The sequence below is a fragment of the Podarcis gaigeae genome, assembly GCF_964106915.1.
Source record: "Podarcis gaigeae genome assembly, chromosome: 3".
In the NCBI taxonomy this organism is placed as follows: Eukaryota; Metazoa; Chordata; class Lepidosauria; order Squamata; family Lacertidae; genus Podarcis; species Podarcis gaigeae.
The window spans coordinates 39,467,781-39,539,869 of NC_139680.1; the positions used below are offsets into that span (position 1 = coordinate 39,467,781).

A 72,089-nucleotide genomic window follows, 5' to 3' on the forward strand; every position below is an offset into this window, starting at 1 on the left:
CTCTCTCTGTTGAAAGAGTACTCATTGTTTATAGCCCTGCTTACAACTGTCTGTATTGTAAGCTGCTGCTGTGTGGTTTCCATTAGTTGGGTGCTTTTCCTCTTCTGTGTTGCGGCACACAACCCTACACACATCACTATTCTTACTCAGAAAACTTATTTATTATCTTCTGCCATAACATTTATTTATTTATTTATTACTTACTTACTTACTTACTTACTTACTTACTAACTTACTTACTTACTTACTTACTTACTTACTTACTTATATCCCACCCATCTGTCCAGGTCTCCCCAGCCACTCTGGGAGGCTCCCAACAGAACATTAAAAACACGATCAAGCATCAAACTTGCCTTCTGAGGTCTTCTAAAAGTCAGATAGTTGCTTATTTTCTTGACATCTGATGGGAGGGCATTCCACAGGGCGGGCACCACTACCGAAAAGGCCCTCTGCCTAGTTCCCTGTAGTCTCACTTCTTGCAGTGAGGGAACTGCCAGAAGGACCTCAGAGCTGGACTTCAGTGTCCAGGCTGAACAATGGGGATGGAGACACTCCGTCAGGTATACAGGACTGAGGCCGTTTATATGTAGAACACACACACAGAGAGAGAGAGAGAGGAGAGAGAGAGAGAGAGAGAGAGAGAGAGAGCAGAAGACTTGCCACGCACTAACCGATCTCTGGCTTATAGTGTAATTGAATTGTGTTACTGTTTATAAATATTTTAAGACTGCAACCCGATGTACAAATACTGAGGAGTAAGCTTCCTTGAATACAGTGGGACTACTTTCAAGTAAAAAAAAATTCCTTCCAGTAGCACCTTAAAGACCAACTAAGTCAGTTCTTGGTATGAGCTTTCGTGTGCATGCACACTTCTTCAGATACACACTTTCAAGTAGAGTGGCATAAGATTATACTGATATACTGATGCTATCTGGGCAGAGAGGCAACTTCTATAAATGAATACTATTTCCTCATATATATATACCGTATATAAAATTTTTGGAGAGAAAATTATTATTTTCAAATCAGGCTGAGTGCTTTGCTCTTAGATTAGTGGCAAGTGCTATGTCCCATATTCTCTCAGACATTTTAACTAGAATTCAACTGAGTGGAAAGCTGTAGCCTTATCTGGATATTCTGAAAAGTTGCCAGAGAAACATTTCATTATTCCATGAGCATTCTAGTTCAACACATCCATTTAGAATTGCAAATTGAGATCAAAGGGGCTTGCGTGTATTTCAACTGTATTTCTGTCATCGTAATTATCAACATAACAAGGCACAGACAGTTACAAATTCATTATAATCTACTACGCAGTATGTACTGAAGAACAATTAATCAAAATGTTTATCTTTCATTAAAAAGAGAGCAGTAATTTCAGCGAGCAAAATAATATATTGGGTGAGATGGCAGCAATTCTCTCATATAAGCAGTTGTCAAGAGTTCTTTTTACATACAATCCCAGAGTAAGAGGAATGAGGAAACCTTGGCTGTCCAACTGTTGTTGGACTCCAACTCCCATCAGCCCCAGCCAGCATGGTTTATAGTCAGGGATGATGGGAGTCAGAGTTCAACAGCATCTGAAAGGCTACATGTTCACCATCCCTGATGTATAACATGCACAGCATATACCAATCACTTTTCCAGAAATACCAGCTCTTTTCTTTATTCTGCTCCAACATTACTAGGCAAATTATTTTTCGCTCTATAACACGCACCTGACCATAACACACACATAGTTTTCAGAGGAGGAAAACAAGAAAAAAATATTCTAAACAAAATAGTGGATGTATGATGTTTGTGGTTCATGCTGTAGCCACAGACATGTGATCTGACAGTGAGTTTGGAGTTGTTGTTGTTTAGTCGTTTAGTTGTGTCCAACTCTTTGTGACCCCATGGACCAGAGCACGCCAGGCACTTCTGTCTTCCACTGCCTCCCGCAGTTTGGTCAGGCTCATGTTTGTAGCTTCGAAGACACTATCCAACCATCTCATCCTCTGTCGCCCCCTTCTCCTTGTGCCCTCCATCTTTCCCAACATCAGGGTCTTTTCCAGGGAGTCTTCTCTTCTCATGAGGTGGCCAAAGTATTGGAGCCTCAGCTTCATGATCTGTCCTTCCAGTGAGCACTCAGGGCTGATTTCCTTAAGAATGGATAGGTTTGATCTTCTTACAGTCCATGGGACTCTCAAGAGTCTCCTCCAGCACCATAATTGAAAAGCATCAATTCTTTGGCGATCAGCCTTCTTTATGGTCCAGCTCTCACTTCCATACATCACTACTGGGAAAACCATAGCTTTTACTATATGGACCTTTGTTGGCAAGGTGATGTCTCTACTTTTTAAGATGCTGTCTAGGTTTGTCATTGCTTTCCTGAGTTTGGAGTAGCCCAATGGAAAAATCCTGAGGATCCATGTGGATCCATGCTTTGTAACCACGTTTTTGCACCACTGCGGCCCCAGCCAACAGTGGGTGTGTGATTTTTTTGGTGCAAGATGTAGCCATGGACATGCTATGTGATATGACGGTGAATTTGGGGTGACCCAGTGCAAAAATCCTGAGGATCCATGTGGATCCATGCTTTGTAGCCACGTTTTAAGTGGGGAGGAAAGGGAAAGCACTCAAGGGACAAGGAGCACGCATGGGATGTGTGGAGAAGGATGCTGCTAATAATGAAGAAGAGGGGTATAAGGGGAGAAGACTCCTCTTCTCTCCCACTTTGCTCCTTTAAAGCAAGCAGGCTTAGCGAGCTGAAAAACTTTGCTGCTATTTAGCGAGCTGAGTGGGGAGGAGAGAGGGACAGAGAGCCTGCTTGCTTTAAAGGAACCAACCGGCGAGGAGCTGCTTACACTCGTGTAACCGGCTCCTCTCCTCTCCCGCTTTGCTCCTTTAAAGAAGCAGGCTCTCTGTCCCTCTCTCCTCCCCACTCAGCAGCTCTTCTCCCACTTTGCTGTTTCAAAGCGAGCCACGGAGGAGGGAAGGAAGGGGAACCATGGATCCTCTGCTCACGATCCCCCCCTGCCACCCGTAGGCATTCGCTCCATAACACGCACAGACATTTCCCCTTACTTTCTAGGAGGAAAAAAAGTGAGTGTTATGGTGCAAAAAATACGGTAAATAGTGCTCCCTCAGAGCATCGATTGCCGTTGACCATGAGCGATTTTGTCGTCTCTTCTCTCAGCCAACGAATGAGTCCATAATCTCCCAAGGGAGACCATTCCAATGTTCAACAGATCTCACCATCAGAAAGGTCTTCCTGATGTTTAGCCAGAATCTCCTTTTTCATAATTTGAATCCATTGGTTCAAGTCCTACAGCCAGTGTGGTGTAGTGGTTAAGAGCAGTGGACTCGTATTCTGCTGAACTGGGTTCGCTTCCCCTCTCCTCCACATGCAGCTGCTGGGTGACCTTGGGCCAGTCACACTTCTCTGAAGTCTCTCAGCCCCACTCACCTCACAGAGTGTTTGTTGAGGGGGAGGAAGGAAAAGGAGAATGTTAGCCGCTTTGAGACTCCTTCAGGCAGTGATAAAGCGGGATATCAAATCCAAACTCCTCCTCTTCTTCTTCTACAGGAGAAAACAAGCTTGTACCATCTTCCATGTGACAGCCCTTAAGATATTTGAAGACTCCGAAGCATGCTAAAATGATCAGCTATAGCAAAGACAACCAGTGACGAAAATGAAAACAACAGCTGGTGGGTTTTGGGGGAGAAGAGGAATAAACAGGGCGAAAAAAGCTCAAACTGATATACTAACAAGATGTTGCTTTACCTACTTTAATAGGAATTAAGTTGGTTTGAGTATTTAGGTGGATTATTTTATCTGTGTAAGTCCCTGGTAGTAATGATGCTTTTCTTGTTATTACTAGTTTAAAAGCTGCTGCTATTAGCAAGAGGTACTGTTGCTGTTCACTGATTCCAGATTCTTTTAAAGTTAAATATCCTTACGAGACAATGATGGAGAGAGTGACTTTTCTGGTTGGCAAATGAGGACAAGGGAGGATTGGTTTAATTATTCTCAATCCCTAGTCGCATAAAACACCTCAGGTTTATGGCCTTGTTAATTACAGCCTTGTAATTGCTGAACTACAGAACAAATGTTCTTGTTTATTTCTTGCTTTGGTTACCCTTCCCTCTTTGCTGAGTCCCCCCCTCCAAATATCTGGGACCACTGCTGCTTTCTCCCTATAAAGCCATAAAGTCCCTGGTTCCAAGCAAGCAACACCAGTGAACTAACTGCCTTTGCTTATCATCCTCCCCTGCAGCTGGAGCACAAAGTTCCTGCCACTATTTCTCAGGGACTTAGTAACTGAACAGAGCAGTAGTGGTGGTGACCCATTCAAAAAGGCAGCAATAGCAATATATTGATATGGCAATCCTTGCACAGCAAGGCAGCACTCATCTCCTGAGCTGCTGTGATCCTCCCTCCTGTAGACATAAAGGCCTGCAGCACCATAAAATAAATTTATTTATGGGGGTGGGGGCAAAGAAAGACAGAAGAGTGTATTTCAGGGTGTGTGAGAGAATTTTATCCCAGACACTGGATTTCAGAAAAAAGAAATAACAGTATATTTCACATTAAGACTCCCATCCTAAATGTATTTTCTCTGAAATAAGTCCTATGGATTTTTATTATTATTTAATAGCTAACTTTTAAGTAATCGTGTTTAGGATTGAAGCTTTATTTTATTTTCCCCCTTTCTGATTCAGTTATAGTTGCCAGGTGTTGGCAGACGCGTATGTTCTCTGAATAGGATTTGCACATTTCCCCCTTCCCACCCTGAGTTACTACTGATCATGCATGCAGCCCTGAGAACATGCTTGGAGGCCCTCATACACTACAAATCCCGTTATATCCCAACAGACTCTCAGGACCAAAATTCCCACTGCATAACATACATTTGCATAACACACATTTTTTTCTCACCCAAAATTGCTCAAGACAGCTCACAAAAATCTCTAATAACCACTGAGCCTCTTGGGCTTGCCAATCGGAAGGTTGGCGATTCAAATCCCCATGACAGGGTGAGCTCCCGCTGCTCTGTCCCAGCTCCTGCCAACCTAGCAGTTTGAAAGCATACTAGTGCAAGTAAATAAATAGGTACCACTGTGGCAGGAAAGTAAACGGCATTTCCGTGCGCTCTGATTTCCACCACAGTGTTCTGTTGTGCCTTAAGTGGTTTAGTCATGCTAGCCACATGACCTAGAAAGCTGTCTGTGGACAAACACCAGCTCCCTTGGCCTGAAAGCGAGATGAGCGCTGCAACCCCATAGTCACCATTGACTGCACTTAACCGTCCAGGGGTCCTTTACCTTTTTACCTTTTACCTAATGTAATATCTTAGCTGCTATTTTCATTGTGAGCTCTATGTTGAACTTTGATGTGGTATCATAATTGTTCCTGGCAAAATTCCTGGAAGCGCGTTTGCATAAAAAGAGGTATTAGTCAGGCAGCATTTATGCTTGTGTCTTAAATCACTGAAACAGATGTGGCGGGTAATCTGTTCATTGTAAATACATCTGTGGGGTGTAATCTGTTTCTGGAAAAAGAGGCTCTTGAATTTTCTTGGTTCTTAGATGATGCTGTGTGGTAGGACGTGCTTAATTGGCAATGCCGGACAGATTTTAATCCATCCTGATTGTAGAGCTGCCCCACTGATGCTGTTATTTATTATGGAGAAAAATAGTGTTGTGTTACATGCCCCAATTAAACCAATTTTATTGGAATTCTTTTTGCATTATTCTAATTGCGTCGCTCTACAGTCCCAATTGAAAAATGTGCCTATTACTGCTGCATACTGCATGCCACTTTAATTATAAATGATGGGTCAATTTCTTGGTAACTGTTGTGCAGGACAGCAAGAGAGCACAACCTGTAAGCAATTTGTCATCTTCCTGTGCTACTTTAATTGACAAGACAGTTAGGACAGAAATCATTTCACAGCTGTATCTGGAATGTTATTGGTCATATTTTCCATTATTTGCACCACGGGGACGCTTCAAGTTTTCATTTGTATCCACAGAAAATGAAGGCTGAACAATGAACTAACTAAATAATCGTTATCACTTACGCTCAAGCTAGATGATATTGGGACAGTTTGGACACTGAACTAAGTGGCATTTATGCGTCAAGTACTAAAACAACTGATGTGTTGTCACACTGGGAGCATCTTGACTCCTTCAAACGGCAGCCAATGAGGAAGACGAAACTCACCATCAATTCTGCTACACCATAACTTTTAATTTACTAGCAACTACCAGAGAGAGATAGGAGCAGCTAGTTTCAGCCTCATTGTACACCACTGGTTTTAGAAGGGAAGGCATCAGTTTGTAAGGGTTGACCCACAAAAGCATCTAATAAATAACTTTGATGAATGAATGAATAAAATTATCTGCAGTGTATAATCTCATCTTGATTGTTGGTTTGCAGTCATAGTCTTCTGAACAGGATTTAAAAGCTTCCATTTGATTTCCCTATTTAAAGGTCAATTATTTGCCATATATGTTTTTAGGAAGGCTTTGGAGTGAAATAATAAACAAAGAGGTCTTTGATTGTTGTTGTTGTTTAGTCGTTTAGTTGTGTCCGACTCTTCGTGACCCCATGGACCAGAGCACGCCAGGCACTCCTGTCTTCCACTGCCTCCCGCAGTTTGGTCAGACTCATGCTGGTAGCTTCGAGAACACTGTCCAACCATCTCATCCTCTGTCATCCCCTTCTCCTTCTGCCCTCCATCTTTCCCAACATCAGGGTCTTTTCCAGGGTGTCTTCTCTTCTCATGAGGTGGCCAAAGTATTAGAACACTTTAAAAACCACCTGTGTTTATTCTATTTAAATGGTGCTATCCAGCTTTTTAATACTAACCATATATACCTAGAATTAAATCCTGCAGAATTCAGTGTATCAAGATAATAATAATAATAATAATAATAATAATAATAATAATAATAATAATAATAATAATATTTATAACCCGCCCTCCCCAGCCAGGACTGGGCTCAGGGCGGCTAACATCAAAATATACAATACATTAAAAACATAAATCAAACAAACGATTAAAATATAGCTTAAAATCCAGTCTGGAGCAGAATAATGTTTGCTTTCCCAGGAGATAAACCTGGGCTTCCCAAATGTCTGAGTCTAGCATTTAGGTCAAAATAGGCAAACTCGGTCCTCCAGATGTTTTGGGACTACAACTCCCATCATCCCTGACTACTGGTTCTGTTAACTAGGGATGATAGTAGTCCCAAAACATCTGGAGGGCAAAGTTTGTATTTAGGTTGTATTCCTATACACGCTTACCTGGGAGTAAGGCTCATGGAACTCACTGAAACCTGCTGCTGAGTAGATAAAGCATAAGAGAAATGTGCTCCAAGAAATAAACAGGCCTACCAGGAAAGGGGTGGTCAAGTCATGCAGAAATAACAGATAGATTCTCCCCCCCCCACCACTGCCTCCCCTGGCCAACTAAAATGAAAACGGAAAAGTCCGATTTTCACTTGCATCAGAAGTACAAAGGGGCTTTTCACACATAAGGGTTCTGAAAGGAGAAAACATGACCTGGAAATGCACCAGTAGATCGGGTGCCACAGAGGGAGAAAAAAACTGCCTTTGCATGCTGCATGCTGCATGCTGCAGTGATGGCCAAACTTTGCCCTCCAGCTGTTTTTGGACTACAACTCCCATCATCCCTAGCTAACAGGACCAGTGGTCAGGGATGATGGGAATTGTAGTCCCAAAACAGCTGGAGGGCCAAGTTTGGCCATCACTGGCTTACTGCTACACAACACTTTCCATCCATTTGACTGAATGCTGGCCAATGTTGGCGCTGCCTGCCACTGGGAAAAGGAATTGTTGTTCCCCGTTCCACCTTAAAACTCAGCAAGAAGTTCATATTGCAAAGTTAGATAAAGTAATTAGAGGCAGTTAAAAGGGGAAGAATTCTGGAAACCAGGGAAGGAGTGGGAGGAAGTCCTGGGGTTAAGAGAACCCCATAAATGTATTGATAGAAACGTGGCTTTGTGAAAATAAGTGTAAATGTCTGTGTGTATATGTATGTGTTCAAAAAAATATGTGGTGTTTTTTTTTAAAATTTCAAAAAATAAATAAAAGCAAAGTAACTTCTCTCTTACACATGCATGCACATGCACATGAATATAAATTTGTAACAACATCTAAACATATAAGTAAATTAAAAGAGCTAAAACAGTGGCATATTTTTCCTAGGTTGAGTTGCAGCTACTCCAGGTGATCCCTGAAATGGCAAAAGCGCACATGAATGCTGATAGTCATCTACTGGTACCATAGCAGGGAGCTGTGTTTAACTCAGGGTGGCAATATGGCTAGTCTGAATGCTTGTCTGTCTCCTTCTTTCCTAGCACTGGAGAGATGACAGATTTTAACTGGGAAGGGCTGGGGGGAGAGTGCAGACAAGCACAATCCCTGCGTAATTCAGTTATTGCTTTCTGTTTAGCCCAGAATCTGGTTACTGGGGCTGTATGTGGTTTATTGAATAGTTAAAAGGCCATTTAATAGCCGGGCTGGGGAAAGTGTGTCCCTTCAGCTCAACAACCTGAGTGATCTTTTCCTTCTCCGTTAGTATAGCCTGTAGCTAAGCTCAACAGTACAGAGGAAAGAAGAAGGGCAAGCGAGATGATCACCCATGATCATCTCTGTTGATTTGCCTTTGAGGTAAAGGCAGCGTTGAGCCCTGGACACTCCACATGTATCTTGCTCAGTAAAGATCCAAAGTAAACTTTTAATAATAGAAGAAAGCTGGTTATCTGGGCAGGGTTTGAGATGGGGAGCAGGGATCAAAGCCAGGAGGGAAAGTTGAGAAGGCAGAGAGTGGCGAATTGAATGGAGCAGGGGTGATGATTCCCTCTAAAGGAGGAGCAATTCTTTTATGTGGCTGAACTAAAAAAAATATGTTTTTTGTTGCCTTGGGTAGCTTATGTGCCAGAGTTAGTCATTTAGACTGATTAACTGCATAGCACATTTTGTCATCTCAGCACTAGAAACAAGAGGAAATGGGAACTCGGGAGTAATTATTACAAAGCAGCGAAAGCACCACCCCTGCCCGCGATTCTTCTTTAAATTCAGCAAGAATCAATCTGTGGGATGTGATTGAATCTGCATTTCAAATCCTAACCTTAGATTTCACCCCATTTTTCTTCAGCTTCAGAAACTCTGTCATAATACCTAGCACTGGAAGGGTTTGAGAAGTTTCCCCCCTAAGATGTCTTAATTTGAAATCTCTGAAAGTGCCTTGCATCCCAAAAGCTGAGGTGGACAGTTTGAGAATTGTTCTCCTATATTTTGAAGCTGGAGCATAAGAAATGATCATCTCCTAGAAGATGCACCTTTTATGAATATATGCAGGAGGGTGCAAGTTGGAAAGATGTGTCATTCAGCTGTCATTAGGCCTGTCAAGTTTCTTGTGCTTCATTCAGTGGCCCTGTAGATTCCTCACAGCTGTTCCCGCAGCGGTAACACTGTAATGTCACCAACTTTCACAGTTAAGAGACATTGTGTGCCAGCCGAATGGCATGTATAGTGGAATCCTACATTGTTAATTTGTCTGCTCCTGAGCTCAGTGGGACTTACTCCCACTGTGTATAGGACTGCAGCTGCCAGCATTGCATGACTTAACATATAGTTCAGGTAATATGTAATTTAAAAAGATATATTTCTGCTCATAGTTTAATGGACAGGGCTATTCATTTTTATTTTTTATATAGTGCTATTAGTGTCCGTTGTGTTTTAAAGAGTGCTGGTCCTGAAGAGTTTCGAATCTGAAATTCAACACTGGAAATGGCAGAAGAGGAGAGCGATGTGGAGGCAGCAAGAAAGAGACTATACAGAATTTTCCATTTCCTGTACTTAGGCTGCTTCCACACTGAGCATTTATTGTGGAATAGTTATGCTTTGTTCACTTACATTTTATGGGAGAACAGCTGAGTGTTGTGAACTAAATTTCTTCCTCTCCTATTTTCCCTGTTCAGCTTTAGTTTTCTTTCACAGCTCATTTTAAAAAATCCAATTTCTTCTTTTTAATAGCAGTGCAGCTTCCCCACTTGCAGATGACCTATCATTCAGCTAGTTATGGTCCATATTGCGTATTCTAGCCATTTCCTTCTCTAGGGTCTATCTCGCTTGTCTAGGACTCGTCTTCCCTTTCGAAACAGCATTGCCCTTAATGCCATTTTTTAAAACCCATCCCCTAAAGTGCAGGAAGGATGGGGGATCATGAATATGAACGTTGAAATTCCTCACGACCACATTCTGGGAGTTTTCCAACCCCACCTTCATAATCATATCCATAAGTAAGCTCAAGGAGGGAGAAATTTGGGAAGTAGAATAGGCAGAACCCCAGCAGAATCCTCACGCCGTCTCTTTGGCCCATTGCCAGATGCAAAACCCTTGTTCCTAGTCCCTAGCCCAACTAGCAAGGAAAGTGGAATTCCTGGAAGGCTAGGAGTTGGGTGATTGGTTAGAGTGGGAGTGAATTGGGCTAGAGTTTGTGGGTGGGTTGAGTTAGTGTAGCGAAATAAGCTGAGTCAGGAACAGTTAGGGGCTAGGAAGACAAGTAAATGTCTGAGAGGTGGTTTAGTGAGTGAGAGCAGGTAGCGGAAGTTATAGGTCTGGATAGGCACCCCATGAATGTAATTGACCGATACCGCTTATGAAACCGTATGCTTGTTAAACTGCAATAAATAAACAGAAGTTTATGTTTCAATTTAACCCTGACTGGACTCAGTATTGTCCCAGGTAGGGCCTGGGTGGTGGCAGCGAGAAATAAAGTGGTGGCACAGGGATCAATAGACGGTGAAACATCCGGGGACCCTGTGTGATCGCCACAGAAAAGTGCTGAGAAGCCTGAAGGACAGAGGTGAGTAAACCCACCCAGTTTATCTACTGAACTTATTGTGGATTATTATGGAGGGACCAACGGTACCATCAGATACCACTGATTCATCGAGATCAGTGCTGTGAGTTTTGATTGGCAGCAGCTCTCCAAGACTCAGAAAAAGGCTTTTCCAGGAGCTACAGGAGATCCTTATACTGAAGATGCCTGAGATGAATCCTGGGAGAGCTTTTCTTCATGCATAATATGTTGTCTGCCATAGACTATTTAGAACAAAATGTATTTATTTTTTACAATTGCATATTCCTAATTTGCTTTCACAGCCATTTGCTTTATAAAAAGCACTTTTGTACTTTTAAAGAAAAAGCTGAGCTGATGTTCCTTTTAGCTGTCACAGATGAATTCACCTGCAAACTGTCCCTGAGTGGAAAATGACAATGGGGAGGGGCAATCATAGCTTTGTATGGAAACTGGGTATTCCCCATTAAATGTTACAGGGGCCTGTGCAATTAAATGTTCTAGTGTTGCAACCGAGAGCAAATACTGAGGTCCGTGTTACAGACAGCTCACTTGCCATTCATATTTTCATCTGGTTGAAGCAAATACCTCTTCTGAGATGCTTTGCTCCTTGAAATGCTATGCTTCCTGAGTTTGTTGATTTCATAAAGAAATGTCAGTGACTCTGAACTGGTGCTCCCATTTCTCTTGCTAACAAATGTTAGCAGTGGAGCTGTATATTATTTCTTTTCTCTGTATCGAATAAGCTTGCTTGGACAAACTGCACGTCATGCTTGAATCAGTTATGTGATGCTTGTGCAATATAGCCTTCCCTCCCCCCAATTCATGTGCAAGAAGGGTTTCAAGTAATTTATTTAAGTGTATTTAAAGGAAGTGGGTGTTGTGGAGTACCATAAGGCTTTACGTTCAGCTCTGCAAGCTGTAGAGCAGTGACTTTTATCAGGAAATCACAGGCTGAAAAGTTAAATTGGTTGCAGCAATAAATGGCAGTACAGTCCTGAGCACTGGGATAACTCCTGAGAATATGCTTCGAATTGCAACTTTAATTGAAATTATCTAAACACGATTACACAAAAGTAAAAGCCACTAGATGGAATTCAGTGTTTCACTATGACAAATCTGCCACCTGTGTAAGCATTTCACCTTGCCAAGCAGAACAACCCTTCTCCTATCCCCACCCCACCACGTTCTGGAGGTTCTCCTGACCCACCTCTCAGACAATTTCAGGGGGTGGGGGAGAAAGAGGGTGGAAACCCCATTGTGCAAATGGAAGTCCTTCCACAGGGCTTCTGCTGGCCAGGCTCGTTAGGTGAATCCCACCAATTGACTTCAATGCAAATTTTTCTCCCGCAAAAGTTTCCATAAGATTGCTGCTAAAGTGTATTACTGCTGCAATGGCATCCTTGGAACCATTTTTTTAAAAAGAGGTTCTTTGATAGGGGGCAGGGAAGCTTCTCTATTCTTTTACTATGTTTTATTTGTTTTGAGGCATGAAAGTGTTTCTGCACAAACATCCTGGGGTGATGTTACGGAGCACCTCTCCTTTTCTCTTTGTATGAAATTGGTATTTTGTTGTGCCCGTAGTGGTTTCTTAAATGTTCAGTTGTGCACACAGGCCCGGAAAGGTTGGGAACCCCTATTCTAAAATATGGGGAAATCGTTTATTAATTGTTTATTAAAAACAATTTGCTGTAGCTCCACCACCATACTGTACCCATTAATTATCTTTTCACCATTTCAGTTTACCAATATCAAAGCCTGCATCTCCTGTCCCCTACTCCCAGACAGTTCTCCTCTGTCAGCATGTGGTGTTAATCAAAGCCACCTCCAATATTTGCCACTGAAGTTGTGTTATGTGAGACTTTTCAAATGATTGCTCTTTAGTGTAGCAAATGTGCAATGAGAATCAGATTCTTAAATTGTTCCAAAGGGTGAGAGGGTATTGACCAGGCAGAGCTAAAATCTGTTTGTAAATACATATTTGTAATGCATTCACTGGTCTTCTGCTGGTGTATTTCAGCTTAATGGAAGAGGATGCCATGACTACCAATACCAGGTTGAACTCTAGTAACATGCATCTAATACCACAGGACTCTGGTTCCTGGAATTTCACTCTGGACTGGTAGCTATACTCTTCTCTTAAATTAAAAGGCTATGTAGTAGCGACAGCTGGGAGAATATACAGGAAATCCAAAAACAAAATTAGACTAGGTAAAAAATAAAGAATAAATGCCCCCCCCCCCAGTTTATTTAACTCTCTGATACTATGTGTAGATGTCGAGTCTGTAGCTGAAATGAATTTTTTTTATTTTATTGATATGTTAACAAGTAAAAACAGAAGAAAGTGGTCTTTAACTTACAAATCCATATTTACATATATATTACTGATACTATCAACAAAAATGATAACAATATTAAAAGTCAGAGAAAAAGAAAATGTGTTCAATATATTGCACACATGCAAAACACACACAGCCAAGCAGGTAAGAATGGTAAGTATGGTTATTCTACAAATAGCTAAATTTCTTTTTTAATGAACCTAACCACAGTCCTCCTTCCCAGCTGCATGTAGACTGGATGTCATGTATTTCAAGGAGGACTTGCAAAAATGCAGGTGCAGCTGTGTTTTCTGATTATTTAGGAGCTCTGCAGGCAGAGCTCAAAAGTCCCATGCAAAGACTTGGCAAACTGCCCTGCAGTAAAGGACCTTGAGCCTGGGACTGTGTGACCAATTTTGATGCAAGGTCCCTATGCCGGATGGGCACTGGAAGATTTCACCCTTAACTGCTTGACTGGTGCAACAATAGACTGAAATATATTGCAGGAAAGCAGTAAATGAAAACTGACAACTACTTCCATTTCCTTTCTAAAATGAATGGTAGGTGAAACAAAATATTGAACAGGAGACGACATGAATAAATCTCTTCTTGGAAAATGTAGCCTGTTTATCAATGCGTAGCACTGGATAGATCATGCTGCTCTTCGTGATAGTATTTTTAAGGGAAACAAAGCAAAAGTACAGCAGTTGATTTCCGGGACTGCAGAATTGGTGGTTTCCAAACTTTTTGTTACCATAACCCACAAGTGTAGATATAATTTTGTATTGATCCAAAGTCACTGTCTTGAGCTGTATTATGATTAGTGCCCTTGATGAGCTGGGACTTTGACTAAACTCTTTAGCACCCTACACAAACTAGTAAGTAATGCAACTCTTTGCATGCCTTGTCCCATTGAGTGGAATGGTGCTAACTCTGAGCTAAGTAGACAGAAGGTTGCAGCTTTAGGATCTTCATGTACACATCTTATTTCCCTTTTAACCCACCTTTCCATTCTATTCCTCCTCTCCCTCTTGCTTGATAGCCAAAAAATGTGGGCTACCAGAGAAGCCAAGTTCTGCCCAACATTGGTAGCCTATGTGTGCTACTTTCTCAGTGACCAGCCTCCCTCCCCCACTTCTCACTCTCAAACTTAATTGATGCATAAAGGGGTGATGTCCACAAGATAACTGAGACTCCAACCAGACATTCTGGGACTTGCCCTGTGAAAATGCAATTGGTGTGTATTGGAGGGGAGCAGGAACATTGGGATGTTGATGTCATGCGTCATGCGACGGTTGGCACCCCTCTCCATTCTTCCTCAGAAGTTGGCGCCTCTGAGCACATTCTTATCACCATACATATTTCTAGTGTCACAATCCACGGACTCAGACACAACCCCAGAACTCTCTAACAACACATCCATTTAATTCAATGGATGGTATTCAACAGAGTTTTATTCATAAATTGACAAACATGACTAAGTTAGTTCCATTGTTTTCAATGACTCTACTCTGTTTAAGCTCTACTTTGCTTAAGTAAAACAAACTTATTCTTTTTTATGAACTTATAAACTTTTATTCTTTTATTATTTTTAAAATAGCATCTATAGCTTCACCAAAGCAAGGCTTCCACCTGCTAGCAAATATTTATTATCCTGTGATACACACAATTGCTTTCAAACTGTCAGACTACATTTTATTTTTGACACTGTATTGATGCTACTTGTAAATGTTTCATTCCTCTTGCTGTTGGAGATTGCACTCATTGATTGATCTAAGCCTTGCCCGGGCTAGGAAAACTGATCTGCTTCTGGATCATTTCCTTTAAATGAATAAAACACAGGAAATAACTTTTTTATTAGGGTGAACCACCCTAATATGGCTTTGCTTTAGTTGTTGTTATTACAGAAATAAAAGATAAAGATGTGATGCGGTACTTGAAAACCTCACAGTTGGTGCTGGCTTTAGAGATTATTCACTCAAAGCCAGCAGATAAAAGCAGCAGAGAATAATATGCAGAGCGCATGTCCAAAATAGTATCTGGACAGGATTCCAAGCAGAAGTCAAGAGTTGAAGCTGTAGAAGCTGAAGGTATTCATTTGAGGCAGCAACTCTTCTTAAGCAAACTTTTTTCCCTGGATACTGTTTGGAAAATAGTAAATTGGTAATTTCCATTTTGAATGAACTCCGGACATCCTGTCTTGCTTAACTGAATAATTTTCTTTCTTTTAAAAAAATATTTTTTATTAAGTTTTCCATTTTAATAAACCAATCAAATCACATTAAATATTCCAAATTGTACAAATACATATCATAAAGTCCAAATATTTTGCCAAATTATAATTTTTTTGTTGGGGGTTCCCATGCTTTGAGTTCAGTGGGGTCCAATCATCTCATGTTTCTACTGCCTTGAGCGTCAAGAGTCCCTTCTTTAAATCTTCTTGTTATTATCCTTCTTTCTTTCATAGCCTCTGAGTTGTTTCTGCTTAACTGAATAATTTTCAAACGTATTTTATATTTTCATTTTCATTTCCCCCCTGCAAATTTTCTCTTAAAAGAGAGATAGATAGCTAAAGGGGTATGTTTGTGTGCGCATGTAATTGGCATTTAATGCCACTGGATGTGGTACCCAAGTCCTTCTGTCATCTGCTCCAACTCCATAAGGTTGGACTATAGACATCTCTGATCTATTAAGTCAACTATAGCCTGTCTTCCCATGCTAAGCCACTAAGCAAAGGATGGAACAGCCGTCTCTCTTGCCAGGAAATTCATGGAAGATAAGTTGCTACTAATAGCTTCCCATACCTCCATATGGGAAGCAGCATGCCTCTGAATACCAGGTGCTGGGGATCACAAGGCTATTCCTTTCAAGCTTCTCATTTACTTGCACTAATCAGGACAATTTCTTCCTCAGGTGCCAAACCTTTGCCCTTCCCCATTGCATCAAGGTGCCTAGAATGCGTACGGAAGGGTCAGTGTTTAATACATTATATTCCCAGAGAATCTTTATTTTTATGCAGTTGCGATGGTTAGTGAGTTGCTTCTGAAACCACACTGTCACCGAGGCATAGCCTACAAAATCACATCCTGTTTGAAGTGCAATCCAGTTTTCAAAGCGTTTTTGCCACTTTTGCTTTTTATCCATTGTGCTGCATTTCTTGAGTATTCCTTTTACTTCAGAACACCTTTTAAGTTATTAATTCAGTCAGATCAAAGTGAAAAGAGAAGGACCTTTTCTTGCATGTTTGCCTTCATTACTTCTACTGCTAAGAATTGTAGCAAGCCTAATTTCTTGAAACTTTCAGCTTTTATATTGAAGTTATTTTTTATTTTTTTTAAAATATATGTTGCATCCTCTGTTTACCAAGTGGCAACTTCCTTCACTGTGCACATAACTTGCCAGCAATGGATTGTTCTTGCTTCTTGCCTTTTGCCTCCCAGGATCATATGTTCTTGCAAACACATGTGTTGCGTGTCGAGGTCCCCAGGCCACCCCAAAACTCACACTTCACACAGAATTTTTGTTTAAGGTTTTTGGCATAATTTTGGCCACAACTTTATTAAAATTCAAAAAATGTGAGTGGTTGCTTAGGCATTGGTTGCGACTATCTGCCCCCCAGTGGGGGACAGACTGACATTTCACTTTTTTGTTCAGTTTGTTACTTTATTTGCATTGTTACCCTTCCTTTCCTCTAACATAGGGAGGAAAGTGTAACCCCATCAAGAGCAGGTAATCTCCCACCCAGCTGGTCTAGGGAACCACCCACTAACAGTGCCTCAATCTTATCTGGATTGAGCTTCAGTTTGTTGGCTGTCATCCAGTCTGGGTATAGGGTGGTATATAAATTCAATAAATAATTTTATTTTATTTTATTTTGCAAAATCTCAAAATGAAATTCACCAAAATCTACACTTCCGACATGGGCTGCCATATGTCTGGATTTCCCTGGACATTCCAGCAAATTCTGCTCAGATGCTGTTTACGAGGACCAAATGCCGGTTATGTCCAGGAAATTCCAGACGTATGGCAATCCTAACTCCAACTCCCATCAGCTCCAGTCAGCATGGTCAAAGGTCAGAGAAGAAGGAAGTTGTTTCCCAGAAACATCTCAAGGCCCACAGATTCACCACCAGGAGCCATTCTAAGGAGCTCAAAGTTGTATACAGTATACGGATTGTATTCCTCACATCAATGGCTATTTGAGCATTACAACAGCCAAAAGAGATAGCCTGGGCTGAGAAAGTAACTAGCTCAGTGCTCAAAGTCACCCAAATGAGCTCCATGACTAGGCAGAGATTTGAACCTGGGTATCACCATTCTACCTTCACTGTTGGAGGCAGTATGTCTCTGTATGTCAGCTGCTGGAGGTCACCAGTGGGGTGGGTGCTCTTTCACTCAGCTCCTGCTTTCAGGATTCCCATAGGCATCTGGTCAGCCATGGTGAGAACAGGAGAATGAACTGGATGGGCCTTTGGCTTGATCCAGCAGGAATCTTCTTGAGGTTTTATGTTCAGTTGCAAGACTGACTCTGCTCCTACTGCAACACAGTGACTCACTGTGTTTGTGTTTCAGGGATTCCAACTGCCATAGGTGATGCTCTGCTACTTACTCATATGGAGGTGTGCTTAGGCCATTTTGACAATTCTGGATTCTCAGATAGGTATATAGCTAATACACTAGAAACCTTACCTACCTTCGGAAGTGGCTATGTTTCTGCATGGCCAATATTGACTTGCCATAACAAGTGAGTCCTTGATTTCTCGTGTGCAGTTCCCACAACCTTTCCTTGAACTGGCATAGGCTGGAGGTCTGAGAACAGACTTGGAAAAAAATGTGGAAGGAATTGCTCCACGATATCTGACTCTATCTCTAAATTGCTCAGTGACCTGGTTGCTTCATATAGTTCTTCCAGAACTCAACTTTTCACATCTTATGACTCAGGCAGTTTGAGTCATAACAAAGTGATTAAGTGACGCAAATGTAGTTGGACAGATTTTGGGACAGTGTCTCAAGAATCTGAAAGTCTCTCTGGAAAGACTTGTAGCCACTGTTTTGAACGGCAACCATCTCAACAGAAGTGAGTAACCCCCCCCCCCGCCCTTTACATATTCATGGAATTACTGTTTGCGGCAAGGCAAGCATTGGAAGTGGGTGGGAACTGGGAACAAGGCATGGTGTGGTGCTTGTGTTGCAGCCCTTTGGTGAGAGAGGGCTGCTAATTTGCCAGGCTGCATTCCAGGGCAGATTCTGGTTGACTGCACAAGGGACTCTAGCAGAGGTTTGGTCTTCTATCCCTTTTCCCACCCTCTCTTTCTAGCCCCAGACCCTTCAGGGAGCTCCATTAATGAGTGACCCTGTAATGGAGCTCCTGCAGGGGCAAAATACATACCGTACTGGGGATTGCCAGCAGTCATGTCCTGTGTGACAGGAATGAAGCCAGCGTGTGCAGGTTTTGATCTTGTGGAGGTTAACTTGCATAATCGAGAAGTGCTAATGACATGTCTCAGAGTTCCTGGTGTGCTCATTGGTAGCTGTCTGTGAAAATTACAAGCCATCTAATGAGCACGCTGACAATCTGGGTGCTCAACAAGACTATTAGCATCAGTTATGGCATGATCTGAAAATTGCTCAAAGAGCATATTATGCATGAGTTGTAAGATTAGCTCATGCCAGATATTTTACCCCATAGGAGAGTTGAGCTCTTCCACGCCAGCTCAAGGGTTAGAAATATAAATGCAGGTAGCTTCAGCTTTTGAGTTACATATGCTGAGAGGAACTTCAGCATTTGAAAATACTTTTGCCGGTTTGAAATACTGTAGTGGCAGTCTATGAAACACTGTAAGAGGCTTCCTCAGGCTTTCATTATAGCGTAACAAGGAAAATTCTTTCAGAAGTCTTCATTACCCCTTTAAATTTGCGTGTGTTTCCACTGAACACCTGTTAAAAAAGATTTAAGAGTCATGGCTAAGGTAGTAGTTGCATTTTTATTTTATTTTTTGGGGAAACCAATTAAATGGATGTCACTAAGACTGTTTTGAAACTTTGAAAGAGAATGTTGTAGTACCAAATGAGTTATACTTTGAGAATAGCTGTGGGTGTCGGTTAATGTAGTAATTCTAAGTCTAGTTTCATCTTCATTTTACTGAGGTAAACAGGTGCTCTGTTCAGAGATACTGAAGATGCACAACTGGAGAGGCAGCAGGAGTTGAAAAGAGATTCATCCGTTTTGGTTCACTTCTGTGGCAATTTTCCATTCCTCAGAAAAATGTCCCAGTCAATCTTTTATTATTGTTTCTTTCCTTAAATCTTTGCTTGTAAAAGTATATCTCTGTTTTGGTTATCTATGTCTGGAGTGGTGATATTTAGCAGACGCATATGAGAGGTTCACCATATCGTGCCGTTGGATTAAAAGTCTGTGACAAAAAAAATCTCAACCTTTTCTAGACAGTAAGTCACAGTAATAGGACAATTGCTATCTAAAGCTAGGCATATGCATTGATTTTTATTTTTATAAGGAGACATCTGATAGAACCACTCTTTCCTACTGTTGGAAAATGATGGCGAGAGTATTCCCGGTTCACATTAAACCTCAGCATTGCTGTGATATAAGGCCTCTTAACAAAGACTTGTGGCTGCTGGTAAGACACTAATTGGAGACAATATTCTCCATGGGTTCCTGGGCTCAATTCTTCCTTTTCACTTAACCAGAAAGCCAGGGAGGCTGTCTGTCAGGACAGCTGTTCCTACACAGAGTATAGGCCTGCCTCTGACCCTCAGTGCATTTGGGTTCTGTGACTTTGGGCACTTCCTGGGGGCCACCATTTTCAGGTGGGATTTTATTTGTTATTTATTTATTTATTGCATTTAGAGCCTACCCTTTTCTCCACAGAGCTTAAGGTGGCTTACATGGTTCCCCCTGCTCCTCACAACAACCCTGTGAGGTAGGGTAGGCTGAGAGTGACTGACTGGCCCAAGGTCACCCAGTGAGCTTCATGGCCAAGTGCGGATTTGAACCCTGTTCTCCTAGGTCCTAGTTCAACACTCTATCCACTGCACCACATGCCATCATCAATAAATTTATTGTGCTAGCCAACGCCAGTCACATAGCGGGGGCACTGTCATACAGTGGTTCCACTCCTTCCTCCTGGGCTGTGTTCAGAAAGTGGGGGTGGGGGATGAGTGTTCAGACCCCTGGGCTCAAACTTGTGAGGTGCCTCCGGGTTCTGTCCTCTCTCCCATGCTTTTCAACATCTATATGCAGCCGCTGGGTGAAATCATCAGGGGGTTTGGGCTGGGTGTTCATCAGTATGTGGATGATACCCAGCTCTACCTCTCTTTCAAATCGGAACCAGTGAAGTTGGTGAAGGGTCTATGTGAGTGTCTGGAGGCAGTTGGAGGATGGATGGTGGCTAACAGATTGAGGTTGAATCCTAACAAGACAGAAGTACTGTTTTTGGGTGACAGGAGGCGGGCGGGTGTGGAAGACTCCCTGGTCCTGAATGGGGTAACTGTGCCCCTGAAGGACCAGGTGCGCAGCCTGGGAGTCATTCTGGACTCACAGCTGTCCATGGAGGCACAGGTCAATTCTGTGTCCAGGGCAGCTGTTTATCAGCTCCATCTGATACGCAGGCTGAGACCCTATCTGCCTGCGGACTGTCTCGCCAGAGTGGTGCATGCTCTGGTTATCTCTCGCTTGGACTACTGCAATGCGCTCTATGTGGAGCTACCTTTGAAGGTGACCTGGAAACGACAACTAATCCAGAATGCGGCAGCTAGACTGGTGACTGGGGGCAGCCGCCGAGACCATATAACACCTTGAAAGACCTACACTGGCTCCCAGTACATTTCTGAGCACAATTCAAAGTGTTGGTGCTGACCTTTAAAGCCCTAAACGGCCTCAGTCCAGTATACCTGAAAGAGCGTCTCCACCTCCATTGTTCTGCCTGGACACTGAGGTCCAGCGCCGAGGGCCTTCTGGCAGTTCCCTCACTGCAAGAAGCCAAGTTACAGGGAACTAGGCAGAGGGCCTTCTCGGTAGTGGCGCCCGCCCTGTGGAACGCCCTCCCACCAGATGTCAAAGAGAAAAATAACTACCAAACTTTTAGAAGACATCTAAAGGCAGCCCTGTTTAGGGAAGCTTTTAATGTTTAATAGGTTATTGTATTTTAGTGTTTTGTTGGAAGCCGCCCAGAGTGGCTGGTGAAACCCAGCCAGATGGGCGGGGTATAAATAATAAATTGTTAATAATAATAATAATAATAATAATAATAATAATAATAATAATTCTGGTCCCGCAGTTATAGTTGATTGGAAGGTCTTGCTCAACAAACCCACTTCTCCAAAAGATTGGAATTTTTATGATGAGAATCATAAGAGGGAAATGCGCTGGAAAGTGTGGGATAACACTTGCTTTGACACAACCTTGTCTAATGTCACCTGCCAATCATGATGAATTTGCCATATAAAAATTAGGTTAAACTTTAAAAGAATTGCAAAAGAAACTATTTTTGAGAGAGCAATTTGACCAACAAAAGAAACAACAGGCCAACAATGCTCCCTCCCATCTTCAATTATTACTGGAAATGGCTGGAAAGTGAGAGTACTGTATATAATATGTCATCTCTGCGGGGAGTCAAATGGGTTCTTTTTTGGAAAATCAGCTTTTCAAACATTAAAATGTCTAATAGGGCCATTTATTATAACAGCAATTACGAGACACAACACTGGTAGTACTGTATCCCTAAAGCTAATCTTGTAAATTTCCTGTGCTGTGTCAGCATCACCACCTGTTAAACTTCAGCATCACAGCCTTCTTAGTTGTGTCTGGCACAAGACACAGCCAGGTATGGTACCTGGCCCCTGGCTAAGAATTGCCAGTGTGGAATAAGGAGCCTGGGGTACACAGGGGTGCAATAAACCTTGGGGCAGTGTTTAGGCTGGACGCACTTCTATGCTGCCTCAAAGGAAGGTGTTCTCTTGGAGGTGTGTGTTTATGTTTTGGGACGGCCCAGAGATTATTGTGCAGGTACACACTCCCAGGTTTTCTTCTCTAAACTGGTTATTTTGTGGTGCTGAAATTAGCCTTAGCTGAACACTGAGTGATATCCAAAAGTGAATCCTTAATCTTCTGCTTCCCACATGCCTCTCCCCACACACAAAAAACAGGCAAAACACCGTTATACACCCTAAAACAAACACTACCACACAGACAAAACCACTTGCCAAGTTTGTGACTGCCTAGAGATCACACTCGTGCAGCCGAATTCAGTTCACATTTACTCTGAAATTAATCCCACTGAGTTTAAATGAGATTGGAACAAAAGCAACTGTGCATAGGAATGCTACCTTTTCATGTTTCTACACCTTCCTCACTCAAACACTTCAATATGTCTTCAGGCTAACATTATTTCATGGCTAAAAGAAGTATTCATATATTTTTAAAAAATAATAGGATTTTTTTAATTACTGGATTAGTTTTCAAAAATGAAACCGCTACCCACAATATAAATCACTCGGGAGTGAGTGGTGAACTGGCAATTAGTCTTCTTTCATGTATTATGCATAACTTTTATCAGTGATATTAAAAACAGCACCTTGCTGACAACTGAGAACCTTTATAGTGCTCTAATCTTGAATCTGTGCCTTGGATAAGCGAGAGGATCTTCCCAGGTGTTGGGCAGGTGTCATTTCAAAGGGGGTGGCATAAGCTCCATGTTCAGTAAGTTTTCATGCTGGTTTGTTTGTTTGCCCAGCACTAATAATAAGCTGGTTTGCAGATGTGGAATTGCTCCATACAAATATAATGAATTGCCTTAGGTTGTGAATAGTCTTGGTGAATTTCGCTGGCTTTCTTGCCACTCTGTGAGCTACCCAGCACAAGGATGGATAATATTTAAAAATAGATTAATGTGTCTCTCCAGTGCCTTTTAAGTTGAAAGCCACTGAGCTTTCATTGCTTTAAATTAATTGAGTCTCAAGAGGATTTATGGGTATGACTGAGAAAGTCAAGCATATTCTGATCAGCCTTTAAGAATATCCTATAAGATGACAGAACAGTGGCACCAACTAAAAAACATTCAAAATTTATTGGACTATTATTTGGAAACACACAGGGAGAACTGGAAAGGGATCACAAATGCCTACAGCCTGCTAATTGTATTAAACTTAAATGAGTTTCCTACCCATCTGCCTTTTTATTAGAGACAACAGTACAATCCAAATAGCGATCATTACCTTGAAGAGCACTAGACCTAAAAACAGTCTCTGGCGTTATCGTATAATAACGAGAGAGCGCATAATGGGCCTTGAGAGACCAGCAGAGTTTATTTTAATTTTTGACTTGATTTCTGTTCAAATGGTTTTCTCCATACCTGTCACTGGAATTAATAAGCCAGTTTCCCAAAGCAATGAGACCCAAGGCACACAATGCGGCTGCCTTGCTGAAGCTTCGCAAGACTGTTCAATGTCTGGAAGGAAATAGCCTGAAAACCCTTTCTATGCCATCTTGAGGTTTAAAGATGGAAGAAACACAGGCTACAAATAAAATATATACAGCGGCAGGGCTTCAGTAGCAAAGCTGTAGGTTCATAGTGTACCTAGACATGACATTAATTGCACAAATGTAAATTAACACCTGGGCATCAGGAGGAAAGAAAACATAACTCTCCATGCCATGGTCAGACAAAATCATCTCTTGGAAGTTGCTATTTGAGAGAGTATGTGTTAAGCTCTGCCTTCCCCATCAGGCTTCCTCATGGCTGCTATTTGCAGAACAAAAACAAAACAAAACCCCAAATCCACCTTAAATATATTCATGTAAGTAACGCCACATCTGGTTTGGCTATCAGACTAGCGTAGAATGCATATGTTCCCAGGTGGAACAGTTACTTGGGGAGAGTGTTGGGGGTGTTTCTATATTTAGTATTGACTTGTGTTAATGGGGTAAGTAGGATTTATTCTCTATAGTGACATGAATTAAATGCAACTGGAACGCACATTTTAGCCATGGTTCTATTAAAAACTGAGGCACAAGAATCTTTAAATAACTGTAAAAAATTAACCTGGAGCAAGGCGAGGAATCTCCCAGTGCACCTATATGGGAAAACTTTGTGTTCATAGCTACCTCTCAAGTGATAAAGACTGTGAGTCAATGTACAGTAAGTAATGGCATCAATAACCGAGCCTTGCTATACAAGTCATACCTTGGGTTATGAACGCTGTGGGTTGCGTGTTTTCGGGTTGTGGACCGCGCCGAACCTGGAAGTACTGGAATGGGTTTTTGGCGCTCGCGCATGTGCAGAAACACACAATGACATCATGCGCATGCGCCGAATTATGTCACGCACGTGCGCAGGTGCAGTGCTGCGGGTTGCGAATGCTGCGGGTTGCGAACATGCCTCCCACACGGATCACGTTTGCAACCCGAGGTATGACTGTACTCACAATCACAAGCATTGAGAAGCCTTTCGCGTGCACCGTTAATGTGCACACTTCTGAAAGGTAAAAATACATGTGTCATTTTAAAAACACGCAAATGGAGAAGTTGAAGACTTTATTTCACAAGCATCATAGCCTCCAAAAGCATCATTTCAAATACAACAATGGCATTTTAAGAATAACATCATGCAAGACAAAAACAGTCCAATGTTATAGTCTTTGTTTTTTAATGTCGCTGTTTTCAGGTGGTATTCAAGGCGCACACTGGCAAATTCAGGAAGTGCAATTAAAGCTGATTTGGTATCTTGTGCCACAACCCTGCTTCTCCTGCTCCACAAAGCAAACTTTTTGCTGTGACAGTGAAATGCGCACCAAAGTGGGAGGGGTAACAACTGCTTGATGCAACATCATATCACCTCCCTGCAAACAAAGCAGAATGAACGCTCAATAAATAGTTGATGTCACCATACCTCCTCACAAACCTTGTGCAAATAAACTGGGGTGAATGCTCAATAAACAGGTCATCTGGAAGCAGCCGAGGTCATTGACGCTGTATGCAAGTTAGCCTGCCTTTTCAGCTGCTTCATGGCAAAAGTTTCCTGAAGAAACCTGCTTGCTGTCTTTGCAGGCCAAAACTTGGAACTCCCTAATCTTTGAAACTGCCAAGCCAAAGAACCAGCTTGCGAATTAATTTTCTGTTACTGGAGCGGCTAATGGTTACCTGAAAGAGATGTGACAAGCCCAGAGTTGTTAAAACTCTTTTGAGGACCAGAAAGCTGTAATTGACAATAACAAGGAGGTGCTGTGAATTGACTTGCTATTTCTAATTTTAAATTTCTTAATACATGAGAGCTGGCTCATTAGAGAGCCCCTTTTTATGAGGATCTTTCTCTACAGTCCTTGTTTCTTTCTTTTCCGAAACTGGGATTTTAAAGCTTTTAATTGTGAGTAGGGACGCAGGTGGCGCTGTGGGTTAAAGCCTCAGCGCCTAGGACTTGCCGATCGAAAGGTCGGCGGTTCGAATCCCTGCGGCGGGGTGCACTCCCGCTGCTCGGTCCCAGCGCCTGCCAACCTAGCAGTTCGAAAGCACCTCCGGGTGCAAGTAGATAAATAGGGACCGCTTACCAGCGGGAAGGTAAACGGCGTTTCCGTGTGCGGCTCTGGCTCGCCAGAGCAGCGATGTCACGCTGGCCACGTGACCCGGAAGTGTCTCCGGACAGCGCTGGCCCCTGGCCTCTTAAGTGAGATGGGCGCACAACCCCAGAGTCTGTCAAGACTGGCCCGTACGGGCAGGGGTACCTTTACCTTTACCTTTAGGTCCCAAAGGCTCTGTGTGTATAACAATTAGTTAAAAATGCATTTCTAAAGCAGCCAATTAAAACCTGATTAAAACAGATAATGTGTGGGAAATGCTTAAAAAGCCTTCCTTTCTGACTAGCACAAAAAGCCAGTCTGGAAACATGAATGAGGATGGCTAGAGACCCAGGGAGTGTGGAAACTGAGTGTTTGGGGACAGAGGAAGACCAGTAGATTCAGAGAGGAGAACAAATCCCAAAAGAGCAAACAATGTGAAAAGAAAAGTGAGCCTGTGCTCTGGTGTGCAGGGAGGAAAGGGATCTTAATGCTGAATGAGTTTTAAATGTGACAAACATGGATTCCCCGCCTCCCGAGGTTAAGTGTACTAGTGTGGCCCCATAATCATTGACCTCAGAGGTCATCTAGTACAGGATGCTGCTAAATAAACACAGGGACTACAATGCAGGATCCAAGCATAACATTCTTGATAGATTGTGGCTGCCACATAAATATTAAAGTGTACGTGGGTTCCCACAAGGCAAGACAAAGTGATGACAGCAAGAACCTTTATTGAACTAACAGAACTGGACAACAGGGGCAAAGCAACTGCTTATATACATTTCTGAAGGCCTGGGCCACTCCCACTCCCAACGTGATTGGCTCTCTAAACTTCCAAGCTGTGAATCATAACTCAGATTTTAAGGGCCAATGGCAGAGGCCCAAATCCTAAAATGTTCTGTGATTGGATATCATCTTGGATTCAGATTGGGGCTCTGAATCCTTGGTCCAGACTTCAGCTCAGGCAAACAGACCACTGAATATATAACAAATACCCCCAGCAAAGAAGAATTCTCCCATTCTTTTTCTCTCTCACTGTGTGGTGGGGGGGCTGTTTTGGGGAAGTGAGAAAGGAAGGAAAATTCTGGGCATTGCCTGTTTGGGGCTATGAAATGGCTTCCTAATGGAGCTACTTCCACAGGAACTGCAGCACCATAATTTTACTGCCCATTATCGGTTCTTGGATTTCCAAGTTTCGCCCAGAGGCCCCCAAAGTTTGGGGGACTCTATGGATGCACTTTGGATACTAGTGTTGATGCAGTTCCTGAAGTCCTTCCTTTTTTATTTTGCTTATTGCCTTTTCTTTTCTTTTCTTTTCTTTTTTTGACACTAACGTCACTTGGTTAGTTAATATGTTAATATTTATAATTGTTATTCAAGCTTGTGGTCCCTTTTTCAGATAAAAGAAAACAACTCAATTTGCATAGCTATGAATAACATAAAGACCTTTGAATAGTAGAAACAGGATCACTATTGGCATTCATATGCCCCTGCCTTTAAAAATACTTGCTGCTTGAGTATTTTTTTCAATTTCAGATCACCCTTATCAAGAGAGGCTGCTTAATGCATTGAGGGAAAGCTAATTTTTAGTTGAATTATTCATAAATATCACTCTTTTCCAGTGGCAAATACAACCTGAAATAGAGTAATTTGTCCTAGTAGTAGTGCTTAAAACTAAAACAAAAAACCCAACTCCTTTGAAAACGGATTTATTAAATAAGCACCACTGAATTCACCTTCATTTCCAATATGTTCTCTTTGTCCTTTTTCTACTTGAGATGATTATTTTGTGAATATTTGATATGCATTTACAATAGTGCTCTCCCCTCCTTGCATCTGGGATGTGAAGTTTGCTCATTATCAAGTATTGGACAAACATCTTCAGTATGCTGTACAGCTCATTGAATTTGATTATTATTATTATTATTATTATTATCATTATTATTATTATTATTTTGCAAATTATTGCCATATTTTCACCAAAAATGCACAAATAGGGACACCCACATACTTTGTACTGCATCAGACCATTCCCTGTAAAATGCTACCTTTTTCTCATTCCTAGCCATCTGCCTTTCTTTCTCCAAAGCGCTAACATAAATTTCCTCCTTTGATTGTTCTCTTTCTCTGAAGTAGCCGTATTTAGATTAGTAGTTGACTGATTTGAACAAAACATTGGAAATACCCTTTAGGTTTTTTCCACATGCTTTAATTTCAGCAATTTTCAACTATTTTCTTGCAAATGTGCTGTTAAAGAGGGAAGGTAATTGGAAGCTACATCACTCCAGTTTTGTACTGCTTCCGCTAAGGAGATCAGTGCAATTGGTGTTAGTTTGTTTGCCTGCTTGCATCCCTGGCAAGGGATGCCCATCAGACGCAGAACCTTTAAATATTTTGGCCATTTTATTAAATATTTTATTGTGGGGGCCGAAGCCCCCACTGCCCTGAGAAGGTGGCTCCTATGGCCTTCACATTGTGTGAACCCTTGAATAGCTCCACTATGTGTTTACTGTAGAGTCTGGAAATTGGGAAGCGTCACCTTGGTCTTGTCATTTAGCTACGTCCACAGGCCCATTTTAGCTAGAATCCATGAACAATATTTTCCTTTAAACCTAGGGATGATCTCTCCTCGTGTCGTTAGATCAGAAGGCAAATTGTCCAATTAAGAAGCCACTCATATTTTAAATATGTGGACTAGTATGGATGGCTTAATCTGATTTGTAATGAGTTCCCACATAATTTCAATGGATGTAACAGAATTTGTTGGTCATGGGCAGATGATGGACAAATACGATCTCACCAGATGAGACTTCCAGGGAGTCAGCCACCTAGATAGCAGTCCTTAAATTAATAGCCCTAAATATTAATAGTCCTAAATAGTCCTAAATTAATTAATAGTCCTAAATAGTCCTAAAGGTTCAGCGCAGGTGGCGCTTTGGGTTAAATCACAGAGCCTAGGGCTTGCTGATCAGAAGGTCGCGGTTCGAATCCCCGCGACGGAGTGAGCTCCTGTTGCTCGGTCCCTGCTCCTACCAACCTAGCTGTTTGAAAGCACGTCAAAGTGAAAGTAGATAAATAGGTACCGCTCCGGCGGGAAGGTAAACTGTGTTTCTGTGTGCTGCTCTGGTTCGCCAGAAGCAGCTGAGTCATGCTGGCCACATGACTCAGAAGCTGTATGCCGGCTCCCTCAGCCAATAAAGCGAGATGAGCACTGCAACCCCAGAGTCATCTGTAACTGGACCTAACAGTCAGGGGTCCCTTTACCTTTACCTTTAAAGGTTCAGAATTGTGATTCGGTTCACTGAAATAATAACTGAAACTTGGTAACATCACAGCACCAGCGCTATGAGCAGGGGCGGAGGAAGGGGGTATGGTGGGGGCGGTCCGCCCTGGGTGTCACCACTGAGGGGGGTGACAAAATGCCGGGTGGCACTCACCATGGGGCCTGCAGCATGCCCAAGCCATGCGTCTTTCTTGGGAGAGACGCGGCGGCTTATGCACGCAGGCTCCGCGGTGCCCCAAATGGTCCACCCGCCACCTCCCTCTCAGCTGTAGGGCGGCTGAATGGGAGGAGGCAGGCAGACTCCTTGGAGGCCCCGCAGAGCACCCTGCCCTGGCTGGAGTGTCCTGCCCCCAGGCACCCAATCAACTTGCTCTGCCACTGGCTATGAGATTTAGAAGAAGAAGAAGAAGAAGAAGAAGAAGAAGAAGAAGAGTTTGGATTTGATATCCCGCCTTTCACTCCCTTTAAGGAGTCTCAAAGCGGCTAACATTCTCCTTTCCCTTCCTCCCCCACAACAAACACTCTGTGAGGTGAGTGGGGCTGAGAGACTTCAAGGAAGTGTGACTGGCCCAAGGTCACCCAGCAGCTGCATGTGGAGGAGCGGAGACGCGAACCCGGTTACCCAGGATTACGAGACTACCGCTCTTAACCACTACACCACACTGGCTCTCCACTATGACACTTGTTATTATTCTTATTATAGTTACTGTGTCACTGAATACAAAGTGGCCTGATTGACACTTAGCACTTAAGTCAAACCATTGCTAAGCATAAACACACAAGGGTGCAGATCCTTGCAGCCTCTTCACTCCTCTCCTCTCCTGGTCCTCCTGCTGCTGTGCTGCCCGGAACCAAGCTATGGTTTGGCTTGGCATGATATTCAAACCCAGGATTGTGGCTTGTCTTCCCCAAAAAAACTGCAAGCTGTAGCCCAGGTTGAGTCTTGACTTAAGGCTCATGTTTGTTTTTCCCATCACTTTTCAAACTGCCCAAAGTCCGTCTGTTGTGCTAGGATGACAGTGCATTTTAATCTACTTCAGATGCACAAACCTACAATTCTAGTATGTGTTTGAATCCATCCTGCAAAATGCTTGGTGCATCATTTGTTTAATGAAAATTGTGATCCTTGAGATTTAAGTACAAAGAGGGTTAGGGACTCCATGTTCTGATTTATTTATTGTTAACCTTGGCTCTGTCTTCTTTTTTTTCCTGCACCATGGTGCTCCTTGCCTGTCGTCTTGATCTTGTCTAGCCCATAACAATTAAAAAATTGTCTGCAGTTCATTTTCTTCTCTGTGTGAAAATAGAAGGGGAGTTAAAGCTCTTCTCATTTGATTTCATTTGACTGATAACCTTCTTCATTAATTCCACAAGATCATGTTTTAATATCTGTCTCAATGGAACTCCGGGTAATGATGAGTGACAGCATAAAGAACCACATTTCTGAGAAACAAAAAATGTATTCAGTGGAATGAACAGAGAATCCCATTTGCGTATAGACCCTCTAGGAAAAAAATGTAAAGAGAATGGGGATTTTCTTGCTATATATTTTGTGGTTTGTAGGAATAAAACAAGAGGCTATTTTCACTGGTGACACTCTAGCTCATTCTCCCCCAACATGGTGTCCACCAGAGGTTTTGGAATATAGTTATCCTCATTCCTGACCATTGACTAGGACTGGCTAGGACTGATGGTAATTGTGTTCTACAACATCTGGAGGACAACAGTTTGGGGAAGTCTGCCTAGCTTGACCTATGAACCTGAATAAGAAGGCCTGGCTGTTTTTGAAATGAACCTTCTGTTCTTATATTCATTGTTCTGACAGGCTATTGCACTCCATTTGGTTAATCATATCAAATCAATCTACGTAGGCCATGTATTTTGGGAGCCAAAACTGGAAACATGATGCAAATTAGTAGACTTCATCATGCTTGAGAGCCACTGTAGTGTAGAAAAGCCAGTGTGGTTTGTATGTAGACTACAGTGGTACCTCGGGTTAAGTACTTAATTCGTTCCGGAGGTCCGTACTTAACCTGAAACTGTTCTTAACCAGAAGCATCACTTTAGCGAATGGGGCCTCCTGCTGCCGCCATGCTGCCACAGCACAATTTCTGTTCTCATCCTGAAGCAAAGTTCTTAACATGAAGCACTATTTCTGGGTTAGCGGAGTCTGTAACCTGAAGTGCATGTAACCTGAAGTGTATGTAACCCGAGGTACCACTGTATCTTTATGGGGAAACCTGGATTCACATGTTTGCTCAGCATGGAGCTCACGGGATGACCTTGAGCATTCACACCGTCTCATCCCCATATTGTTACTGAGATACTAAGATGGATATTTCTGCAAACACCACCTGAGCTCATTGGAAGAAAGGTGGGATAGAAATGTCATAAGCAACTATTAGAAGTTTGGATCAGCATTTGTTGTGCGTAGTGGGCCTTTATAAGAAGATGTGAGCTAATCCCAGTGTTTCTTTAGAGCAGAGCTAAGGAACCTTTGGCCCTCCAGGTGTTGCTAAATCTCCCATCACCCCTAATTTCTGGTCATGCTGTCTCAGGCTGATGGAAATGGAAGCCCAACAACATCTGGAGGGTCAAAGGTTTTCCAGCCCTGCTTTAGAGAAGAGAACATGGGCCTACCACTCCACCTCCAGTCTCTCTCAGAAGACTCACCTTGATAAGCAAGATGGAAAGGGGAATGGGAGGGTCTTGTCTCTTACACATGATTTGTACACCTGAGGTCCAGTGTAACTGTGAGGCTTATGTTTCATTCCTCCCTTGCACTTCCAAGCTTGGGGAGCAATCCTGTTGCTTTCATGCTAGCTTCACAGAAGTTTAGTCTTCAGAAACTATGTCTGGCTGTCCCTCCATTCATGGTGGACTTGCAGTGGCTGTAATAACGCCTTCAAAGTAGTAGTGTTCATTAGACATTTCTAAAACAGTCTTTATGCAAGTTTATTTAAGGAAGTGACAATAAAAGTGAATATTAGAGGTATTCTGTGATTTTAAGTCAAGCAAAACTGTTGGCATGGCCTTCTCCTGCTCAAGAGACTGAGCTGGCCTTTTGCCCACCGAAGGGCATATTCTCATGACCCGTTCCATGTGCTACAGCTGCGGTTTTCAGTCAGTCAGCAGTGACTTCCAGCTGGAGTTGCTATACACTCAGTTGCTTGTAGGAATGCCAGTGGCATGTGCCAGACTTGGTGCCTTTTGACATCCCAGTAGGAGAACAGCTTTTCAACAGATTATGGTGCCATGTAAATGCTATTTTGTGTGCTTTGTCAAGCTGTCAGCATTTGCACAGCCACCCACTGAAAGCTAGTGTGGCAGGAAGTCAGCAAGCTGACCAGGGCGGCTGAAAACTCAGGCCTCATTACCACTTGTGGCCAACCAAGTGGAAAGCAACTCACCAGTCATGAATTCTGGCCTTCCAGGCCCTTGACAATATCCTGGCCCTCTTTTTAACTGCCTAGGACTGCAAAAATGTGGGAGACAACTGAGCATCTGGTGGGCTGCAATACATGGTGCTAAGCTGCATTTGGCTTGGTGGGTCACAAGTTGCATTTCCCTGCAATAAGAAGAGGCCATAAAAAGATTTAAGTCCCCCTTCCCCAAGTTGGAATTATATGTAGGGGGGGGGGGAGTCCTCTTGAGTGTTTCGGTTTTCAAATGTTTTTCAGAAGCTGAACATCCAACCCAGCTTCCACTTGAGTACAAGAAGCTCCTGCAGCCAATCAGAAGCCACACCTTGGTTTTTGAACTTTTCAGAAGTTGAACGTACTCCTGGAACTGATTTCGTTCAAGAACCAAGATATCACTGTATTTGGTTTCAGTTGCTGTCTCTCACATTGCATGTAACATAATTAGTTTTGTTCTAGCACAGTAACTCCTTTAACCTCCCATGCACTTTTAAGAACCTAATCTGACCAGATAGGCCTTGTAATGTGAGTGATTTGCGTGCTGAGGTCCCCAAGACACCCCAAACCCAATAACTCAAACTTCACACATTATTTTTGTTTAAGGTTTTTGGCATAATTTTGGCCACAACTTTATTATCAATACAAATTGTGAGTGGTTGCTTAGGCATTGGTTAGACTATCTGTCCTCCCCGCCTTGGGGACAGCCCTGACTCCGTAGTCAGTGCGGAAGAGCAAGATCAGGGTCAACTGGAGCTGCGAAACAGACCCTCAGCTAATCCCCGCATGCTCCTTGGAACTTACACGGCCCGCACCCTGCACCAAGGGTTTGGACGAAGGGGATGGTAAGTTCCAGAATTCCTTTAACGGAATACCCGTGCAGCATTGGAGGGGCAGGCCCAGCCTATCCATACCCCTCCACCAACCAATTTTAACCAATGCCTAACCGCCAACCTTACAAGTTGTGACGATTTGCTACGCAGTAGGCAAAACCCAATTGGCACACACTAATCAGCCAAGAGGTAAATTCCTACTGGGCCCCCGCACCAAGGCGAACGACCCCATGACAGGCATAGCAAGGTCAAGCGAAGCCCAACAAGGGAGGGCGGGCGGGAGATCCGATGTCCACAGCAAAAGAGAAAGAGAAAGCTGTGGACCTTGCTTAAATAGCCACTGACCCCACCCCTAAGTTTGCAACATCAACTTTCCCCAGATAACCAGATCCTCCCATCTAAACAAGCCCTGGCTTTAACTTGCCTAGCAATCATGGGGTGCCTTGTATAGCCCCATCCGCAACCCGTGCTCTCCTTTTAGTGAGAACACGCTTTGCGTGCTGAGGTCCCCAAGACACCCCAAACCCAATAACTCAAACTTCACACATTATTTTTGTTTAAGGTTTTTGGCATAATTTTGGCCACAACTTTATTATCAATACAAATTGTGAGTGGTTGCTTAGGCATTGGTTAGACTATCTGTCCTCCCCGCCTTGGGGACAGCCCTGACTCCGTAGTCAGTGCGGAAGAGCAAGATCAGGGTCAACTGGAGCTGCGAAACAGACCCTCAGCTAATCCCCGCATGCTCCTTGGAACTTACACGGCCCGCACCCTGCACCAAGGGTTTGGACGAAGGGGATGGTAAGTTCCAGAATTCCTTTAACGGAATACCCGTGCAGCATTGGAGGGGCAGGCCCAGCCTATCCATACCCCTCCACCAACCAATTTTAACCAATGCCTAACCGCCACCCGAGCCCTTTACGCTCGCCGCCAACCACTCACAGACTAAACCACACCCTCAACTTGGACACCACTGCATCCAACCAGACATCATTCCCCAACGGGGAAAGATGCACCCCATCATCCCTGAATAATTCAGAGGCCTTGAACGAAATCAGAGGGTGAGGAATCACAAATCCGCCCAAACCAACCACCAATTTGCTTGCCGCGGAATTAATCCGCTTCCTAACTCTTTCGGTGGCCGCCGGGCAAGGGCTACCCCTCCAAATGCGGCGTTTCAGCAGCTGCGACCAAATTAGTGTGGTTGAAGGCACCAAGGCCGCCAAATCCCTCAAGTCCAGTAATATGGCAGCACGCAGCCCAAAGCAGGAAGAGGAAACCATATCATTCTCCCCCAGCTGCACCACTATCGCTGTAGGGGGGCCAGCGTGGAGGACCCGTCTGTGCATGAGAGGCAATAATTCTCTCCACTGCATCCCTCGTCTGGAAATCCAGGACACCTGCACGTGCTGCGGAAGGCCCAAGCCAGCTCCCAGACCAGATTGACGAGCTCTGACAGCGGCCCAGTGCACAATGCTGTGTCCCACTATCCAAATACGGATAGCGGCCAGACCTAGGGTTAAAACACAAAAATGTCAGTACACACACCACCATTATTTCCTCACATATACTTTGAATGCATCCGATCTCCAACGACCCAGGTCCTTTATCCTCCTTGCAGACAAACCCCAATGGGCAGCTGTCGTTGCGGCACCAATACGGAAGGAGTGAGGAGCAAATTCCGATGCTTTGCGGCCGCAGGCCACTACCACCTTGCGCATCACCTTAGTGAACTGATGCCGGACTAAAGGGTGCCCATTTTCATGAATAAACAAAGGCCCCTCGCCTGCCGGCCGCAAGGACAAGTATCTCTTAAGATCCTTTACGGGGCAAGGACCCTTCTCTCCCGTTGCCGAGAGCCGAATGACGGCTCCCCTACCCACCTGGTCGGTCTTCGAATTCCTGATATGCACCCTCAGGTCCGACTGTGACATGCTCACGTCCTGCAACAGCAAACCCCTGGAACCTCCATCCCGTTTTTGCTCCAGGACCACCTCGCCTACCCTCAGTGCCCCAAAGAATGCCAAGGAAAAGGCTGCTGAAAATAGACGGGCCTCAAACTTGGACCAACAGATGCTCCGCAGTTTACTGCGCATCTGTATCAGCAACTCAAAAGTGATGGGACTTCTGGGAACAGTCCTCGATGGGGTGAGCCGTCCCCATCCCTCCAATGCCCGGCGCACCACAAACTTCCTACATGGGTCCTTGTCAAAAGTGGCCCTGCTAAAGAAAGAAATTGCTGCCGAGTGAAGTCGCAGGGTCCTAGCCGCCCGGCGCATCTGGAACAAATGTGCCAGATACTTAAGCACCTGGGCAGTAGAATGAGGGGTGATGACCGCCCCCGCCGATTGGCCATTAAAGGACAGAAAATCAGCCCAGGCCTTCTTATAGGACCTTAGCGTGGAAGGGGCGACTGATGCTGCTACTCCCTGTGAAACTAAGTGTTGCCAAGGTTCCAGAGATGATCCGGGAAAATCTCCGGACGGTCTCGAGCCTCTGGCGCCAATGACCTGAATCGTTCCATCTGAAAACGGGACAGAGCATCAGCAATCTCGTTAGAAATACCCGGAACGAAGCGAGCAGAAAATACAATATTAAAACGCAGACAGTGCAAAACAAACACCCGAAGCAAGGCCGAAACCCTAGACGACCGGGATGACTGCTTAGCTAAAACAGTCACTACTGCCTGGTTATCGGACCAAAAACAAACCCGATGGTCCTTAAAATGCTCGACCCACAAGTGTACCGCAACAACTATGGGGAAAAACTCAAGAAATGTCAGGTCTCGAGTTATCGCTTCCCCACACCAAGCCTGGGGCCAAGGTTCAGCACACCACCTGCCGTCCCAAAACAAACCAAACCCCAGTGACCCTGCCGCGTCCGAATGCACTTGAAAATCATTGTGGAGGTTCAAAGTGTCCTGCCACAGTGATACGCCATTAAATTCTTCCAGGAATTCCAGCCACACACGGAGGTCGGCTTGCACTTGGGCGGACAAACGAACCCTATGATGCGGTGCCTGCAGCCCCGAGGTAAGTTTGGCCAGGCGAGAGCAGAACGGGCGCCCCGGCGCCACCACCCTGCAAGCAAAGTTTAAATGACCTAGCAACGACTGAAGCTGTCGCAAGGTAACCTTCCTCAATGGGAGCAGTTCTTCAATGACCTTCCTTAAAGCAACTAACTTATCTGGCGGCAAACTAGAGGTTTGGGCCACTGTATCCAACAAGATACCCAAATAGGTAAGTTGCGTAGTGGGACCCTCAGTTTTCTCTGCCGCTAATGGAACCCCCAGGTCTTCAGCCAGGGACGCAAAGGCACGCAGCAGAACCACGCAATTCCCCGTGTCCCTCGCGGAGGCCAGTAAAAAGTCATCCAAATAATGCGTAACCCCGCCCAAACCGGTTCTGTCGCGCAAGGCCCATTCCAGGAATGAGCTGAAACACTCAAAAGCCGCACAAGCTACCGAGCAGCCCATGGGCATAGCCTTATCAAAATAGAATCCCCCGTCAAACTGAAAACCCAGCAGCCAGAAATCCTCAGGATGAATTGGCAACAAACGAAAAGCCGACTCAATGTCGCACTTGGCCAATAGGGCACCAGGCCCAAACTTCCTTATCATCTTGATCGCATGATCAAGAGAGGCATACTTCACCGAACAGAGCTCCGGGGGAATTACGTCGTTAACCGACGTATCATTAGGATGAGAGAGGTTATGAATTAGGCGAAACTCCCCCGGGGCCTTCTTGGGAACTATTCCCAAGGGTGAAATGTGCAAATTAGGAAAGGGGGGGGTGGCGAAAGGACCAGCCATACGACGTAAAGCCAGCTCCTTTTCAATTTTCTTACGCGCCACACCAGGCATGTCCTTAACGGATTTCTGGTTCCTAGGATTCTGGGCTACAGGGGCCACGACCACTGGGATCCTAAATCCCAGCGAAAAACCATTACTCAAATACGACGCTGACTCTCTGTCTGGGTAAGATTCCAGTAACGCCAGTAACGGCTGTAGCCGAACCGGAGTATAGGCCAAAGAAAAGATATCACTTTCCTGCTCCGGGAACAGGAGGCTGGGCAGGGACCTTGGGGGGCTGCTGGGAGCCCCCTCCCCTGCGAAAGGGCCGCCTGGCCGCGGAGCAAGCAGAAGCCGAGTGGCTCCCAGAGCATTTGTCACAAAGGTGTGCGAATTTACAGGCTTGACGTTGGCAAATGCCCTTATTAAAGTCCCAGCAGAACCACTTGCGCCCAACTTTTTGGGTGGCAGGCTTGAATTTTTGCAACTCAGAAGCCTTCTTCTCAATACGTGGTGCCACATAAGTGGTCCACACATCCAAGTCCTTCCTGTCCCAGCGGGCCGTCGGTATCTTGGCCGCCCTACGCCTAAAGTTCTGGTCATATGATAATGCAGCAGTCTCGCCAGCCATCGTAAAAGCTGAACGGACAATAGACAGATAAACCCAGAGGTGCAGAGACCTCTTGGGATACGCTGCAGAAATCACACCAGCAAAAACCTGGAAACTATCCATCCAACGTTCAAAAGTCCTGTCAGCCTTTGCTACAATTGTCCGTCTTTTGGGAACGGAAAGGCCCTTGTCCAGCGGCTCCCGACCATCAAGCGGAGGAGCCAAGCTGAAAATATCCACGTAGCGGCCATCCAGAATCCTAGACCGCAATTTGGAAGACAAGTGGGCACCAGGAATAATATCCCTAGCAGAATTGGTGGAGACTCTTACGTCAGGCACCAGGACCCCTTCTCAACACTCCTGTACGGCGCCATACCTGGCCCTATGAGAATTTGCCCTACGCTCCCAAACCCACTTTGGCAGCCCCGACGACTCCCCGTAGCCCCAGTAAAGCTTAAGGGGGGCCCCCTCATCACTGCTAGAGCTGATGGAGGAAGTACCTGAAGTGGAGGACGATGTGTCCCTCCGTCTCTTCTTAGAGTGCCTCCTGGAGCCCCTTTTTCGGCGACGATGCCCACCGGAAGAGGACCTTGGAGGAAGAGGAAGACTGTCTTCAATCGAAGAATCTGACGCTTCACCCTGTTGCACTGCACCTGGGGCTGACTGAACAGAGACAACTTGTGAATGAACTGGATTAGAATGCCCCAGCGCTGGGGGCCGTACAGGTGAGCCCCGTACAGCGCGGCCCCGGGTCGATGCGCTTCTTCTGGCGCCGACCCTGGCACGACCACGGCCCCTAGGCACTGCATCCTGCGATACAGGCAGCACCGAAGGTTGGACCTGCGGAGCATCAGGTAAGCCAACTCCGGCTAACAGTGGCTCCCCTTCTTCACTAGATGATGATGCAGGAGAGGAAACATCCACCGGGGGAGGCGGGAATGCTGATGACGTTGACGGGGTCGAGCAACGGTGTAGCAGGCCATCCATCTCCGCCTCTACCCTTGCCAGTGTCACCGGGTCGCCAGACAAACTTGAAACCATAGCCTGGATGCGTTTCAAGGACTGACCAGGCTGCGGAGATCGCAAGGCCTGGGATGGGCCTTTTATAGGCCGCTTCGAGGAGCGGGCTGGAACAGGCCTTCCTGCTGCCTTCTTAGGAGCCATTCCTACTACTGGTGAGAAAAGAAAAGAAAATAAAATTAAGTAGAGAAAAAAAAAAAAAAAAACCAACTAAGTTCTTTAAGACGCTAGAATCTGCAAGAAAATGAAGCAGAATGAATTAAATAGTTAATTAAAACTAAGACCTAGACTATAAAATGATGCACCAGTAGACAGGAGGCAACCACTTGCTTACAGATTATGCAACAGATCGGTAACCCAGGAGCAGCTGGGAAGAGCACCAGCCACCAAATCAGAAGCTGTCCAATACGGAAACAAACCACAACCTTGTGCTCTTTACCAGCACACACACCTACACTAGCCGTCCAGGCTGCGTGCAATTGAAGAAATTAATTGCCTGCAAACATATCAACTGCCACAAGAGGTCGCAGTAGTACCAATTATACTCAGCCTAGGATAAAGCAACCACCAGGCCCTGCAATTACTAGGCCTGAACGCTAGAGGCCGCCACGTGGCCGAGAGGAATCAAAATGGCGCTCCCGCCTAATGAGGCTGCAAAATGGAGGCCTCACAGCTCTCCGCTCAAATCAATGCACCTCTGGGGACAACCAGCGGCACCCAGCCCCCCAGCAACACCAGGCCGGCCTCCCAGGGCCTGCTACAGGGCAAGGTAAGCCACCCCTAGCCAGGCAGCCAGCCGCAGGGAAGCAAAGGCCCTGAATAGCGTTTTCGCGGGGGGGGGAGGGGGGGAGGAAAAAAGGCCCGAAAACACAGGCCGCGGCACGTCGCGGCGCGAGCGCGCCCACCCCCCCACAAAGCGCGCACCCCCGGCTCTCACGGGGAATCGGGGCCCCGCTTGCCTTCGGAGGCCGATGCAGGCCTCTCCGGAGCCTCCGGAGGCCCAGGGAGCGCCAAATCGCAGGGAGGCCCCCGGCACCTGCAGGCCCAGGCGGCGGGGGGGGGGGGATCGCGCGAAAGCCGCCCAGGAGGCCTACTCCGGCACCAACAGAAGCCTGTGGGGAAGGGAGAAGCAAGGACAAACTGAGAAGAAATGTTCCCTTGACTGGGGATCGACCCTGCAAGAGGGCAGGGGAATTGAGGGAAGCCCTCCCCACACGGCCCCTGGGCCCAGGCCGAGCACCCCCCCCCCGACTAAATTAAAGGGAATCAAAACAAACAGGAAAATTAAATAAAGTGGGGAAGGATCTTTCAGCAACAAATTAAAGAAAGAGGAGAAAATGGAGGAAGAAAAACAAAGGGAAAAGGTATACGACCCAAACTTCTGCTGTAGTCACTCAGAGATCCGATGAGATCCGATGTCCACAGCAAAAGAGAAAGAGAAAGCTGTGGACCTTGCTTAAATAGCCACTGACCCCACCCCTAAGTTTGCAACATCAACTTTCCCCAGATAACCAGATCCTCCCATCTAAACAAGCCCTGGCTTTAACTTGCCTAGCAATCATGGGGTGCCTTGTATAGCCCCATCCGCAACCCGTGCTCTCCTTTTAGTGAGAACACGCTTTGCCATCCTGGATGGAAGAATTGATGCCATTCTCTATTAATCTGCTGGTTAACTTCCAGATATGAAAGAAATCGTGTGGTTTTTTTAACTGGGAGCTTTCTTTTCTCCTCCTCCTCCTCCTCCTCCCCCCAGCCCCCAGCCCCATTTCTGTTTTTTGACTCCATCCCTCAAATTCTATACATGCTTTATTTCATCCTTTGGCTATTAACTTGGAAATTTTTCTCCCACCCTACATCCCTCCTCCTTGCATTCTTCCCATCAGCGATCTTTTTCATCTGTTTTAAGTACAAGTCAAAACATTTGCTTGTGGTAATGTTGGCTTGACTTACCATTGCAACATTTAGCTTCTGTTTCTAGGCATGTAATCAAACACTAGCGTTAGTGGGAACTCTGTAATTGTATCATTAAAAAACAAAAATCTATAAATGCCCCCGTATAAAAGTTAGCTTTCCTTTCATGCTGAAATGTTCTATTTCTGCATAGATAAAAACATAAAGCTATATTTAAATACATCAATCAAATATTTGTGGGCACATTTTCAGTCCAATAATCTGTGTTGGGCTACAGTAGCAGAAGGCTTGTGGCTGCACAGCAGGAACACACTAACATTGAGAAAAAGGTCCTAACCCTATGATGATGCAGGATAGATTAAGGTCAGAGCTAGGATTTCTTTTTTAACAAGATGGGATGAGGTGAACTATGAGGGGAGCTTTGTGGTTGCCACAGCCCTTTGCTTGCTCCCTTTGAACATTTGTGAACACTTGTAAGAGTTGCTGAATTTGTTGAAATTCCATCCATGTTTCCCTGCCTCAACCATGGTTTCTTGGAAGTAACACTATTTATGCCACCAATCTTTCTAACCAAATTAAATAAATAGTAGAGCCTGCTTGGTTGTAGGTGTGGTTGGCTGATTGTAACCTTGCCACAATTAAGTAATATCCAGTCAAGACTTTGGAACATCAGCTGGTTCAGAACATGGCAGCCATGTTGTTGACAGGATCTAGTCACTGTGAGGTTATTGGAGAAAGGGGCTTTTGTTTCTGTGCACAATTTGAAGTGCTGGTTTTAACCTTTCTAAAGCCTTAAATGAAGGATGGTGAACCTGTGACTTTCTAAAGCTTTGTACACACTGTAACCCTGAAGGTGTTGAAATGGAAAAAGTGAAACTAAAAACCATCCTTCATTTTGGCTAGTTTGGCATTTTCACATAAACTGCTCGTTTGCTTGCTTCTCCTAGTCTAAAACTTGATAAAAGGCCAGCAAGGTGTTTGTTTGTTTGTTTTTAAAAACTGGTTCATGTTTTTTGTCTTACAATTAAAATAGATGAAGCAGGAGGAGGTGAATGGTAAGGTATTTTTTCTGTGAAAGGTATTCTTTCACTTACTTTATTTGTAACAATGTATGGTACCTCTTTCAACAAATGCTGCATTTTCAAAGCTCTAGGAATTATGTGAATAGACCCCAGGCATCATCACAGAATATTTTAGCACAAAATCCTTTTAATCTTTCAAATGTGATTTCCTTTTTAAAAAAATTCTTTGACTATAAAATCATATTTCAAAGCAGGAAAGTTCCAAGTTAGTCTGCAACAGGATTCTAATATATATGTATTTAATATGAAAAGTCTCCCGTGTGATATTGTGAACTGTACCACATATTTGACACTTTGTTTTATTGTGAACCGTACTCCTTGACAGACTTAATTGCTTTAGCAGTGAAATGTCAAGTATTGACAGTCGGTTACGTAGGTAAAATCTAATCAGTTTGTGCAGGCACGATGCAGGGTGGACCAACTCACTTAACTTTTGTACCTTTGATAGAAACCATGCTCATTAAAATAATTCCTGAATTACCACACACACACACACACACACACACACACACACAAGTTATTGTCCGTTCCAGCAGTGCTATTGCTGCACATCACACCAGCCATATAGCTAATTGCTTATTCACTCTCACATTCTCTCACCTATGAAAAGTGTTGTTCCTTCAACCATTGGCAAGGCAGAACAATCCCAGTGTAAAAGATGAGACACAACTCTGACATGGGCAGTGGGAACAGACAGAAGCAGCCTTTCATTTAAAAAAAAATGAAAACTGGAAGCTGATGGAGCAAAAAGCTGCCGATCTGGGACATGTCCAAGGTTTAAACAAGAATTATGGATGATACTGTTGCTATAAAACAGTGGTCACACTCCAGAGAGGTCATTAGGTATGCCTCAAGGCTTGTACATGTCCAGCTGAACCTCTGAACTTATCTTTGAAACGCAGCTCCCCAAGCTGAAATGTAAACGACTTTTGAAGTTTTCAGAAGGGGCTTTCTCACAGGACAAAGGCATAGAGAGAGAGGAACGTCTAATGCCCTAGTGGGCAGTAGTATGACTCGTGAGGTATTAATTTGGAACTGCCTAGAATTCTTATATTCATGCTTTAATATCTAGCAAAGGCAGATTATGTACTGAATTCATGCCTCACAGTTTTGTAATTAGGATTAGGGCTAAAATGAAAGTACTTACTTTTTTCCAGGAGGTGGCCAAAAGTAACTTCCCACTGCACCCTTTGACAATTTTTCTGCAGCTGCTTTAAAAGTCAACATGTGTTCTTCTGTGTCACTCTCTCTGAATTTTCTTTGTTTGTCCCTTGGCGTAGCCAAACCCAGTTGACTACATAGGATGGTGATTCTTCAACACATTCACTCAGGGATCACCAATGTGACTAATCCTAGAAGGGGAGGGAAGAGCACTGATACTGAATTTTTATAATGATTTTCCTGCACTATCAGCTAGGGAAAATGATGGTACGAAACAGGACTGGGAAAGAAGAATATTCAAAATTAAACTCTACTTTGGGAAATGCTTCTCCTTCCCCCCCTTAGCCCAAATAGTTGTTTCCTGCTTAAAAACCAAGTCAGGAGAATATTTGGAGCAATCCTAACTTGTATTTATTATTAATCCTACCCTTATTTCTCTTGCTCTGAGAATGTCATCATTTTTTAGTGTTTCATAAATGTTCTGAGGGTACCAGTGCATTTTCTTATTTAACTTACGGCTATTGATATTTTTTTTACTCTGTTTCAGATGCAGGAATCTCTGTCCCATGCCCTTGTTCTGACTGGATGATGCAGCGTATCAAGAAACTCAGAATATCCCTGCTCTTTGGAGAAGTCAGTCGATTTGCTGTTGAGTTGCAGCATGCCAATGAGGTACTGTGGTGCTTGAGATTTTATGCTGTCATAAAGATTTAGCTGTTATAGATTTCACCTTGACACTGGAGAGCTATTGTACTTGAAGTTTAAAGGTGCCCAAAAGAGAGCCTTCCATGCCGCCTTTCAGCTGTGCTTAAATCACCAGATTTGTAAATATATTTCAGGATTGTCTATAGGCAGGAGATTCCATAGAAAGAAAAGAGTGGTTTCCCATTCCCCCACTGCCTTCCTCCCTTTGCAGCAGTCTTTGAGGGAACCATAGGCACCAACTCCTGGGGACCAAGGCAGTTTTGTCCCCCATGTAGTTTTTGAGGGAGTAAGGCCCCCTCAATTTTCAGAGGGTGTTCAGCTCTGCCCGCTGGCTTCTCATGACATCAGGAAGGCATGTGTCGTTGCCCCCTTAATACGCTGGAGAAGCTGGCACCTCTGGAGGGAACTATGTAACCTATGAGCCAACACATACACTGCTAATCCATGCAGTGTCAGAGAAAGGGAGAGAAGGAATTTCTTTGCTGCTCACACCACCACACCTTACAGCTTTTAAAAAAGTAAACGGGAATGTGCTTCAGCATTGTGGGGCTCCTGGGCAATGGGGTGTGGAGGTGGGATCAGAAAAACAATCTCTTCTTGTTTGGGGGGGGGATTAACTAACTATTCAGTCCAAGCCAAATTTTGGAGAGTTCACTTGTTCCTGTGTTTTAATACCTTACCACTTCCTTTTCTGCCTCTTCTACACGCATTGTCCATGCGTGGATTCCTATACTACCAAACACCTAGCTCATCACTTTGGGCCTTTGTCCCATGTGTGGAGAGTTGTGTTCATGAAACAGCTGCATGTATATATTGTCATGCACAAGGCATGATCAGGAGCCAGCACTGTTTAAAAGAAAAATTCAAGGGACTGAAATTATTTGCATTGAATTTTAATATTTTAGATTCACCAGACATGTGGGGGGGGTGAATAGTATTGTGTCAGTATGAGCCTCTTTAATTTAGGTTTAGCAACTTGTAGAATTGTTCATGGATGTTTAAAGGTGCTTGCTATATTTATATTTAACTTATATTATATTATATATACTTATACTTATATTTAATTTTAATTTTTGGCATGTATTCTTAATGCACCTTTGAATTACAGGATTTTGCATGAAGGTTTTTGTGTGTGTTGTTATTTGTTTTACTATTCAACTAAGTTTTATACTGAATTAGCCTCTGACCAAACTTATATTAATTTCAGTGGGACTACTCTGAATAAAACATAGTTGACTACCACCCTCAGGACTTATACAGCATAATTCAAATATTTTGTATACATTATCTCAGTAATCCTTACAACGGGCATATTAGGTAGACTTGTATAAGGTGCCACTGATTTCTGTCAGGAGCTAAAAATGCAATCTTGGGAGTAAGCCCTATTAAACACACACGTCTGAGTACACATATACAGAATCAGACTGTAAGATTGAGCAAATAGCAGCTCACCTGAGGTCACTTATTTTGAATTCATGGTTGCTTTGAACCATTAATTTGCTGACTTGCAGCTCGCTCTTGTGGCTGCTCTGCTATACCAGCTCTCATTGTTCCAGCATCCACATAAAGCAGCATGGCTTTCAGAATTATGGCAGCCTTCAGGTAAACCTCCCAGGCTGGATTCAGCCAACAAGTCCGGCTAGTGGAAGCCCATGCAAAGACTTCCACTAGCACATTGGGGATCTCTCCTCTCTCCTGTGCAGGAAGGAGAGAGATATTGTTTCATCTGACAAGCTGAAATACTTGCAATGACGGAACAATGGCCAAAATATATTAAATAATAAATAAATTATGAAGATAATGCATGCACACAAAAACTTATACCAAGAACAAACTTTGTTGGTCTCTAAGGTGCTATTGGACAATTTTAATTTTTTTTTATATATTTTGACTGCGTCAGACCACCACGGCTACCTACCTGAATCTGGAACAATGGCCTTAGCACTTCGTTGAGTTCCTCTCTGTGCGTTTCAGTGATGATAAACAGTGGATCATATCATAGTCGCCTAATAGGTGGAAGCAACTGAGGCAGATATCCAGAAAGTGAACCTATGCAGAGAGTGCTTAATCTTCAAGTTAGTAGACTGCTCTAGATTGGTCTCTAAGAAATTGTAGTGGGAAAGTATCTGCCAGCTTCCTAAATGTCAAGTAGTATAAAGTACTCATTGAGAACCCAACTGCTGAAGACAGATTTAAGAACTTATGTTTCAAATGGAAGCATCATAGGAGAAAGGAATCAATGGGGAAGCATCTCAGTCTTGTCAGATGTTCTTTCTGTGTCCTTAACAGCATGACTTAAAATAGTACAATTCCTAAGAGTTGCTGCAGTAGGAGAACTGGAATGGACTGACCCAGACCCTGTGGCCTGTGAAGAGAATCAGAACTTACAGGGTTAAGCAGTTCTGAGTGACGTCTCACATTCTGAGACGTGGCTATATTTCACAGAGGGGAGTGTTTTTCTCTGTGTCTTTGTTTCCTTTCGCTTTTGCGGCGAGGCAGCGAGATGTGTGCTCTCTCGCCCGGTAATTTACATGATTAAAGACTGGAAAGAGATAAGCAAGAACGCTTGAGTGTGTTTGATTTATTACACACATGCACAGCAACAGTTTCTACGCTGCGGAAACTCTGCTACAGGGAGTCCACGGAGAGCTATCCCTGGGGGTCCAGTGGGGAGCAGAGTGGCAGGGAAGCGTCTGGACTCCATCCAAAGGCCACATGGCCATCATCTGTGGTCCTAGTCTGTGTGCATCCTCCATTAGAGGTCCATAGGCAGGCAGGACAAGAATGGGCCTTTTCTGCAGTGGCCCTACAGTTGTGGGATGCTCTTCCCAAGGTGGCTCGCCTGACACTTGCATTACATATCTTTAGGTGCCAGCTGAAAATGTTTCTCTATAGCCAGGCCTTTGGCTGATTAAGCAATCTATGGCCTTTTAAATGTGTTTGTGGGAAGGGGGTTATTGGCTTGTTTTTGTTTTATTATATATTTCATGCTTTCATTTTGTATTTTTATGTTGTAAACTGCCTTGTGATCACCGGATGAAGGGTGGTATACAAACTGAATAAATAAATAAATAAATATTAATAAATAAATATTAATAAATATAGCTCTTAAACTGGGGGGGGGGGAATTGGTTTCTCACTGTTTAAACAATATATTTTTCTACAGTTTGTATTATAATCTGATATACTTATTCCCCACCTTGTTAATTTGGTTTATTAGTAGTAGCAGCAGTAGCATACTACATTTCATAAAAAGATCACAGAAGGAGTTTCTTCAATAATATTGTCTGTTGTTGGTCCCAGCCTGGTTTGGCTGCCAATGACTTCTGTTGATTAAAGGAAAAATATACAAAGTAATGCATCATGGCAGCCAGCACAGGAGCATGATAAATGGTTCTTACATCTTCACTGTTCATACGAAGAAATAGTTTTATGGCATTCTAGGAAAGAAAGCAGGATTAGAAACAGTTATGTGCAACCAAGGAGTGGGTGCTCGCTGCTCTGCTTTCATGTATGGTGAAATTGAAGATGACACCTTAATCAGAAAACTCAGGTGTTTTCTATTCAACAGAAGAAGCAATGAAATGGATTTCATGAAGAGAAGGGATCTCTTTATCAACATTCTGTGAGAATGTAGCTTTCCATTCAGGAGAGCATGTGTGTTAGGGCTTTTTCCACTGAGATGTTCCATTGAGATGTTCCATTGAGACACAACTTGTCTGCAAGATACAGCTGCATCAATGGCATGATATCTATTGGCAATGCAACAGGAGAGGCAACTGGGCTGCACATTGATTCTCTTTGCATTCCAGAGGGAGAATTTGAAGAACTTCCCAGAACTTTGGAAAGTGGGAACCATGAATTAATGTGGGTTGCCGCAGTGAAGGGAAGACATATGATTAATGGGTTAGTTTCCTTTTGGAAGTATCTGTCTCTGAAGCCTTGATTCTACCATCTTTAAGGGGAAACATTTCTTTAAACCTGCTGACACTACAAAAGTGTCACTTTTGTAGCAAACTGTATTTAAGAATTGCACAAGTCTATTTGGTAGTTTCTTTCATCTTGTTGCTTGTTAATAAAAATGCAATTTATAAATAATTAAAATTAGAGGGTTTTCAGCTGTGAGTCTGACACACACCACACCAAAATAGCACTACCACGCCAGGGTTATAGTGGGAAATGAAGTCTGCAGTCTGACTTCTGGTGAGCCATAGAAAACTTTATGTACTTCGGAGAAGGTCAAAACGAACATTTCAAGCCAAAATCGAAGTTGGCCAGTGTTTGCAAGAGAGCCAGTGTGGTGTAGAGGTTAAGAGCGGTAGACTCGTAATCTGGTGAACCGGGTTCGCTTCCCCGCTCCTCCACATGCAGCTGCTGGGTGACCTTGGGCTAGTCACACTTCTTTGAAGTCTCTCAGCCCCACTCACCTCACAGAGTGTTTGTTGTGGGGGAGGAAGGGAAAGGAGAATATTAGCCGCTTTGAGACTCCTTCAGGTAATGATAAAGCAGGATATCAAATCCAAACTCCTCTTCTTCTTCTTACACTTCATTAAAAAGATCTATGAGTGCACCTAGCTCTTAGCTGTGAAATACGGGGCATGACCAAATCGTATTTCCTTTTCTTCAGTCCGTCTCCCATTAAGCAAAGGAAGGCTTTAAGCTTTCCAACCAGGCCTACAGTGATGCACGTGCACACGTTTGCACGAGGGCCTTTCCATGCAGCCCTAGCCATCTGCCTGAATATAAGAGAATGAGATGTGGGGAATAAGAGGTGCCCCACAACTTACAGTAACAACTTCGTGGTGAGGTCCAGCACTTATTTTTCTTGAAGAAAATCACTGACTTGGATTGAAAAAACGGCCAGGGAAAAAACATTGCTATCCAGGGTTGTAAAGACTGCAGAGAGAATAATTGGGTGCACTCTTCCCACCTTAGATCAAATCTATGCTGCCAGGTGATATAAGAAAGCGGCAGAGATAGCACAGGATAGTACGCACCCCGGAAATGATCTCTTTCAGCTTCTGCCTTCTGGAAGAAGGTATAGGGTTATAAAGACCAGGACTAGCCGCCTGAGAAACAGTTTCTATGCAAATGCAATTCTGGTTCTAAACGCAGCATAAGGGGTCTCTATAGTATAGTGTATTTTTTAGTATAGTGTATTTTATAGAATAGTATATATTTTAAAATGGGGTTTCAGAGTTTTTAGGGGTTTTTGAATGTTTTATGTAGTTTTTCAGTTTCATTGTTCTGTATGGGACAATGACAATAAAGATATCATATATCGCATATATTATATATCAAAGGCCCTCATAAGGAAGCAGCCCTGGCAGATGTATACATCTGCCCCAAATAAGCTAGTAAGGCTGTATGCTAAATTCCCGACTCTGGCGATTCCCTCCCTCTTTCCCTCCACATTTCTCTCTTTCTTAAAATGATTAGATTCAGTTTGGTGCTTTTTTCCCTTCAGTTGTCATTAAGAAATGACAGCTGTGTCTCGTGCAAATAAGCACAGCCTATTTCATACAGGCATCAGTCCAGGGGATCATTTGCTTGTTGCTTAATCTTCGTTGGTTATGGATAATTAAGATGCACCTGTTAAAAGTCCCTGCCTTGTTCACTGACATCCCTGCTTAATTATACCACATACCTGCTTCTTTGCAAAAACAAATTATTCCAGAGAAATGTGGTTTCATCTCTTTTTCATGCTCATTCATTTTGTAGCTCTAAATGGATCTGCTGCAAATACCATAGTAGAAGCAAATTAAAGTGCCCTCCATTTATAATGTATGGCCACAGTGGACAGCGGCTTACACCAGAGAAAAGCAAGTATTAATTTCACATGGCTAACAATGGCCAAAGTGGTTACTTTCACTGTTCACTTATTCAGGGTAAAATATACCGGGTTTTTTGCTCTATAAGACTCACTTTCACTGTTACTTTCACTTTCAGTGGTTACTTTCACTGTTCACTTATTCAGGGTAAAATATACCGGGTTTTTTGCTCTATAAGACTCACTTTTTCCCTCCTAAAAAGTAAGGGGAAATGTGTGTGTGTCTTATGGAGCGAATGCAGGCTGTGCAGCTATCCCAGAAGCCAGACCAGCAAGAGGGATTGCTGCTTTCACTGCACAACAATCCCTCTTGCTGTTCTGGCTTCTGAGATTCAGAATTTTTTCTTTTCTTGTTTTCCTCCTCCCAAAACTAGGTGCGTCTTGTGATCTGGTGCATCTTACAGAGCGAAAAATACGGTATATTTTTATTGGTGTACTGGTTTAAATGGACGGAGAGGGGATCCCTTGCCATTCCTAACCCGATAAGGTCAAACAATTATAACCCCGGGCCCTAAACATATTGTCCATTTTTAAAACAGCAAAAAATAAAAGGATAACATCTTGGGCATAGAAAGTTCTTTACTTATTATAAGAATACGTGTGCAATCTGCCGGCATTTGATGTTCGTTAATTTAACCTTAATCGAATTTAAAATGAAAGGGAATATATCCTTCATCATTATGGAAGCTGTCATATGTAGAAATTGATCCCAGTTGGCTTTCGGCATACACCTGGTCATCCAGGAAAAAACAGGCAAGAATTTTAAAACACAATCCTATTGATTTTGCATTCCTAAAATGGTAGCCATCATTGCGCCCAAACTGTTGTTATATCCCTGATAGACCTTTGTCTGGATTGTATCAATTTAGACTGCAGGCAGTAATTCATATGATAGATTGTCTCCTTATTCCACCAGCCCCTCATATAGAAAACTAGGCTAAGGGAACCTTTTCCCTTGTATGCTAGCTTTCCATCAAGTAACACCCCCCCACAAACACACACCCACGCCTGCAGCATGAAAGTCACTGTTTTTCCATCTATGTGAAAACTAGTCCCAAGTTACCAACTCCTGTTTGTCTCTTGGAGCCCATTCACCAGAACTTTCAGATAACTTATCGCTATATTGGTAGTCTGTCTTGCATGAACAGCTTTCATTTGCTTCCTAAATAACAATCACTACAATTGTTCCATAGATTAAGCCTGTTGCATTGCAATTCTCCTGGTGCATTTTGCTCCTGGAAATTATTTGCAAAGAGCCTTGCCTTAGAAATTATTGTTTAAAATCATCATTACATCCAAACGTTTTAAGAGTTTAGATGCCTTTGAGATGGGAGGTAATTTCCAGGCTGAGATTGTCCCTTGGGGAATTTTCCTTCTGCCAGTCAACCAGGGAATGATTACAATTCCAGAGTTTTGTGCATATAGAACCATAGTCAGAATTATTCATCTAAGAATTGCAGAAGAAACAACTCCTCTCCCTGTAATAATGCAAGTGATACTGGCAAACAAGGGGCAATATATAAACAGTCAGCTGCTGAAAAGTGATCGTTTTCTCCGTTCCCCAAAGAAGAAGCTGCAGAACCAACACCCAAAGTTCCCCCTCGCTTTCTGGCCTTTGTTTCATTTTAAATCATAAAAGCGATTGTCAAAAATGCTGCAGAAAAGACTTTCACACAGAATTGCATATCAAAGTCTCAACAGAACATTTCCTTTGCTTCAGATAAATGGACTCTGATTCAGATGTGTGTTGATTTGCAGGAAACAAAGCAAGGTTACATGTGGCAGCCATGCCATCAGCAACTGGTTCACCTTGCCTGCTTGGAAAGCAAAAGAGATTGACAAGGTTCAACTGTAGAACATAGTGCAACTTTTTTTATATTATATATGAAAGCAAGATTCGTTTGAAGTCTTTGAGAATGTTCAAGTCAGCCCTGGAGGAATGTTAGGCTTCAAAATGTTTACCTCTGGCTCTTGTTCCACATTCTACTGTTTTAAAGTGGCCATGAGGCATTGTGGGGAAGAGAAAAGCATAAAACAGGTGAGGGATAAGAAAATCTAGTTCTGTATAAGGGCAAGTGAAAACTAGCAGGTTTTTGTGATGTGTAAGGGGCAGTAGGATATGTTTGTGTGTGTGTGTGTGTGTGTGTGTGCTGTACAGTGGTACCTTGGGTTAAGAACTTAATTCGTTCTGGAGGTCTGTTCTTAACCTGAAACTGTTCTTAACCTGAGGTACCACTTTAGCTAATGGGGCCTCCCACCACCACCACGCCACCACCACGCAAATTTTGTTCTCATCCAGAAGCAAAGTTCTTAACCTGAGGTACTATTTCTAGGTTAGCGGAATCTGTAACCTGAAGCATCTGTAACCTGAAGTGTCTGTAACCAGAGGTAGCACTGTATTTGTTCTTAGCCCTGAGAATATTGCCCCTTTCCTTTCCTGTTTTCCAATGCAGACACACAGCATTCAACCAGAGCCTAACACCCTCTGAACACTGAGGGGGCCTGCAGGGGTGGAGCAATGGGGGTGCTGTGGGGGCAGGTCACACCGGGTGTCATCCTGAAGGGGGGTGACATTCAGCACACACCTCCGCCCATGACTCCCAAGCCTCCAGCAAGCGGTGGCCCTGATGGGCCGTCAGGGCCACCAACAAAGCAGCAAAGCTCCAGCCTTCGGCCGTGGCTCACTGTAGGCTTGGGAGTCATGGGTGGGGGGATTGCCCCGCTGCCCTCGCTCCCTGCTGGAGGAAGCAGGCAAACAGGCAGGCAGGGGAGAGGACAGGTGTCTTCCCACCCGTGACTCCCAAGCCTGCAGCGAGCTGGGGGAAAGGGGGCTGCTTGGCCAACAGCCAAGGAGTCACAGGCGGAGGGGTGACACCAGGTACCACCTGACCTTGCTATACCTCTGGGGGCATGGCCCCCTAAAAACACACACACATACATCGGGGTCCCCAAAAGTGCTTTGACCCCTAGGAGCTGGTGCCTATGGACTAACAGAAAGATGGAAGAAGCAGTGGTAACTGAATAGAACAGGTGCAAACTACCTCTGTACAAAAGAATGACAGGGAAAAAAGTTCTAAGCACTGGCTGTGGCTAGGATTTTAATACAACTTTAGGACAGTGGTGATAAATAACACAAATTCTTTTTTATTAGCTGCTTCTACATAAATTGGAAATTCTGAACCACAATTAACTTTGTCAGATACTTTTCAGAGGTTATTTAAAGTAAACTCCCATTGGTGAGTCGAGGTATTGGATTTACTAGCAATTATTTGTGCAGTCCCAAAATGCAAGATTAGTTCTTTTAATTAATAACCTTGTGGAGACGTTTACTGCTGCAATAGATTAATCATTCTAAAATATTCTACAGTTGCGTTATAGGACTCCCTGCCGATGTTGCGACTGCTGTAGTTTTCCACACAGAATAAAAAGATAGAAAGTCTTGATTGTACATTAATGAGTATAAGATTTTATGGCTTTTAGCTGGATGAGTTTGCTTTAGATCTGGAGTATAGAATTTTAATTGGGGATAAATGAGAAAAATTATCCTGAAATCCTCTGCTTCAACAATACAGTATTGTACCCCAAGCGTACCTTTATTGCAGTGCCGTTTTTAGTGGAAATACTTGAGGCAAGGGTTACTTGAACTTGTAATAACTATTCATAATATAAAATATGGCAAACAATATCTAGATCAGCTGTATTTCAACTTGATTGTTTGATATAGAAACAAATGATTGTGGCAATAAAATGAACCAGTTGCCCAAAACATAAAGCAATTAGTAGAAGAAATGAAAAGTGTATTGAAACAGAAGAACATATAGTGCCTGTTTCAGATCTGGAATAAGTTCAATGTCCTTTTCTATTTGATTTTATGGCAGTGATATTGGATAACGAACATAGAAAAACTTTAAATAAGAAGTGAATAAACAATCTTCACTTACTGTTTTCTAGCACTGCTGTGGCCATTGCTCACCAGGAAAATCTCAAGCACAATTTCCAGGGCAGCAAGTGGAAATTTGACACTTCATACCTCACTTCCTCTGTTCAAAAAGCCTCACAATGCAAAAATGTGAGATGCACTATTATTGTTAAGAAGCTTCTGCTATTTACCACTGAGTAACGAATATATTCATTGTCATCTAGTCTTTTTATCCATAATAATAAAAAATTGGGGGCGTTCTTTTCTTTCCTGTCGAATTTTCCCTGTTAACACTAAGTTGGCCAGCGATCTCCCTTGCCTAGCAGACTTCATGCTAGGCCAGAGCACGTTCTCCAATTGACAAATAAGGGATCACTCTTTGCCACAACTCGGGTCATTTTGGGACATCTGTCATGCAGGCCAGGGTGACGCAAAGCATCAGTCTAGGACATCCTGCAGCCCAGCTGCTGGGTTGGTGAGCTAAGTTTGTGTGACAGTGTGCGAGTCAGTGAGGAATAACTGGAGGTTTCAAGTGATATTTTCAAGTATGGCATGCAGGATTATTGAGGGCGGCGGGGGGATGAATTGAAAAGAGCATTTGTTTCTCTCCTGAAAAACAACGCACAGTTTCGGGGAGGGGGTTGTTTTATTCTTTAACTCATAGCTCTACAAATATGGAAAAGTCAAAGGATGCGTTAATGTATTGTTCCTTGGAGGAAGGGCATGCCAGCCACTGACATACCCTTCAAGTGTCCCGATTTTCCAGGGACAGCCCCAGAATTACAAAAGCTATCCAAGCTTCTGATTTGATCCCAGAATGTCCCTATTCCCCCCACCAGTGCCGCTGCTGGGAGGAGAATGAGCCAGTGCTTGTCCCAAGTGGCGGTGGCAAGAGAGCATCCTGTTGCCTCTCTGTGACCTCTCTATCACCTCTGCTGCTGGCCTCATCACTTGGACAGCTCCTAACAGCTGCTGGAGAGCAGGCTAGGAAGAGGAGAGGTTTCTGCCCCATGGCTGTGGAAGAGGAGAGGTTTCTGCCCCATGGCATTGGCTGTGAGATGCAGGCCAAGGGCAGGGCTGCCCTGGGCATGAAGAAAGGGGGAATGGAGCGCAAGGAGTCTTCTTCTTGTTTTTTCAATGCTTTGTGCATCTGCATCTAATCTTGCCCTTTTCTAAAATTTATTTGTTGGCGTGTGTCTTTCTTTTTGTAAACCTACCAAAGAATAGAATAGAATAGGGGTTTTTCTCAGAATGGTGGAGGGCATGTGTGCTGTGTCCCATAAGAAATCTGATAAGCGATTGGGTGGTCAAGGAGGGTCAGTTGTGGGGGGGAAGGAGTGAGAAATGTACCTATTTTCATCTGAGGAATGTTGGAGGGCTTGCACTGATATTGTATAGTCTCCTTAGAATCTGCACCACCCTCCCCCAACTTCATGCCTCCTGAATGTTTTGGACTATAGTGGTATCCCAGGTTACAGAAGCTTCAGGTTACAGACTCCACTAACCCAGAAATAGTACCTCACGTTAAGAACTTTGCTTCAGGATGAGAACAGAAATCGTGCAGCGGCAGCAGGAGGCCCCATTAGCTAAAGTGGTACCTCAGGTTAAGAACATATTCAGGTTAAGAACGGACCTCCAGAACGAATTAAGTTCTTAACCTGAGGTACCACTGTATAGCAATCAGCCCCAACTAGCATAGCGAATGGTCAGGGATGATGGGAGTTATATTTCTGCAATATCAGGAGGGCACCAGGTTGGCAACCTCTAACCTACACTCGTATTTCCTGTGATGAATCCCTCCCATATTTCCTCTGCTATGTTTCAACATGTTAGGATAATACCTTATGGCAATCATAACACATGGTTAGTATCTTGTGTCTTTGCTCGTTATCTTTAAAAAATATGCCATAAGGAGGATTACTTCCATGTATTTTTTAAAGTCACTCCAGTGCAGAGGTAGCATCTCAAATTATTTCTTTATAATTGGCAGCTCACCTGCCTCCATACAAGGGGGTCTTGACATCCAAGCTGCCCAGCTGGGGAGAATCCAGCTCCTGAGCTGAAGAAGGTAATTGCTTTAAGAGGCAAAAAATGTCAGTTATCTGCATGTGGAATTGGCAGGTTAGTTTTCAAATAGATAATGCTTCCGATATATGCAGACTCCAAAGTTTTCTTCACTATCTTTGAATGAAATGGGATTACTTTTGTAAGGGAGAACAGACTCTCTGGTCCCAAAAGGATGTAGAGCTTGGTCACATATTGTGTGTACAGCACTTGTTCATCTACACCAGGCCTAGGCAAACTTGGCCCTCCAGATGTTTTGAGACTACAATCCCCATCATCCCTGACCACTGGTCCTGTTAGCTAGGGATGATGGGAGTTGTAGTCCCAAAACATCTGGAGGGCCGAGTTTGCCTATGCCTGATCTACACACATTCAGAAGTAGACACGGAGGTGTGCTGCACTGAATTCTTTTTAATGGTACTAATATAGAGTTCATGCACTATACATACTTGGTCCTTTAAGCTGCAGTGTCAAAAGACGTTTTAATTATGCTCCACAAATGGAAGAATCTTGTTGAGTAGCATGAGCTGCATTTCCCTTTGTAATGTTTGATATAAAATAGCAAATTATAGCAAATGAACAATGACTGGCAAAGTCAATGTGTAATTATGAGAGAGAGCTTCACTATTTGCATATTTCATCATTTAAGTATTTTTTGTTGTTTTATAATTTCCATGCTTAATTACTTGGAGCAAGTAAGGAATGCTAGCAAAAGGAGGTCAGAGATTTCTTTGCTTAAACATCTGTGAGAGAGCCTGATTCTCCTCTTCCAAAGTTTAGTTAACACTTTCTTCCTTCATATATTCTGGAAGATGTTTGCCAACTTTGCCCCTGGGCTGGTTCCAGCCCATTGAAGCCCTTTGTACACGAGAAGGAGGAAGGCTTGTCCACTCCACCACAGATGCAGAACATGTGAAGCAAGGACTTGGAAGGTTTAATTGCAGGTGTAGTTCTTACCCTCTTGCAAAATAGTATGTACACTGGTACACACTAAATTATTTTACCACAGAGTGTGTGGTCTGTGTATCTGTGGGTACCTGTGCCGGTTCCACCACTGCAAAGAGATTCAACAGCCAAGATGCTGTATACTGTAAATGCTACACCGATGAGCTTTTCAAAATAGATACCCAAGTACAGTGGCACCTTGGTTCTCGAACTTAATCCGTTCCAGGAGTCTGTTCGACTCCCGAAACCATTCGAAAACCAAGGTGCGGCTTCCGATTGGCTACAGAGGTTTCCTGCACTCAAGCAGAAGCCGTGCCGGACGTTCGGCTTCCGAAAAACGTTCAGAAACTGGAACACTTACTTCCGGGTTTGCGGCGTTCGGGAGCTAAAACGTACGAGTATGAAGGCGTTCGAAAACCAAGGTATGACTGTGTATATGTCCACTGTAGCTAGGAATATTTAATGAAAGGCATTCAACGCAAGGGACTATTGAGCTGTTGTTTTTCTTGTACTGCCTAGAACTCCCTTCTGAGTTATTACATTCTGAAATTTACTGCTTTCGATGCCACATTAACGTAATTAACTCCAGTTCTCAAAATATAATTGGACCAGAGCAGCACCACAGTTTTGCACAACATTATAGGTTATGTTGTTGTGAACATTGTTCTCCCAGATTAGCCAGTAAAAAAGAGAAATGTGTAGCCACTTATCCTTCAAGAAAGGCGAGGGGAATTTTATTCTAATCCCTAAACTACATACCTTGTAGTTAGAACTACCAAGGTCGGTGAAATATTTCCAAGTATAAGACTGCAAGGTTTTTAATGAGACTGACCCTTGATGCACCTTGAATTTGTACTTTTAAGGTAGGCTAATACGAAAGAATTAAAAGTATGCAGGTCTTTCTTATATGTATTTGAGAGCTGCAGGATCAGCAATGAACCAATTAATAGAGAAATAGAAGAAGGAAAGGTTCTCCACTCCTAGCCCCCATCACCAGCCAAATCAATTCAGGTTTGAAATTAGATTAGGAAAATCTATTTGAGTTTTTCTCAATGTCCTTTTGAAGTAAAAGAAGTAATTGCTTGCATATTTTATTTGGCAAAATATTTCTCAGCTACTCTGAACTATACGGTTTGGTATAGCTTCCTGGACTGCTGCACCTCTGAGGAATTTCAGTCCATTTATTCCCACCCACCCACCCCACATATATCTCAGATGCCTGTCATTTCACTTAGAATCTTAATATTCTGTTCAGAATTTGATTTTCCATGCTCACAAGGTTTGTTCCCCGGAAACCTCTGCAGTATCTAACGTCTGCATGAACGAAACAAGAAAGCAGCACAGCTTGATTTAATTGACATCAAGTTAATTTTTTTTCCACTTTCCCATTTGGGGCTCTGCTTGTAAGGATTTGACTGGATTCGATTGATTTGTTTTTTGCAAATTTATTTTTAGTAGCATTTGAATTAGCTGTTGGTTCCTGTGAGGAATGGGTTTGCTGTCTATGGCAAGGATGAAGATCAGGGCTGAGGAACCCTTTTTAGCTCAGGGGTAATGGGTGGGCCAAGGGACGCGGGTGGCGCTGTGGGTTAAACCACACAGCCTAGGACTTGCCGATCAGAAGGTCGGCGGTTCGAATCCCCGCAACGGGGTGAGCTCCCATTGCTCAGTCCCTGCCAACCTAGCAGTTCGAAAGCACGTCAAAGTGCAAATAGATAAATAGGTACCGCTCTGGCGGGAAGGTAAACACCGTTTCCGTGTGCTGCTCTGGTTTGCCAGAAGCGACTTAGTCATGCTGGTCACATGACCAGGAAGCTGTACGCCAGCTCCGTCGGCCAGTAAAGCGAGATGAGCGCTGCAATCCCAGAGTCGATCACGACTAGACCTGATGGTCAGGGGTCCCTTTACCTTTTAGTGGGTGGGCCAATGGATAAGGCTCCTATCTTTGTTTAGTAGGCTACATTCCAGCAAAACAAAAGGTTTTTGCTCATGCACACATATGATCTCTACCTTGCATCAGGGCATGCACATGACCCTATCACAGGTGCAAAAGCACTTTAGGAAGGCTTTGAGCTGGTCTGGTGTGCCCAGTGGAGATGGGGCAATGCTTGGGGGAGAACAAGACCTAGGAGGAATCCTGAGGATCAGACAGGGAGCCCTAGAGGACTGCTTTTGGCCCCCACCTCGATGTAGAAAAAGCAAACATTTCCCTCCCACTGCATCAAAATCTAACCCCAAAGTCAAAGAAAAGGCTGAACAAACATGAAATTTATCCTGTGTTCTACTCTGTTTTCCCCAGGGCAAGGATGAAAACTTGTTTCGATTACACTGGCTTTCTGTTATTTTTCTTTCCTGCATTAAGATGCTTGCCGCAAATCATGCCTCTTTTTAGAGAGACATCAAATGCCCTTGGTTTTCTGATTTCCAAAACATAAACATCTGTACAAAGAGGTTACAAAGAGATGATTCTGAATATTTAGGCGAGAAATGATGAAGAAGCGGGCAGCACATTGAATCAAGAATAGTGTACGCTTTATGAGGGGATCTGCGCCAAATATCGTAGTTTGAACTGCCTAATTATGGGCAGCTTGTTAGGCAGAGCTTCACTGGAGCAGCAGGTTTCCAGTCTGGTCCACTGGTGAGGAGAATACCAGACTGCAGTACCCAAATGAGGCTCTGCACAGGTACAGAACTCATATGGTTGCACAGAGACCATTAAGAAGCCTCAGAAATTCTTTTAAAAGGGTTCACGCCGTACATACAGTCATGCATCCTATGACTAGATTTCTTTTGATTTTGGAAACACTGTCTTTTTATTTTGCATTCTGAAAGAATTTCCCTCAGTGATTTTAGTTCAGTACATTGGGAGAAGGAATGGTTTTAAATAAAGGTGATCACTAGCAAAAACATTCCTCAGAAGGAAGAAGTGGGAAAGTTGGCAGAAACTATTTCCCCTCTCCTTCTGTTCCTTCATTCTGTGGACCATTCTATGGTATGGCCCTGTCTGAAATAATCATCATTTTTTAAAAAAATAAATTCCTCTGTGGTTCATTCTGAGGTGAAATTTGTGCAGCAAACTGTTTTATAGCTCAGTTTTCTGACATAAAATATGTATTTCATACATTGTTTTTGAAGATATACATCAAATCCCTTTAAAAATAATAAACTGTCAGACCTGACAGTCCATTATATTTATTTTAAGGTGATTCAATATGTCTTCAGAGCTGACGTGTGAAATACATATTTCATCCATCGCCCTCAAATATCAGCTATCATAAAATGTAGAATGATTGGTTCATAAATTTCTAGTCTGGTGATGATGAAAATATAAACATGACTTCTTTTTCCTACTTAGCTATGCCTTTGTAAATGATATTTCACCAGGTTGTCGTTTAAAGAGATCTTAATAATCTGAATTAATGAAACGGATGACTATTATCTGCTGCTCATATTGCACAGTGTTTGCAACAGAGACCGAAAATAAGTTATTGCTTTTGTGCATTCATCTGCATACACAGCGGGTGGGACAGGGAAAGCACATTTGCTGGTCTGGATATCTTTTCTATGTAAGAGTTGCTTGACAGTGGAACAGTCTCTCTCAGATGGTTGTGGACTCTCCTTCACTGGAGGTTTTTAAGCAGAGGTTGGATGGCCATCTGTCATGTATGATCTAGTTGGGATTCCTGCATGGCAGGGGGTTGGATTAGAAGTCCCTTGGGGTCACTTCCAACTCTATGATTTTATTTTTGTGGTGAGAATTATCCCAACATTTCATATTCATTTGCGGGCCCATGAATCAGGAAGCACCAAAAACAACATGGCAACATCTTGGGATTCAAATGGCCACAACTTTATTGATTACAGATGTCAGTAGGCATTGGCAGAGGTACTGGATATGTATCCTGAATTGACCAGCTCAATTACTGACTGATTATGTCATCAGGATTGATCCTGGGTTAAGGATTCCTCATGGCACACATCAAATAGGGTGATTCCTCAAGGACCCACTTCGGGGAGTAAAATAACAACAACAATTTATTATTTATACCCTGCCCATCTGGCTAGGTTTCCCCAGCCACTCTGGGCGGTTCCCAACAGAATATTAAAAACACGATAAAACATAAACCATTAAAAACTTCCCTAAACAGGGCTGCCTTCAGATGTCTTCTAAAAGTCAGATAGTTGTTTATTTCCTTGACATCTGATGGGAGGGCGTTCCACAGGGCAGGCACCACTACTGAGAAGGTCCTCTGCCTGGTTCCCTGTAACCTCACTTCTTGCAGGGAGGGAACCGCCAGAAGTCTGTTAGCCCCCATATGGGCATTTGGTCAGAATCTTCCCCTTGGAGCCCTTTACTAGGGTACCCAGATACTTAGTTTATGAAGAGGGGAGGTAGTGCTTCTTCCCACCCCCTTTTGTTTAGACTAAAGATCCAACCCAATGCCTTGTTCTGCCAGCAGGTTCTGATGGTTCCTATAACATAGGCAAAAAGACCAGACCATCAAATTCCCCCCTGGCCCCTAATATGGTGACTGATTAATTCCATAGCAAGGACATGCACATTAGTTGCTTGCTTGCCTTCAGGTAAGGTCAAACTATACAGGGTAGGTGGGACGTCCATAGCCGATGGAGCTGACTCCAAGTGCAGTTGGCTTATGTAAGTTGGAGGCAGACCTGAGTGAAGCCAAGCGCCATCCAGGTCCACTCCCAAGTCCTGCCTTCTTAGGCTGTGATTGGTCCATTAAAATTAAAATTGTGGGAAATCCCTGACACTCCGGCTGACTGGCTAAGACTGATGAGGATGTCAGCTTGTCACGCGGGAAGGAATTTCGCTGCCCTCAGCCTCGCCAGGCCAGGCTGCAACTGCCACTGCAGCAAAAATAGTAAATAATCTTTTTTTTTATGCCAGCCTTTACAGTTGACAACAAACTATTATCAGTGTAGTCATGAAAGTTGAGTGCCCTGCAACAGGTGTGTGATCTTATCTGGGCCATGCCGTAGCACAATACAGTGATGCTGTCACCATAAAAGAAATGTTTGGTTGGATGCAACTGTTAAGTATGTTTGTTTGTATGTATGTATGCCGCCCTATACCCACAGGTCTTTCCCCTGTTCTTATGTCTCCTGCCTGAACTGCATCCCTTCCCACATAGTTCGCCATTATCAAACAGATTACCACTGTCGCCCAGAGCGATAAATCTGAGAGGACACATCTGAATGCATTATTTGGGCAAAGGATGAGCCCATACCTGGAAGGCACCATGTTGGTTACCCCTGCAATATGGCCTGCAAATAGAGACTGCTTTAAATGTCTCATTTCAAGCTGACATCAAGCAATGAGCCAGTACAGTAGTACCTTGGGTTACACACGCTTCAGGTTACATACGCTTCAGGTTACATACGCCGCTAACCCAGAAATAGTGCTTCAGGTTAAGAACTTTGCTTCAGGATGAGAACAGAAATCATGCTCCAGCAGCAGCAGGAGGCCCCATTAGCTAAAGTGGTGCTTCAGGTTAAGAACAGTTTCAGGTTAAGAACGGACCTCCGGAATGAATTAAGTACATAACCAGAGGTACCACTGTATAGCATTTTCAACTTACATGGGAAGAATTTGCCATGCTGCACGGAAAAATGGAAAGCCATCTCCCTGTGGCAGCCATACCGTGTGCAGCAGCTGCTAAGTAAAAAATGGGAAATGCTTGAAAGATGGCCACTGTAACTGTACTGGCATGGTTCCATTCTTTATTCATTTACACTATCATTTTTGTTGACAATTAGGTCGGCTGCCTCAGCCAATGTTATTTTGCAATATGTGCCATGACAAACAGTTTTTGAAGTGTGACTGAGAAGCTGTGTGGGAGATTTACCAGATACTTTCCCTTATTTAATCTCTTCTCTGTATCATATAGAGAATCTGTCTAAACCTGTTCTTTTGCGAGGGATCAGATCAAGCAACTTCAAATGTAGAAATGAAGTGTTCATAATCAATGAGTGAACAGAACAAGCAAGAATCACTCAATTTGTTTGCCAGTCTTCCTACTTGGTGGTTTAACACGGAGGCAGGGGGGGGGGAGGAATACACTAAAAGCAATTTCCCCAGGGTGATACAACCCCGCTCCCCCAGATTAAAGAAATATGCTCCTTTCAGGCCTGAAATGCCCCCTTTGCTCCAAAATATGATAGATATTTGCACTTGTTCACGTTTGACAATGAAGCCTCCTTCAAACTGTTTATCATCTTAGAAAGTTAAGACTCTCTGGTTTCAGAGAGACGATGTTCTCTCACAGCAAAATGAAATGGCTGCTCCCTGTTTTAGTTTTGCAACACTTTGGGTCCTCGATGCTGGATAACTCCTACAGCATGCCATAGCAGGCATGTGGGGGGAGGAGGCGGGACCTCAGGTTGGAAGTCTTCTGTCAATGCCATCTATTTCAGATTGCCAATTTTCACTCATTCACTTATTGTTTTGCACCCAGAGCAGCTGTACTTCTAGGAAACGAAGGAGAGGCAAAAACCATTACTGGGGAAGGGAGCATTTGAACCACATCACTCTAAAACCTTAATAAACTGTGACTGACGGCTGAGAGAGCAAATGGGGTCATGGGAAATACTTTGGAAGAATATCCACTAAACCAGGCATAGGCAAACTCATCCCTCCAGATGTTTTGGGACTACAACTCCCATCATCCCTGACCACTGGTCCTGTTAGCTAGGGGTGATGGGAGTTGTAGTCCCAAAACATCTGGAGGGATGAGTTTGCCTATGCCTGCGACTAAACCCTTAGTACCCTTGGAAATCATACAAACATGCAGGACTGCCTGAGGATGATACTTTTCCTAAGATAACTCATACCACAATGAATGGACTAATCCTTTAGGTGCCGCAAGACTCTGTATATCTTTTTCTGCCATAATGCTTATCTTGCTGCAGTAGCCATCTCTTTAGGTAAAGGTAAAGGGACCCCTGACCATTAGGTCCAGTCGTGACCGACTCTGGGGTTGCGGCACTAATCTCGCTTTATTGGCTGGGGGAGCCGACATATAGCTTCCGGGTCATATGGCCAGCATGACTAAGACACTTCTGGCGAACCAGAGCAGCGCACGGAAATGCCATTTACCTTCCCGCCAGAGCGGTACCTATTTATCTACTTGCATTTTGACGTGCTTTCGAACTGCTAGGTTGGCAGGAACAGGGACCGAGCAACAGGAGCTCACCCCGTTGTGGGGATTCGAACCGCCGACCTTCTGATCGGCAAGTCCTAGGCTCTGTGGTTTAACCCACAGCGCCACCCACGTCCTCAGCCATCTCTTTAGCTAAGAACTAAATCGGAAAATATTCTGTATTTTCTATCATATCTGAGAGCTGTCAGTTCATGGTTTCAAGTCTGGAGCTGATATGCTGAGAGATCCTTCTCCATATGTTCTATTAAGCTCCTCCAAGAACTGGAAAGCAGATGCTTTATGCTGCATTTTCCTGTTTCTTGGCAACAAATGGAGTAACTAAATTGTGCTTTTACCCCAAAATTATCTATTAGAATGAAGAGAGACCATTTCCCATGAAGTAAATCTTAATAGAAAAGCAAACTACCTGTGATACTTAGTAAGGTCTCAAACACAAAGTGTATAAATGACAAATTAATTAAAAGGCTCTTCTTCATACTAGTTAAACTGGATGTTTATATTATGTAGACCAAGAATCTAAGATTGACTTTGTTAATGCTGGAGTGTTTGGGGAAATTAAAAGAGAGTTGATATGATATACTGCTAGAATGAGAGGCTACCACAAGGCAGGATTTTGCAAAAAAAAAACAAAAAAACCCAAATTATTCATTTTTTATAAATACACACCTCTATGATGAAAGATTCAGGACACAATCAAAGGAAATGAATAAAACGTTAGTTTCCAGTTAAACTTTGAGTTTATTTAGCATTGTATTTAAGTACATGAGCTATGAGCTTATCCCTCCATCACAACTCAGTCTTACACTCATTGAATAGTCTCTCTCTCTTGATATACTATATTTGGCCTTAGATTCATACAGGTTTTCTTTTTCCATTGAGTCCTGATGGGGTTTGCAGCTTCTATTTGTAGAGATTGCATTTCATGCTACTTTAGAACATTTTTCTATGCCTTGGCTGAGCAGCCTGTGATAATGCTCTGGGCAATTTTTATTTAGCTTCTCGTTTGTCTATGGTTGGGCAGGCAGCAAGCCTCCTCCATAACTTTTGTTTTATAATCTATCCCTTGACTTTTGCCTGGGTGGGTAGGCGTTGATGTGTTTGGATACAAAAACTTCAAAGATCAGGTCTTGCTCATTTATTTATTTCCATCATGGGCATTTTACACTGTCAAAAGGGGGCATCATGGTGAAAGAAAACATTTTACAACATTTCCCCATTATTTGCTTTGTCTGGTCCTACTGAATTTCCATGGGATTTGATTGTTCTTCCCAAGTTCCTATTACTGTTACAGTGTCCTCCTACAAGAATATGTAGCAGGATTAAAAAAGATTATAAGGTACAATTACAAGAATATGAATATGTTTAAAAGGGTATAGATACTGTAATGTGTACTTGACTGATACCGAATCAATTTCTAATTTGTAAATTGTAGTCATCATAAGAAGAAAGTCACCATGAAGAAGTTTTTAATGATGTTTCGATTGCTAGCCTGGAGGCAGGGTTTTAACATTAATTACATGACCAAAATCTTGTTTTTAGGTGTTATTTGCTATTAATTGTACTTGGTTATTATTTAACAAGGAGAAGGTATCAGGGTAGATTGAAACATTCATTTATGGGTCATAATACAAATGAGTATGCCTGTTGTCTTTGTCCATGGAGTTTTCTTGGCAGGGATACTGGAGTGGCTTGCCAGTTCCTGCTCCAGGTGGATCACGTTTGGTCAAAACTCTCCACTATGACCTGTCCATCTTGGGTGGCCCTGCACGGCATAGCTCATAGCTTCTCTGAGTTATTCAAGACCCTTTGCCACGGCAAGGCAGTGATCCATGAAGTATCTATGCAAAAGCCTTTGACTGTGTCAACCACAGCAAGCTATGGCAAGTTCTTAAAGAAATGGGAGTGCCCAATCACCTCATCTGTCTCCTGAGAAATCTCTATGTGGGACAAGAAGCTACAGTTAGAACTGGATATGGAACAAATGATTGGTTCAAAATTGGGAAAGGAGTACGACAAGGCTGTATATTGTGGTTCGAGGACCCGGCCCCCGCAATGTGAAATGAATACATAAGGACACGTGATATAAGGTTAATGGGCAAGGAAAGGCCACAACTTTATTGATTACAGCAGTGAAAAGGTATTGGCTTACGCATTGGATCTCTAAAACAAGTGGGTTTATTCACCAGTAGGTAGAGCCTGTTGATGCTAATCCAACTATAGGCTCACCCCTGATGTCACCGAGGGTCGTGCCATGGCCTCCCGCCAAGCAGGCATCGGACAGAATACACGACTGCCAGATTCCTTTAATGGAATACCCAAAAATTGAAGGCATAGGCGATGGCCACACCTAGCCCTTCGACACACCACAACACATTATTCCAATGCCTAACCTACCCACCAATACCACAAAAGTTGTGACAATTGCTACGAGGTAGGCGAAAAAAGCAAAAGGCCTAATGCCAAATGGAAAAACTCCTACCAGCCCCCCTGGACAACCAGGGCGACCAACCTAAGGTCCATAGCAAGGCCAATGACCTAAGCCCTAACTCAAAGGGAGTGGAGGGTGGGTGACTCACGACGAGACGACAGCAAAGAATGAGGCCGGGGAGAGGCTGGCGCTGCAGCAAAAGGCTGCTGAGCATGCCCCCTCGGAGGCACCTGGTTGGGTGCCTGCCGAGGGGCGTGGGCGCCAGCCAGGAGAGGTGGAGGCAGGGGGCTAACGCCCCCTGCTAGGGGCGGTGCTCGGGCTCCCGCCCACAACCACTCCCCTCTCTTCCAGGGAGGAGAGTCTTTGTCTCCCTGCTTATTTAACTTATATGCAGAATTCATCATGCGAAAGGCTGGGCTGGATGAATCCCAAGCTGGAATTAAGATCGCCGGAAGTAATATTAACAACCTCAGATATGCAGATAACACAACCTTGATGGCAGAAAGTGAGGAGGAATTAAAGAACCTTTTAATGAGGGTGAAAGAGGAGAGCGCAAAATATGGTCTGAAGCTCAATATCAAAAAAACGAAGCTCATGGCCACTGGTCCCATCACCTCCTGGCAAATAGAAGGGGAAGAAATGGAGGTAGTGAGAGATTTTACTTTCTTGGGCTCCATGATTACTGCAGATGGTGACAGCAGTCATGAAATTAAAAGACGCCTGCTCCTTGGGAGAAAGGCGATGGCAAACTTAGACAGTATCTTAAAAAGCAGAGACATCACCTTGCCAACAAAGGTCCGTATAGTTAAAGCCATGGTTTTCCCAGTAGTGATGTATGGAAGTGAGAGCTGGACCACAAAGAAGGCTGATCGCCGAAGAATTGATGCTTTTGAATTATGGTGCTGGAGGAGACTCTTGAGAGCCCCATGGACTGCAAGAAGATCAAACGTATCCATTCTTCAGGAAATCACCCTGAGTGCTCACTGGAAGGACAGATCGTGAATCTGAGGCTCCAATACTTTGGCCACCTCATGAGAAGACAAGACTCCCTGGAAAAGACCCTGATGTTGGGAAAGATTGAGGGCACAAGGAGAAGGGGATGGCAGAGGACAAGATGGTTGGACAGTGTTCTCGAAGCTACAAACATGAGTCTGACCAAACTGCGGGAGGCAGTGGAAGACAGGAGTGCCTGGCGTGCTCTGGTCCATGGGGTCACGAAGAGTCGGACATGACTAAACGACTAAACAACAACAACAAATGAGTATGCACAAACTCATATAGGATAAACCAAGATCAGGAGCTTCCTATAAGAAAAGTAAGCATTTTGAAATGTATTTCTATTCAAACATATATGCTATATATTTTCTTGTTATCTTTTGACAAATATTCTAACACACGAGTGTGTAATTGAAATACACAAGCATACAGTGGTACCTCGGTTTACGTACTTAATCCATTCTGGAGGTCTGTTCTTAACCTGAAACTGTTCTTAACCTGAAGCACCACTTTAGCTAATGGGGCCTCTCGCTGCCGCTGTGCCGCCACTGCACGATTTCTGTTCTCATCCTGAAGCAAAGTTCTTAACCCGAGGTACTATTTCTAAATTAGTGGAGTCTGTAACCTGAAGCGTATGTAACCTGCAGCGTATGCAACCCAAGGTACCACTGTACTGTTAACAGAAATGTATAAATTCTAGCAATTGTCTCATTTGACAATAAGTTGTCACCTTTGACCCCCATTGGAAACCCCTTTGACACCCTAAATTTTAAAGAAAGCATCTCAAAGATAGCCTTTAGGGTAAATTCAAGCATTGCATTTGCAACTTAGGCATGTGGTTCAAAAGAGCCTGGAAATAAAAGGAAATGGTGGCATGGAACTTGGTTCATCCAACGTACCATGGTTGTTATGCTGCTACCCATATATTTTCCCTTGGTGGAGGGAGGAGATTTCAAACAAGCCAGAGTGGAAAGAGTTAAGCAAACTCTTTTCCTACTCAAACTTGTAGCTTCTTGATGCTTTCTTTGGCAAGTGTGAGTGGCAGCATGTCATGCCTCAATATCCACTCACATTTTTGCTGCAGGGTCTGAATGAATGTTTATTATTACAGCCAAACAGCCATACTGCTGCAGCGTCTGTACCTTGCATTGAATAAAATGGTGTCGTGTCTGCTCAGTATCTATGAGGAAGAAAATGTCTGAGTACTTGAGCAATTTCTTTGCTATTATTAAGTGGTACTTTAAACGTGATTGTGAAGGACAGATCGTGAAGCTGAGGCTCCAGTACTTTGGCCACCTCATGAGAAGAGAAGACTCCCTGGAGAAGACTCTGGTGTTGGGAAAGATGGAGGGCACAAGGAGAAGGGGACGGCAGAGGACGAGATGGTTGGATAGTGTTTTCGAGGTTACCAGCATGAGTTTGACCAAACTGCGGGAGGCAGTGGAGGACAGAGGTGCCTGGCGTTCTCTGGTCCATGGGGTCACGAAGAGTCGGACACGACTAAACGACTAAACAACAACAACAACAACAACAACAACAACTTTAAACGTGAGAGGGGAGCAAAGACCTGTGGAAGTGCCAGTAAAATGAGCAGGATCTCAGCAGAGCAATCGGCTGAAAACCACACTTGTCTAGAGCTCCAGAGTCAGGTGTGCAGCCTGCATGAGTGAGTGCATGCCTATGGGCTACTCTTTTTAATGCACTTTCGTGATGGTTGTTTGTGCTCATAATGCTATCAACACAGCCATGTGCAATCTCACTTTCAAGACTGTTCGCACCTGTAAATGTTCAGGACTGATTCCTTTCTAGTCAGTTCCTATTGTGTTACCTCCTGACGATAGCCTGCAACTTTTTGTACCAACTTTTTTGGTTTATTTTCGCCCCACTTTCCTTTCACAAACAGCCCCTCCAGACAGTGATAAAATAGTAGCATTGGGGAAGCGTCACAGAATAAAGGAGAATAAATCCACTACTAATCCACTATTATTGGTGACCGAACTATTGATGTGGGATCTTCCCAAATCCTAAGCCTATACCCCTCCCCCCCCCTTTAATCCAGATTTAAACTTTTGGGCATGTATCCTATAAATAACGTTTTAAGGAACTTGCTGCCAACAAACTGCTTGCAATATCTCAGTGCAAATTAACACTCCCTATCCCAAAGCATCCCAATATATGCTGCATTTTCTATAGAATCCCTTTCATCTGTTATGTCCTGTCTACTCCGAATCAGTGTTTTTTTAAAAAAACAAAATAATTGGCACATTCTTTCTTTAGTTGTTTTAAAGAAATATTGTGCCCTTCAACCAAAAAAATAACCCCAGAGCAAACACTGAGCATGAGTTTTCTTAGGGCTATTTCATCTATTCATATTTTTCACAGGCATCGAGTGGTAACATCCATCTGAAAGTGACATCGTAGATCAAACATCAAAGGCAGAGCTTATTATTATCACCTGAAACTCTTCACGCATTCAGCTATGAATCACCCAGTGTATGAACCAAGTCTCGTCCCTTTCTTGTAAGCTACTGGGCACACCAATATTTGATTTATAAATTTAGTCATACAATTTACATGCTACTTGATTGTGTCATTTTCTTTTTTAAAAAACCCTCAAAACAGTTTACACTGATGATGCTGTCTAGACTTTTTTTCTTCGTCGATTCAAGCCAAGTACAATAGACAATGCAAAAATACTTTATTTCAGTGTATAGCTTTGGAACAACATCTCAAAGCAGGGACTGAAAAGGGGAATGCTGCCACTTTGAGCTCTGGTAAATAAGAGAAGAATATGTTTCTCCAGAAACTTGACCAAGCTATTTTTCACCTCTCCGATGATTTCCCCTTGTTCTGAATTTGTTTATGGTGTCCAGGCACTCTTCTGAATGCAGCACACATACAAACTGGTGAAAGAAGCTGTTTTGCTTTGTAGCAATTCATGATGGAGCTCAGTGGGAGGCAGGCAGCGACTGAGCAAGGTTCACCACTGAAAGGCAATATGAAATCCAATGGCAATGCAGCTTCCTCATTTTGGTAGCAAAAAATTACTTGGGCAGGCATCTGGCAGTATTGTGCTTCTTTGTGTGGCAGGAATCTGAGCAACTTTGTCTTTAATAACCTGAATAAACAAAATGAGCTCTGATATTAAAAATTTAAATGTTCATTAAAATGAATTGTGCAATATGGGGCACAAAATCTAAGAGCTTAGTCGTGTAATGCTTTTGAGCAATATTCTGATCCAAGAAACCATTTAAGTTTACTGTTTTAATCCTATGAACAGTCACCTTAATGAGGGGGCATACTTACGTGGACATCATGCACACATAGAAGAGAGCCCGACATCTTTCAGGGGAGAGGTTTAACTAGTTGGAAGCTGGAAACTATTAAGTGTCAGTTAGTGGTAAAAAAGGTAAAGGGACCCCTGACCATTAGGTCCAGTTGTGGCCGACTCTGGGGTTGCAGCTCTCATCTCGCTTTAATGGCCAAGAGAGCTGGCGTACAGCTTCTGGGTCATGTGGCCAGCATGACTAAACCTCTTCTGGCGAACCAGAGCAGCGCATGGAAACGCCGTTTACCTTCCCGCCAGAGCAGTACCTATTTATCTACTTGCACTTTGATGTGCTTTTGAACTGCTAGGTTGGCAGGAGCAGGGACCAAGCAATGGGAGCTCACCCCGTCGGGGATTCAAACCGCCAACCTTCTGATCGGCAAGTCCTAGGCTCTGTGGTTTAACCCACAGCGCCACCCACGTCCCTTCAGTTAGTAGTACCCTACAGATATTTGGGACTAGCAGTCAGGAATGTTGGGAGCGATTGATTGTCCAGCAACATCTGGAGGGCATCATTTTAGCTACTCCTGTCCAGGGCCGTCTTACCCATAGGTGCTAGAAGTGTGGGGCATCTGGGTGCTGGGCTCTCAGGGGTGCCAGGCCAAGAGTCCGGGGCCCGAGAGTTGAGTCCAGGGAAGAGCCCATCCGTCGCTCAGAGCACTGCAGTGGGCTCTTCTGCTGTGGGCAGCTCTGCACCATGAGTTCAGGGGCGAACAAGCCAGCAAGACGCTGAGGCGGCTGGCTATCTCCGCCCTCCTGCGCACCTGGGGAGGCGCCGGGTGGATCTTTGCACCCCGGCGCCACATATGCTTAAGACAGCCCTGCTACTGTCCTACATGGCTTGACAATTGGACTGCCACATTACTTAACTTTAGAAAATTAAGAGTGTTGTCCTGAATGAGGACTGCACTTTCCCATTAAATTCATGGGATTTATAGATATGTAAGTGAATGACTGCTGTCCAAGAATCATAACACTGGAGAGTTGGAAGGGAACTTGAGGATCATCCAGTCCAACTCCATGCAATGCAGGAACTAGATCATACATGGCAAATGCCATCCAACCTCTTCTTAAAAACTTCCAAGGAAGGAGAGTCCACCACCCCTTGTAGGACTCCACTGTCCTACAAGGGGTGTCCACTGTCAAACAGCTCTTACTGTCAGGAAGTTCTTCCTGACATTTAGACAGACTCTCCTTTCTTGTAACTTGAATCCATTGGTTTGGGTCCTAGTGGGAACAGGAGAAAACAAGCTTGCTCCATCCTCTATGTCACCACCCTTCATTTTAAGTTAGCTATTGTATCTCCTCTCAGTTTCCTCTTTTCCAGACTAAACATACCCAAATCCCTCAACCGTTCCTCATAAGGCTTCTATCATCTTGGTTGCCCTCCTCTGCACACTTTCCAGCTTGTCAATATCTTTTTTTAACTGTGGTGCCCTGAACTGGACACAGTACTCCAGGTGTGGTCTGGCCAAGGCAAAACAGGGCGTGCCTATTACTTCCCTTGAACAGGACACTTTACTTCTGTTGATGCAGTCTAGAACAGCATTAGACTAACATACCTTTTTAAAAAATGTCTCATTATCTAGCTTCATGCTGAAATCACTTTAGTTATGTATTATGAACAGCGTTGAATAAAAATGCTTTTCTGTGCTCATACATGTGATTAAACCATGGGTAGGTAGATTGCTTTTAGTGCCATAATTAATATTGAATCATATCAGATGATAATTCCTAGGAATAAGGAAAAGCTGAACAAATATGGATATAAAGCCATTATTTCTTCAACTGAATTACTCAATAAAAAAAATGTTTCCCTGAA

At 43.5% G+C, this 72,089-nt stretch overlaps 1 long non-coding RNA gene across 1 annotated transcript; it reads right to left on the minus strand.

Moving 5' to 3' along the window:
• Positions 1-30,212: 30,212 nt before the first annotated feature.
• LOC310840760 lies at positions 30,213-53,501 on the minus strand. Its single transcript, XR_014562103.1, has 4 exons — positions 53,348-53,501; positions 42,858-43,062; positions 32,459-32,517; positions 30,213-30,341 (listed from the first exon to the last, which is right to left on the minus strand). It is a non-coding gene; the product is annotated as an uncharacterized lncRNA (long non-coding RNA).
• Between the last annotated feature and the right edge of the window lie 18,588 nt (positions 53,502-72,089).